General features: G+C 43.1%; 1 protein-coding gene across 3 annotated transcripts; it reads left to right on the forward strand.

Moving 5' to 3' along the window:
* The first annotated feature begins 1532 nt into the window (after positions 1 to 1532).
* Positions 1533 to 45255, forward strand: RPAP1 (RNA polymerase II associated protein 1). Of its 3 annotated transcripts, none has more exons than XM_065636677.1 (25): positions 1533 to 1594; positions 5596 to 5835; positions 6831 to 6979; positions 7525 to 7617; positions 8974 to 9145; positions 11173 to 11349; positions 16267 to 16473; positions 20016 to 20131; positions 20553 to 20651; positions 21109 to 21210; positions 22000 to 22167; positions 24481 to 24663; positions 26422 to 26556; positions 26726 to 26905; positions 28890 to 29047; positions 30371 to 30550; positions 31286 to 31487; positions 33414 to 33523; positions 35391 to 35586; positions 36522 to 36671; positions 37154 to 37296; positions 38549 to 39353; positions 41715 to 41891; positions 42473 to 42529; positions 43297 to 45255. In XM_065636677.1, the coding sequence occupies exons 2-25, from the start codon at positions 5646 to 5648 to the stop codon at positions 43450 to 43452; spliced, it is 4305 nt and encodes a 1434-aa protein (XP_065492749.1). In that variant the 5' UTR covers positions 1533 to 1594; positions 5596 to 5645; the 3' UTR covers positions 43453 to 45255. The 3 variants fall into 3 exon arrangements, with proteins under 3 accessions (XP_065492749.1, XP_065492751.1, XP_065492750.1); XM_065636678.1 differs by lacking the exon at positions 1533 to 1594 and adding an exon at positions 2136 to 2209; XM_065636679.1 differs by lacking the exon at positions 35391 to 35586 and having other exon boundaries at positions 36527 to 36671.
* The last annotated feature ends 25823 nt before the right edge of the window (positions 45256 to 71078 follow it).

Genomic DNA, 71078 nt, shown 5'->3' on the forward strand with positions numbered 1-71078 from the left:
GATAATTTCCATTCTGCATGAGTTCGTCATGGCCCTGGTTCCCTGACACTGTGGTTAAGACTGGCTGGCTGTTGACAGGATGGTTTATCTTCATATCTATAAATTTAAGTGCTTTCAATGCTCATAATGGATAAAACTTGTTTCTGGCTGCGATTTTGCTGTAGTATCGCAGTTTTTTGAAAGGATAAAAAAGTGAGATCCAGTAGACTGGAAAGTGCTGCATTTCTTCCAGCACTGGGGCAATGTGATGAGTCCTTCCCAAACAGTGGGCCCACCTAGTCCAGCCCAAGCCCAGTGCAGAGTCTGTGCCTATTCTCATGCTCACATGACTCATCTCCCAGGTAAAAAGGCTAAAAGGCAACCAAGTACTAAAACCAATATCACAGAATCACAGAATGCTAGGGATTGAAAGGGACCTCAAAAGATCATCTAGCCCAATCCCCCCTGCCAGAGCAGGAACACCTAGATGAGGTTACACAGGAAGGTGTCCAGGCGGGTTTTGAATGTCGCCAGAGAAGGAGACTCCACAACCTCCCTGGGCGGCCTGTTCCAGTGTTCCGTCACCCTCACTGTGAAGAAGTTTCTTCTCATATTCAAGTGGAACCTCCTGTGTTCCAGTTTGTACCCATTGTCCCTTGTCCTATCATTGGTTGTCATAGAGAAGAGCCTGGCTCCATCCTCATGACACTCACCCTTTATGTATTTATAAACATTAATGAGGTCACCCCTCAGTCTCCTCTTCTCCAGGCTAAAGAGCCCCAGCTCCCTCAGCCTTTCCTCATAAGGGAGATGCTCCACTCCCTTCAGCATCTTCGTGGCCCTGCGCTGGACTCTCTCCAGCAGTTCCATGTCCTTCTTGAACTGAGGGGCCCAGAACTGGACACAATATTCCAGATGAGGTCTCAAATATTAAAACCAATTCTTCTGCGAGTTATGACAGCTTTCCAGTAGTTTCTGATACAGCCTGGCATATATAAAAAATGAATAACCAGACATGAATAATAAATTACTCCCATGTTTATTTCGCTTCATGTATCCGCTCTGCTGAAACACCCCATCTCAGGCACATTAACGCCCTCTAATAACGAAAAAGCACAGCCCATACATTTACACAAACGCGTTTCTGTATGTGCAGCAGACGCTATCGGGCGCAGGTGCCCCGTATTTAGATGCGAAGAACTCGCCGGGGAGAACCCGCACTCGGACCGCTCAAGCCAAGCGCGCACCGGGGTGCCGGCTCAGCGGCGGGACTGCTTCAGGAGCATCGAGCCGCCAGCAGCGGCGCGCAGCCTCCCCGCACCCAGCCCCGGCCCCGGCCCCGGCCCCGGCCCCGGCCAGCGTGGGGGTCGGCGGCGAAACTGCGCCGGGACCGCGGCGGGATCGCGGCGGCTACGCGTCACCAGCAGCGCGCCCGCGGGGAAACCGCCGGGGAACGGCGGCCTTGGGGCCCTGAGGGGAGGGGCACGGCGCCGCCCCGCCCCGCCGGCCGAGAGGTAGTGCTCAGCGCGCCCGGAAGTGACGCCTTGGCGGGCGGAAGTGGCTGCTACGGGGCGGAGCGGAAGTGCTGGCAGTGAGCGGCGAGGCTGGAGGGCAGGTGGGTGGTGGCCGGAGCTGTGGGGGCTGCGGGGCCTTCCCCGCCGTGCAGGTGCGGGGGCCCCGGGGCGGCGGTGGTGGCGGCAGGCCGGGCAGCCAGAGGGGCCCTGTGGCTTCGTCTTTACTATATCGTGAAGAGGAGCGCGGCTACAGGCGCCATGCGGCCCCTGGGGCTCTTTGCGGCGGGGACTTGTTTGCCGGGTCCCTCCCTCGAGCGATTCCCCGCAAGGGGAGGCCTCGCCGGGCTGCTGGGCTTGGCCTGCCTGTCCCTCCTTAGAACTTCGATTCAAACTCCTTTAGGAAAAGCCCACGAGGGCTGTGGAAGTGGTGGAGCGGCGGGGTGCACCAGCTCTTTAGTTTGTTAATAGCAGCTTGTTGCTTTTAATTTCATTTCGTGCCACGCTGGTGCTTCTTTATTGCAGAGACTCTTCAGGCGAGCCAGGTACTGCAGCGTTTCTGGAGGCAAGGTGCTGTGTGCGTGCACATGGTGTGTGCCCGACAGGCAAAGCAACAGTCGCTGAGTCTATGTGACCAGTGTGAGATGTGGAGCCGCTTTGAGGAGATGTTCTTGCAGCTTCTGACTGGGGTTTGCCTTCTGGGAGGAGAGTCTTTACAGGTATCTGCCTTCTCTAGAGCAGATAAAAGTTGCTGTCTTGTCAAACCCAGATGTTTTAGACTGTTGGTCATTACAGTATTGTGTGCAGAAGGCGTTTTTTGTGACAGAGCAGAGAATGCATGTTGCCATTTCGTAAAGTAGCTTGAGTGAGGCTTTCATTGAATGCTAATCTGGAGTGGAGAAATTTTACCTCTCCATTGACTGCTGAGCTTTCTTGGAGAGCCTGAGATGTGACCCTTTGCTTCTCCTTTTAATTCCTTACCTCATCCAACAAGTTCTGAAGAAATACGTTAATTTGATGCACTAATTGTGACAGCAGGACCTTGTATTCTTCTTTGACCCAAATCGGAAAACTTTAGCAAAAGAATGTAAAGTAGTAGACTTGAAGATGGGGAAAATGGAACAGGATTCAGAAATCAGTAGGAGTCAGAGATTATTCTTTGCTTTTACATGTACTCGCTACCTTTTCTCTATTTAACTGTCTGGTTCATGGCTGTTGCTGTGATGTCAGTGGTGTAGTGTACTATTTTTCTTGCATGTTTTCTCTGAGCACTGGTGGATAAGAGTTACTCCTTGTGATGGCCAGGTGAGTGTTGCTAATGTCCTTAGATGGCTTCTAGGGGACATGTAAAAAGGTACCATTAGAAAGCAAACCATTTTCACTATATTCTGTCTGTCTGCAAGTGCCATATGCATATCGGGAATTTCTAGCTCACTGGATTGCAGAAGGACCAAGTCGAAGGCCCTGCTCATATTAAATTTCTAGAGCCGGTTCGAACATGGAAAGAACACATTTAAAGCTTTTATCTATTTTTGCACCAAACTAATGCCCACTTCTGCTTTACCATCTGGTAGTTATTTATGTTTGCGTGGCCTCTATATTGATATGGACTAAGGAGTGACTTTGGCAAAGTGATTCCTGTAACAACATCTATTAATAGCCTCTTTAGACAATGACTGCATAGTTGGCTTCTTCTGCCTGACAATTCCCCAGACAAATGAAGGCAGGTTCAAGGCCTGCTATGTTTTTGATTAATATTTTCAATATGCAGAGACTTGGACAAGTGTATGTACATCCCTGTGTGGAAGAGTCTCATTGCAGAAAGATTAGCAACACACTTTGCTTATAACTTGGTGTGTTGTGTCTATTAATCCGAGCGTCATCCTCATTTGGGCTTTGAAGCCCGTGATATTAGGGCATGAAACACTTGGCTTCTGATGCATGTGGTGCTACTTCTGTATGTCAAAGAGGAACATATCAACCGAACTATGACTGTTGGGAGTCCCTGTTGTGGCAGAAAGCTCCATAAATAAACAAGTAGGTGTGTGCTTATACTAGGAGTGCACAAAAAGGAGCCGTCTGCAGAAGCTGCAATTTTTGCTATGCAGTTGCAAGCGAACTGGGCTGAAGGGGAGTATTTCTGCATTCTCAGCATTGATCAGAACTGCAATGACATCCCAGGTGTTTTTGTGTTGAGTCCTTCTCTGACAGTAGGAGGACACCGTAGCAGGGTGCTCCCTTCCCTTCCTGCCCTGAAGGAGCCTTTGCTAGTGGCTGTGTTCCACAGATGCCTGTGACAGTGTTGGCAGAGAAGATGGGCATTTTCCCTGTGTGCTGGGAGAGGGGTTTGTTGTTCAGAGGGTCCAGGGAAGTTCTTGCCGCTGCTTGTGCCATATATAGGCCTGGTATAAATGGAAGTTGTTCTGGGACTCCGGAGCTGACAGCTTTCATTTAGGTCAGTGTCTTGAGATGTCTGAAATTGAGCAACTAACTTGTGATGCTGGCATTGGGTGAAGAGGTCTGGTTCCTCAGTCGTGAAGTGCTGAAGTGAATGGAGTCTCTGGAAACCTCGAAACTTCTGAAAATCTGAATGGTTTTAGTCTGGCTTTTGCGCAAAATGAGGGGCAGGAAAAAATTTCAACAGGTCTTACGTGGTTGGTGGTTTTACACTAAGGCCTTGATTCTAAAAAATCAACAACCAAATGTAAAACTCCCTGGGACCTCTTTGTGCTGTTGGAACCAGCATCATCTAACAAACCTCAGTCAAGAATGAGATCTCTGAAAATGGTATAAATATTCCAAATGTAGGTCATAAATGCTGCATGAGATAATTCTTGTGTCTGTTAGCATCCTTCCCAGCAGGTGTCTCCCCACATATTTTACAATCAAGTATGGTAATAGCATAAGACAAAACATTGGCTTCAGGGCAGTGGCTGTGCCTGCGCAATGATTAAACTTTGTTTTGGTCTGAGATTCACAGAGAGATTCACTTCCAAGCTTTGCATTTTCTCATGTGTACAGCCTATCCATATGACAGATAATTGTAGTTTTAAAAATCCATATCCACTTCCCCTTCCAACTTCACAATAAATCATCATTGAATCCTGATGGGCTTTTAAAAGTGGAAGAGATCAAATATGTACAAAACATTTCAACATACCAAGTGTGGGAGGGTGTCAAATCTATAGCATTAGTGCTGATCGTTGATTCAATTAGTGTGAAGTGTATTTGCAAACACTTTACTGGCTGCCTGCGAGAAATGAATTGACAGTCCCAGGCTCTGGGAATAAGAGGTGAGGAGCAATACTCATGAATATTTTCATGCCCAGTAGATGGGAGGTGGAATAGTTGCCTTCCTAGTGAGTTTTCATATGCACAGAGGTAAAAGTCTATATAAATACCACCATTGGCTTTCAACCCAAACTGGCCTGGACAGTGACTGAAAATGCTTGGGAGTTGCATGGCTTCTGCCACTAAGAAGGTGGTGAAAGGGAGAGAGGGAACTAAAGCAGGAGGACTAGATAACGACGAAAAACTGTCTTCGCTTGGGAGACTCAAGTGAGAAGGAGAGCAAAGAGAATCAGTGAGAGTGAGTGCATTGTCCAAATCTACATAGACAGGCTCTTCCATCCTGATAGGGCTGCTACTGCCAGGATCTTGAGAAGACTGTGTACTGGAGGAGGGAGGTTCGCATGATAATGTGCCTCTGATGTTCTTGGTTGGTGTTAGTACTGGAGTAAGTCAAATCTGTTGCGTTGGACCAGGTGTTTTTGTGGCTTTGCAAATCCAAGGCTGTGTTGTTGGCATTCTGGCAGTGATACACGTGTTGGCTGTTTTTTTGCTGGATGGATGCCATTCTGCTCCCAGCTGTCTGGTAGACCAGGTGTTGGCTTGTCTAGTAGCATGTTTGGCAACAAAGAACAAGGTAAACAGTTTGTCTGGGACTCTGGTACAACTAATTGTGTCCTGGGGTGATCCTGAAGTAGGATGTCTGCAGTATGTACAGGAACAGCAGAGTGGGACAAAAATAAATAGTTTTTTTTTGCTCTTCCCATCCTCTCCGCAGGAAATCCAGTTCTGTAACCAGTTTTCATGTCTTTAATAGATCCTATGTGAACAGCACGCAGGGCTGTGCTGCAAGACAAAAGAGGCAGGATGTTGTCAAGACCAAAGCCTGGGGAGTCTGAGGAAGACCTGCTGCACTTTCAAAACCAGTTCCTGGCAGCCAGAGCTTCACCTGCAGTGAAGATTGTGAAGAAAGCAGACAAGAGGAAGGGGGAGGAAGGGAGCACAGATGCTGAGAGACACCCACTGCAGGACTGCAAGGATGTAGTCATGTTGGATGGTAATTTCCCTGGTGGAGCTCTTTGAATTGCTGGGTTTCTCTGTCTCTTTCAGTACCTCAGTGCTTGCCCTTTCACCTCCCTCTCAACCCAAAGGTGCTTTTGCCCTGCATGTATGTCCTTCTCGCAGTATTGTTTGTTTGTAGCCTTGTTGGAAAATGCACTTGTCCACTGTTATTAGCATCCACTAGAACCACCTTTCCAACACATTGCCTTGGTCTACATTTGTCAGCCATCTATGGTATCTTGCCAGTCTCAATGCAAGATATGTTTTCTGTGATTTGTACCCATTGAACACTCAGTGCTTATTTTGCCATCTATCCAGACCCTGTTCTCGGTCTCTTTGAGATTTATCTCTGCTAACAGCTCCAGCTTTCAGCCAGCAGATCTGGCTTGATAAGCCTCCTTCCTGTGGTTTTGTTTTTCTCTATCTATATTAGCTGTAGCACTTCTGTCATGTGTTTAATAGTCTCAGAAAATCAAGGCGCTTTCTTAAAAGCAACAGTTTAAATCTTGCAGTGCTTGGTTCCAGGTAAGGAAATATGATCCCAGTTTATAGATAGTGAAAAGGTGGCTTTGACTTGCTCATGATCATACAAATCACTCGCTGTAAGAGCTGGCAGTGGAAATGTATTTTTCTGTGCCTGAACACAACCTGAAACAATACTGTTTGTTTCTGTGCAGCCTTACTTCTTCCCTTAATACTTACAGTCAGGTCTCAGTGCTCTTTCATGCTTTTGCAGCTGTTTAAAAAGAATTTAGTGCCAATATATAAATAGTAAAATTCTTGAGCATGCTTCTTTCCAGTACCCAGCACAAGTCAGAGGACTCTTGTCTTATCGCTTCCTCATCTTCGTTTCTCATGAAAGCAGTAATAGGTGCTATTAGACACCCTTTGGTATAGTACCTATTGCACAGTACTTAAGCTTGACTGTGGTGTGTGTTTGTTTGTTTTGTTTCGTTTTGGTTTTTTTAAATTATTATTTCCCCTCCACAGATTTTCCTGATGTTCTTCCAGCTCTAACTCCAGCTCCTCCAAAAAAGTCCAAGATCAAAAGTACCTGTGTCCACTTTGAGGATGAAGATCCAGAGGAAAGACTAGAGAGACATGATCAGCACATTACAGCAGTCTTCAACAAAATTATTGTATGTCTGGTTTTAGGTGATGGTCTAGTGTTTTTTGTGAGTGCTGTGGACTAAGCAGTGGACAAGCATGAAGGGTTACGTTGCTGCTTTTTATTTCTACAGTGTAACGACACACTGTAGATCAGTGTCCTAAACCGCCTTGAAAGAAAAAGCTCTTTAGGTGTATTTTTGCTGTCAGTTAAATACGGTTTTGAATCTGTCCTCCAGTCCAGACTGCCTACAGGTCACACTGCTGGCATGCAGGCACGTGCTTTAGTGTGAGTTTCTAGACTTTCTAAGGGAGATATTCTCATTGCTTTGCACTGGCCCAGGTTTTCCTTTATCTGATTTTTTTGAGTGGTGTGTGGAGTTTGGCAGCCCAGCCTTTTGCCAAATAGCCTCACTTTGGCTCTAAATAAGCACAAGATACTCTGAGCCTGGCAGTGATGTAGCAGAAAGCCTGTGACCTGCAGAGCTGGGAGATTTTGAGTCCACTCTTAGCTAAATGGTATAAGCATGCCTGGCTGTTGCAGTGGTTTCTACAGGGCTTTAATTTTTTCCTGCAGGAACGAGACACAAGTGCAGTAGCAGTGACTATGCCAGTGCCCACGGGAGATCCATTTCCAAGGACGTTTCACCGCTCTGAGATAAAAAGTGAGGTAAGATTGGGAGCAACTGTTTTGTGCTACCTTCATTAACTATTAAAACTTCCCCACAGCAAAGCCTAATGCTTGGTGGGTGGTAGGACTCAGAGTAAGTGGCTTGGCTTGCTGGAAATTAGGAGCTGGCTGAACATATCTCTGGCATTACCACCTTAACATAGGAGAGAGTTCTCCTACCAAGCTTGCCATCAAGTATGCAGTCCATACCCTGCAGTTAAATGACATTGGAATCCTTTGGCTTAGGAAAGACAGCGTTCCCCATCTTCAGTGAAGATGATCAAATCTGCGCTGTTGTAATAGAATTGATCCTGTTCTTTTTGATTTCCTCTGAGGAACAATCACTGTTCATTTGTCCACCAGGTTTGATTAAATCTGTACTTACTGATGTTGCATCTGTTTCTTCCTGGCATCATATCTGAGTGTGGTTGCACAGATTATCTTTTGCAGATTTTTGGATTTTGACTTCTTTTTTTTCCTGAGGCTGTAAAACTGGAAGCCATGGCTGCTATCATCAGTCGTTGCTGTAGTAGGAAGAGCCACTAGCTGAGTGGGAGTCAGGTGCTGGGAATTGATATGTGATTGACAGCTGTGGTTGCTTTGAAGAGGAACCTTATTTTGAAGGACATCTTTTTTGAAAGGAAAGAGCAATACTTTTTAAACTACCAGTTCTGTTTACCTGACACAGGAGCACACAAAGCAGCTACCAAATGTTCAGACTACATTTTAAGCTTCTTCTCTGGACTGAGGACTTGCAAGAGTTTTTTTGCTTAGTCTGCTTTGGATTTCCTGTGCATCCTGTGCAAAGCTGTTTAGAGCCCTGCCCTTCTATTGCCTAGGCAAGCAACACAGTAATTTAGTAAGGATTATTTTAGCACCACTTGCCCAGTTCTTACTGTGTAAATCTCTTCACCCTGCTGCTCTCTAATCACCTTATGAGAAGCCTGTTCCAAGCATGTGGTGAGCACAGTGCAGTACAGCCCCGTTTATCCTCAGAAATGCAAAGTATTCAGCTATGCAGGGTTTCCAAACAGCAGGAAAGCTGGAACTGTTGTGCTTGGTGATATTTTAGGTGTACTTGCCTGGCTTGAATTCACATATAATTAATCATCTTCCTTCCTTAGGCAGCAAAAATATTCATGTTTTTTATCTCTCCGTCCTAGCGTTAAACTCTGCGTTGAAAAAGGAATAGCACAGACGCAGAAAGGGGCAGGTGGCTGCCAGCAACTTCTCTGTGTCGTGTCCCAAAGTCTGACCTGAGAGTGTCTTTAGGATCAGATCTATACGTTTGTTAGTGGCAGGTGTGTGTGGGAGTCTGGAGGGGAAAGTGGTGCCACATGGTTTCCCTGTTTGCAGGTTAAGGTGGGATCTGGAAGAAGCATCTTTGCACAAAAGATGGCAGCGAGAAGAGCTGCTGAAAAGGCAGCAACAGCTCCCTCCACTGCTGAGTGCGTGCAAATAACATCAACTGCTCCAGATGCCCTGGATCCTAAGGCAGGAGAGGCACCTCTCCCCAGCATCGGGGATGGTAAGTGGAGAAGGTTCTGTTTATCCAGCCTACCGTATTTATATAGCCTTAGTAACCGTAACATCAGTGCTCCTTATTTTTAAATTAGGGTGTCACCGTTACCCTCAGTTTAGGAATCTCAAGCTCACTTGGAATGTCTATGATGTGGCAAGGATTTGAAATGGTCCGAGACCCAAATTAACATTCTGAAAATTAGGTTAGCATTCTCACTGATTTCCTTTTTGCTTCATACAGAGCCAAACAGATTTATTTTTCAGAGTTCTTGTCCTCTTCTTCCTCTTCGTTATATGTGAAGTTTTTCGTGTTTCATTGTTGATTTCTACAATTTTAGGAAGAGAGTTCTTGTGTCTGATGAAGGTGTTTGAGACCACTGTGATTCAGGTTCTCACTCCTACCTAGAAGCTGAAAGCTCAGTCTTCCGCTACCAGCTCGGCTGCCACGCGACTGTGGCTTTGCTCCATAAGGAATGCTGTGAGGCAGTGCTAATGACTCAGTGCCACCTCCAGCAGTTACTTATCTGACAGCAACATGACAAGGAAGGATGAAACCAATTCAAATTCAACTGGTACCAGCATCTCTGGGCTGCCTTTTTTTTTCTTTTTTTTAACTAGGGCAGTCATATTTGCTTAGGACCACTGTGTGTCTGGTTTTTTTCCTGACACCCCTGTCTTCACGTTGAAATAGAGGCCAGATGTCATTTGAGGGTTATTGCCATTTGGCTAAGGTTTCTGTCTGCCCTGACCTCTGTCAGAGAATTGGTAAGGGAACCCGCAGATGTGCTGTGCGTGCACAAATCCACCATCCAGGTCAATATACTGTGCCTGCTGTATCTCCTGTTAAATGCATTTGGGCTTCTTTCTGAGAAATCCCAAAGGGAAACACAGCAGCACTGTAACTGTGATCCTCTTGAAGTAGAACTTTTCTAAAATGTAGCACTGCCACAGAGGGATCAGAAAATGGCTTGGCCTCCTCAGCAAGATTCTTGTGGCAGGATCACTGGAAGCAAGAGGAGAAGAGGGGGAGCTCCATTTCTCGTAGTAACAAAGTGCTTGTGGCTGGTAACTCTTAACTCAGCTGCTGATGGTGGGAAGCTTACTGAATCTTTTACCGGGCCACTCTCTCTTCTCATCTCTTTCTGTTCAATACATAAGACAATTGCTGTGGAAATAACATCAAATTTTACTGTGTTGTGATGAGTGTCATTACTGCTGTTTGAACAGCTGTTTGATGCTTTCAGGGTTGGCTGGTTTAGGGTCTTAGGGATGTTCCAAGTCACTATGTGGAACATATGAACAAAACATAAGGAATAAAGCCACAAGTCAAGTCCTTGTATGGCGAGGCTACAGGACAGCTGGAGGGTCTCACTCTGACCAAAGGAGCATGTTACCCTGCTGCTAGAGTTAAAGGAAATGAGCCTTCTAAAGGAATTTAGATCAGGTGATAAAGGAAATTTGATTTAGTTCAGGGTAGGAAAAATACCCCCTCTTCTGGAACTCCTAGTGTGTTTAATCCTTAAAGGTGAATACAGGATGTTGTGAGAAGCAAACATGCTTCTCTTGATAATGAATCCTGTATCACTCCAGAAACTGTTTACCTAATAATTGTAATTAACTGTCTCACTCAACAGGTATTTACTAGGTCATGGTTCAGCTGATATACAAATGTGAGTTCAGGTGTTCTTGGGCAGAGAAGGCCTGACTCACCAGTTGCGAATTATGCTCCATTTTACATTTTCTTGCTGCTGTTTTGCATTAAAGAAACAAAATTCCTTTTCCCCCATACTTCCCCAAACTCCTGAAGAATCTAGGTGGAAATGACGTTTTGTTGTGACATGGGATGAAAGTCCAAATATTTTAGTTTTGTTTGAAGCTAAACTAGACTTCTTTACTCCTATTTTAATTTGGTTGCCAAGGTAAAAAAAAAACAAAACAAAACAAAACACAAGCCTGGTAATGACAAAACTGAGATGCATTCCTAATGTTGTAGACACTTAAATCACTAACTGCTTCCTCTGCTGAATCTTACAGTTAAAGCTGGTGACTTTTTGACCTCTCAGCGGCCTTGTCTCATAACTGGAGAGGGTCTTGGAAGTCAAATGAGTGAGCAGGAAGCTCAAGCTATTCACAAAGAGAACTTGGAGAAGCTGCAGTCCATGTCTGAGGAAGAGATCCTGCAGGAACAGAAAAGGCTTCTGGCTCAGCTGGGTATGTGTTTCTCAGTGTGAACTCTAGAGATGTGGAAGTTTACTGAATATGTAGGTGTCCTGAAGTCTTACCAAATTCACAGATAGGAGCTCGAGATTCCTTCTCATTGCATATGTGGGTAATCTAGCTTCCATGTCATGTCAGTAGCTTATGAATAAGAACAGGTATGAAGGAATTAAAGAGCATTTCTTCCTCAGTGAGAGAAGGCTTAGCATAAGTCTGTCTTGTCTCCCCTTTGCTGTGGGATAAGATGGTCCATGCACTCTCTTACTTTGCACACCACATACCTGGTTACACATACATGTATTGAGGTCCTAAAATGTAATTGTCTGAAGCAGATAAGAATGAAAAGCTGTTCTTAGGATGGCTGTAGCAATGCTGAGGTGAGAGAGAGCTCTTGGTCTTCCCTACCAAAATACCTAAGATTGGGCTAGAACTGTCAGTACCTGGACAGGGGAAATATGTGGGCATGTGAGAGATTTCAATTCAAATCTGTACTTGGTAGAGCAGAAAAGCTTACAACTAGTCTTGAACTTCTTGAAAAAAGTGTTTTAATTATCTGGCTGTTGAGTACAGGTGTTCTGGCAGGGGTATGGTCTGTGGTTTGGAGCCCTGTCCACAGTGGTGCTCTGGGGATTCCTGTCACTGACAGCTGGTGACAAGATGGGGGACAACACTGAGTGTGGTATGTTTGATAAGACTTCGTATGATCTACAGCACTGTAAAACTTGTTTGTGTTGGTTTCTGTGATTTTTGTGTGCTCAAGAAGATGGGATGTACAGGTGTAGGTGGTAGACAAGAGTTTTTGAAATTCTCATAATTTCAGATTCTCTAGCGTCAAATATAGGTGTGAGTGGCATTTTAGATGCATAAGTCTCTTGTGGGTTTCACTTAAAGATCATATTAATGATCTTGACATTGCAAGCGGCATGGGCATAACCAGAAAGGTGGCAAAAGAGCTGTGCAGATTAATTGCAGACAGAATGTTTAGGTACATCCTTCATTGAGAGAGCTGAGCGCTCCAAACTACCTGAAAAATATCTTGTTTATGTACTTTCTTCTTGTGACTGATTTTTGATCTTTGCTCCTTGTCCCCACCATTCTGTCCTTTGGGATATTAGGGAAGTGAATACTTAGGGAGTTTAAAAAGGACAGGATGTATTTAAAGTATTTTTGAACAAAAGATTATTTTCTAAGCCAGTGCATTTGTTTATATGCTCTATGGGTTAAAATTGTAGCTCTTTCAGTCTTTGAGGCCTTAAGGAAAGCGGGAGTAATTCCGGCATTCCCAAAATATCTGTGGTTAGGCTTACAGATGAAATTGGGAACTGGACAGGCACAGAGATGTGGATTTAAGAGACTTTTTCTGCATATTCAGGAGCATGAATAATTTGTGGGTGTTTAATGCTTCCCATTCTCTGAATTAACCTCTTAGTTATGACGCGGTTGAGACTGCATGGTGTGGAGTATGAAGATGGGTAGGCAATTCCATGCTGGGCAGTGTCTTCAGGGTCTTGTTGTTGATGCTGTTCTGGTTTTGCCCATGGAGACTCTGGGCAGAAGTAGGCTTACTTTCTGACATAATCAGTGACTTGTTTGTCACTATTGGAGTGAAATGGTGAAATAACGAATACAATCTTTTCCTTGCTGTGTACAGTGAAGTGTGAGAAAGTGCGAGCTCTGCTTGCATTCTGGAAAAAAATATGCATGCCTTAATGAGACTGGGCTGAATACCTCTCCTTCGCCAAGGGAGGTTTAAACTGCATCACGAGGAGAGTGTGTAGCAATCACAGAGGTGGGATAGATCCCTGCATCCTCTTTGAACTGTTTCAGAGATATGGGAGTCGTTTCCTCTTTGGGATAACTTCTCTCAGGTACAGAGCACTTCTGAATTGCTTGCCTTTGTCCTTCAATGAATTTATTCAATGAATAAATAACCAGTGCAGGTGTTACATTCTGTTACTTTATACATCTCTGACACTGCTTATTGGAGTATCATTGTACATTTTAGAAGCTTAATGCACAGGCTCTTACTGCTCACCTCTGGCATAAGCATCTCAACACCGTTTTCTAGATTAAGACTATTTGAAGAGAAAGTGTGCTCCATCAAAATTGACATGGGAGATCTGTAGGAGATCTGAAAGCAAAATTATGATCATATGACATTTTCCTATTTTAGAGTCACAGAAATATTATCAGAGCATCCCAACACACAGGAAGTCAAGGAAAGGAGCCAGGAGACCTGCGTGGTTAAACAGGGAACTACTGTGCAAGCTCAAGTGGAAGAGGAAAGTTTACAGATCATGGAAGGAGGGGTAGCCACTTGGGAAGAATATAAGGCTGTTGTCAGAGGATGTAGGGAGGCAACTAGGAAAGCTAAGGCCTCCTTAGAATTAAACCTGGCAAGAGGGGTCAAGGACAACAGAAAGAGCTTCTTCAAATACATGGCAGATAAAACTAACACCAGAGGCAATGTAGGCCCACTGATGAATGGGGTGGGTGCCCTGGTGACAGAGGATACAGAGAAGGCAGAGTTACTGAATGCCTTCTTTGTCTCTGTCTACACTGCCGGAGGCTGTCCTGAGGAGCCTCGTGCCCCTGAGGCCCCAGAAGAAGTCAGGACAATGGAGGAGTTTGCCTTGGTTGATGAGGATTGGGTTAGAGAGCAATTAAGCAATCTGGACATCCGTAAATCCATGGGTCCAGATGAGATGCACCCGCGGGTGCAGAGGGAGCTGGCTGAAGTCATTGCTGGGCCACTCTCCATCATCTTTGCCAAGTCGTGGGAAACGGGAGAGGTGCCTGAGGACTGGAGGAAAGCAAATGTCACTCCAGTCTTCAAAAAGGGCAAGAAGGAGGACCTAGGCAACTATAGACCAGTCAGCCTCACCTCCATCCCTGGAAAAGTGATGGAACAACTTATTCTTGGTGCCATCTCAAGGCATATCAAGGATAAGAGAGTCATTAGGGGCAGTCAGCATGGCTTCACCAAGGGGAAGTCGTGCTTAACCAACCTCATAGCCTTTTATGAGGACATAACCAGGTGGATAAATGATGGCAAAGCAGTGGATGTGGTCTACCTTGACTTCGGTAAAGCGTTTGACACCGTCTACCACAGCATCCTTGCTGCTAAACTGAGGAAGTGTGGTCTGGACGATCAGGTAGTGAGGTGGACTGTGAACTGGCTGAAGGAAAGAAGCCAGAGAGTCGTGGTCAATGGGGTGGAGTCAGGTTGGAGGCCTGTATCTAGTGGAGTGCCTCAGGGGTCAGTACTGGGACCAGTACTGTTCGATATATTTATCAGCGACTTGGATGAGGGAATAGAGTGCACTGTCAGCAAGTTTGCTGATGACACCAAACTGGGAGGGGTGGCTGACACGCCAGAAGGCCGTGCTGCCATCCAGCGAGGTCTGGACACGCTGGAGAGTTGGGCAGGGGAAAATTTAATGAAATATAACAAAGGCAAGTGTAGAGTCTTGCATCTGGGCAGGAACAACCCCAGGTTCCAGTATAGGTTGGGGAACACCCTGTTAGTGAGCAGTGTAGGGGAGAGGGCCCTGGGGGTCCTGGTGGACAGCAGGATGACCATGAGCCAGCACTGTGCCCTTGCGGCCAGGAAGGCCAATGGCATCCTGGGGTGTATTAGAAGGGGGGTGGTTAGTAGGTTGAGAGAGTTTCTCCTCCCCCTCTACTCTGCCCTGGTGAGACCTCATCTGGAATATTGTGTCCAGTTCTGGGCCCCTCAGTTCAAGAAGGACAGGGAACTGCTGGAGAGAGTCCAGCGCAGGGCAACAAAGATGATGGAGTGGAGCATCTCCCTTATGAGGAAAGGCTGAGGGAGCTGGGTCTCTTTGGCTTGGAGAAGAGGAGACTGAGGGGTGACCTCATTAATGTTTATAAATATATAAAGGGTGAGTGTCATGAGGATGGAGCCAGGCTCTTCTTGGTGACAACCAATGATAGGACAAGGGGCAATGGGTACAAACTGGAACACAGGAGGTTCCATTTAAATATGAGAAGAAACTTCTTCTCAGTGAGGGTGACAGAGCACTGGAAGAGGCTGCCCAGGGGGGTTGTGGAGTCTCCTTCTCTGGAGACATTCAAAAGTCGCCTGGACGCCTTCCTGTGTAACCTCATTAGTTGTTCCTGCTCTGGCAGAGGGATTGGACTAGATGATCTTTCGAGGTCCCTTCCAATCCCTAACATTCTGTGGATCTGTGATCTGTCATTCAAAACATCCCTACCTCCCAAATGTTCCTCTTCTCCTCCAAAGCATGAAGATAATGGCCACGTCTGTTTTCTGGATGTTGTCAGACCATAATTGACTCTCAGGATGAGTAGTCAGTTCAGAACAGACAAGGTCTCCTTCTTGTAACATAATTTCTAGACCATGCACTGTAGCTCTAGTGCAATTCAATGAAGAGCAGCTAATTCTTTTTGTGGTGTCTGTTCCGTGTATTCTCGTTGTGTTCAGATTGGTGCCACTGAGCAGTCTGCAGGAAGGGTAAGTAAACTGTCAGACTTAGGTTCTTCCCATAAATCACAGACCAGAATTCTCTCCACCATGCATAGTCTTATTTGGATGTGCCTTTTCAGTGGCAGCAAGGGGGAAAGAAACAATTATCTTTTTATTTGTAAGTTGGGAGAATAACTAGATTTTTTTGTGCTTCGTTTACCTTGAAAGCCATTTTTAATCTTTTCCTCTGGTGTTGCTTCACTGGTCAGTTTTTCCCAGCTTATATGCTCAAGAGGTCATAAAACAGTTAAGTGCCTCAGTTTGAAGTGATGGTATAGAAGAAGCAAGCATGTGGAATGGGAATGAAAAGACTAAAACATAAATAGCAGGAGCTATAAGCATATAAACTATTTTGAGACTTTTTGTCACTTCTCTGTCTGTCTCTTTGTCAACACTTGCAGATTCCAGTTTAGTTGCTTTCTTAAAGTCACGACGTGGTGGCAATGAAGGCCAAAAAAAGGAATTTAAAATGGAACAGAACAGACCGGAGGAGTTTGTGGAATCTTTGCCTGTGTCTCTGCATGATGTTGGATCATCTCTTCCCATGCAGGAGTCAGGTCTGGAAGAATCTGTAAGGAAGGAAGAAAATATGAAGGTAGAAATCACAGGTAAGAAAAAAAGTGTGTGGTGTTAATGTTCTGAACATAAATGTGAGGTTTATATGGTGTTTGCATCAATCCAGAATGGATTGATGTGGCACTTCGTTAGTTATCCAACTCAGAATTTTATCATGATATTTAAAAAAGTATATATATTTTGGGTTGAAGAAAGAACATCTCTGTTATTTCTAGTTGGGCTCCACAGATTAGAAGGGTGATACCCAATGTACCAAAGGTGAGCTATTTAGTGGGAGGTCTTGCTTTGGTTTTGAAGTTTGTGCTGAGGTCTCTGAAGCGAAAATGTATTTTAAATGGTAGGTATCAATGCTCTTCTGTTCAGTCATGGGAACAGGGAAACAGAAGAGTGTGGTAGTGAGATTCAGCTGCTGCTTGGATAATTTCTTGTGAGACTAGTTGGGGACAAGAGGATGTTGGGTAGGTAAGAATTAGTGATTTGCTCACAGGCTGGCATGGAGATGACAGTTAATCTTACTTCAGGGAAGTTGCTCATATAACACATTTATGTCTTATCGTGATGTTGCTCTTGATGGCCCCACTCTGTGGCTTGTGTCTCAGAGCCCACACAGTGATTTTCACAGGATATGGTTCGTCTGTGCTGTGGATGGAGGGAAGTATTAAGGTTAGGGTGTTGTTCTGCTTTTTTGGAAGAATTGTACAGAGCTGTTGCCTTTTACAGTCGTACATTGAGTATTAAAGAGTTCTGTTGTATGAGGAGAAAGCTATTTTATCCCTAGCAGCTAGAGCAACCCATATATTCTCATGGCAGAGAAAATAAGCGTTTTCCCTTAAGCTTCTGCTCTTATTGTTGCTTTCTTCTCTGCAGTTTTTTCTTCTTTAGCCATTTCTTTTTCTTTGTGATTTTAGGCTCCCATTCTCCTCTTCCCCACACTTTTCTTCGTAGCATGTCTCTCGTTAGCATGCTTCTCCTCCAGTTTCATGTCAATTTTTGGCTGTCTCCATCTCTTGATCCTGTCTTTTGATTCATTCTTTGTGTCCCAGTGCAATGTGCAGGCTGATTAAAGAGGTCTCTGAATCACTCCTGGATTTCAGCTTGGTGTTTACCAGAGATAACAACTGTTTACCATTTTCTTGATGAGAGAGATGAGTTTGTGAGCATATATGTGGGTACACGTGCAGGAGAAGGAAAGCTGATTAGCCTCTTATGAGGAAAACACTTGAAAAATCCTTGTGCTGTATCTCTCAGAGTTTTATTTTTCCAGGAATCCATCTCAATCAAAAGGACTATTTTTAGTTCCAGAACAGTCGAGTGCACAAGTTGCACCAGCTTAGATGACATTCTTTTATTTGCCCGGGAGCAATAGAAGTGGGTTGTTCAGCCTGTAAAGACTGAACAAGATTGTAGTAGTGCTCTTGGGAACAGCTCAGTGTTCAGAGCATCATGTGCTGATAACATCTTTTGCTTCTATGGAAGACTGCACAGGAAAGGAGAAGAGGAGATTTCCCAGGACATTTGGAATAACAAAGAAAGGATGAACTGGATCGCAGTTACAAAACCCAGAGAAGGCTTTTTAGCACCTGAGTTTATGCCTGCAGCCCATCTGGGCCAACAGGAGATGTAAAATATTAATTTGACATGAGCACTTAGTGTTTGGTTTTGCATCTGTTTGTGCTCAGAAGTGAAGACATCATGAATAACCCAGCAGAAATGGTCATACTCAGTTTTCCCAGGGAGAGGATGATGACACAAAGCAGTGGGATTGCTCAAAAATCAAACCTGCCTCTCTAATGAGATAAAAGGCTACTGTTTCTAATAAACAAGATGGTGAAACCTTTATCCAGCAACCTGTACTCTTATCAAATGGAAAAGTAAATTCTGGCACCCAGACAAAAGGGGAAGCAAAGCAGGAAGGGAAGAGGTTGGATGGTAGCCTTTAATGTAACCCAAGTCTGAAAAAGTTCAAGACAAATGTTGCGTTCACACTGTCAGCTTGTGTTTCTGTAGAGGGATTTCTCAGTAACTGAACAATCTGCTGATGCCTTGGAATATGTATCCATCTTTTCTTGTTGACAAGATCATAATACTAAAGGCCAAATTAATACAATGATTAACAACCCTATCAATTTGGAGAAGGCAGAAACAATTTGTTGAATTACAAATGTCAATAGATTTCATTTTTCTGCTGATTTTTATTTCCTCTAGTTTTGCACCTACCACCCACAAACATTCCACTTTCTTACATTTCAGATGCTTTTTCCTTCTTTTCAATTAAAATGTGTGCTGAGCCTTTGGCTGAAATTCTGTGGAACAGCTTTCTGTCTGGGGAAAACAACGCTGTGCTTGGTTCCTTGCCCGACTCAATACCACATTGATCTTAAGGATGAAGCTTCATCCTAGAAAGGATGAGTGCCCTTCCTGAAAGTTTATCTGCTAATTGGAAGAAAGTAAAAGGTTAGGTTTCAGGCCAGTTATCAGCAGGAAAAGATCTGCTGAAAGAAGAGCATCTCAGTGGGACTCATTGTTCCTTGCAAGAGCAGACTAGAGCACTAGGATTAATAGCTGCAATGCAAATAAGTTCTAGGCTGCTCCAGCAGGAGTGATGCTGCTGCTTTTCATGCCCTCAGACTTGCCTGTTCCTGTCCTTAGAAGTGTTCTCTCTTGAGATAGCAAAGACTGCTGAGCTCATCTCTTTTCATGTTGCTATGGGATGGTAGCATTACCTTTCCTAGTGTTTGGATTGTTTTCAGTTACATGTCTCCCGTCCCTTCACTTGTGAGATTCTTGCACGTGCTGATCTTTGTCTTTCCTAGGGCAACTCTTGTGATGTCAGGCATAAATATCTTGTTTCTCAAATTCTTCTAGTCAAAAGTCTTTATATAGTTAAATCACTGATTTCTTACTTTAGTACTTGCATCTTTGAATTTCTTATTCAGCTGTCCAGCTTCCCCACTGAGCTGTTTCTCAGGCAAGCTGTGTAAATTTTCAGCTGTTTTGATCTTCTCTTCCCAAGCTGATTTCCTCAGGCCTTTAGAAGGGGACACAGAATGAAGAGCAGCATAGCAAATATGACAGAATCACGAACAGTAGTGTTTGTGCTCTCTCCATTGTACCTAGGCTGAAATCATACTTGCTTCCAATAATTTGCTTGAACCACTCTGCATTAATACCTTTGAGTCATTTCACACCTCCCCTAACACCTCCCTCCTTGGATGATATTAATTTGCTTTCTCAAAAGTAGGGCTGATATTACTTTTCTGCCCTGGTTCTGATCACTTGCCATATTTGTGTCCTGACTTCTGTTCAACTTCTCACAAATTAGCCTTGTCTGTGAATTTCATTACAGTGCTGTTTACTTCCTCTTCTAGCTCTCATGAAAGATGAAAACAGCTTTAAACCTTTGATGTTTATGCCTCAGCCAACAGTCAGTTTGAAAATTGTTTTCTTCTTATTTTACATGAATCCTATATTTGATGCTGTCTTTAAGCCAAGTAGGTTGGTAAAGAGGGAATAGTATTTTCTTCATCCCTGCCTTGGAAGGTAAGAATGCCATTTTTTTAATTGCCCCACAAAGATGATGATCTGCCTGTGAAGCCCAAGAAGGAGTGGATTCACATGGACAATGTGGAGTTTGAGAAGCTGGAATGGATGAAAGATTTGCCCTCACCCCGGCAGAAGAAAACCAAAAAGGTTTGAATACCGAAACTGGTGTTTTTCTTGTTTGCATCTGGATCATGCTTCTAGCAGTAGCAGTTTTGAAGACTTCAAAACCTAGTTGTCTAGTTACTCGGTCTGTAAGATTTCATCAGGCTGAGAGGTTCCCCAGTTTCTTCCACAGAGTGGGATGATATGTGGCCAGTTCAGTCTGTAGTGCTCAGGAGAGCTCGGAAGTGAGTCTAGCAACTGTAATCTGGGATGAAACAGGTCTGAAAGCTAAGAAATAAGGAAGGAGTGGAGAAGATTTTTTTTTTTTTAAGAATTTTTGGCCTGACCTGGGGAATTTTTGAACTCTTACCTTGCTGCAGTTGATGCAAGAAGTAGTATTTTAAGTGATGAATGGAGTGGAAGGCAACAGAAATAATCTATTTCTCCCTCCACACTTTCATTGTAGGGAATGCAAGCTCGATTCAGTTTAAAAGGAGAATTGATCCCTGCAGATGCCGATTTACCAACACATCTAGGCCTGCATCACCACGGAGAAGAGGCAGAGGTAGGTGTCATACAGTAGAGAGGGCACGCCCATTTCCATGTTCTGTGTTTGATTTGGCAGATTCCTTTTGTGTTGAGGTTTTTTGGTGACAAAAACCTTAGGAAAGTGCAGATGGATCATTTTCTTTTGAAACAAACTCCTGAAGAGCAGTTGGGTCTGCATGCATTAGCTGCTTTACTTTCAGAAAACTCCATTAATCCTTTTTCTCTGTAATGCCATTAAGGATCTGTGGTGTTGGAAAAAGGTGCACACACATCCTTTTCTGAAGTTCAGTTTTCTCCTGTCTCATCAATGATTAGAACCTCTTTTGCAATTGCTACAAAGCATCAAACAACATTGCATTGCAGTTTATCTCCTGTTATGCAGTATTTTACAGTTAATCTTACTTTAAAGGGCCTATTTTTACCTATTGCTGAGGTTATGTGTGGGGTTTTTTTTTCTTCTTCTTCCCATTCAGAGGGCTGGTTATTCTCTCCAAGAGCTCTTTCATTTGTCTCGCAGCCAAGTTATTCAGCAGAGGACACTGGCTCTACAGGTCTTGGGTCGTATTGTTCAAAAGGTAAGTCACTTTCCATGGAATTTCTCCCTATAATCAAGTTTCTGGTAGATCAGGGCCCAGATTCTCTGGTACAAGTTGTTTCCTTTCTACTGTTCAATGAAGGTGAGTAAAATCACCAGCAAGGCATTCTTTTTCACTGAGGATCTGTCTACTGTTAGGAAAGTTAAGTGTTGGGACATAACAAACTGAGTTTCAGGTTTCTCTGGAGGGAGATGCTCCAAGTGTTGTTCAGCAGCAGTGCTGCAACTTCAGTTCTGTTGTTGCTTTGGACACAAGTTTTTTTTGGTGTTACTTCTGTGACAAACCTATCCTTGGCAATGACCCTCTCACTCCTGTTGTCTGAGCCAGCTTCGTGATGCGCTTATTCTGTAGGAGGTGGGAATGAACCAGCCCACTCCTAGAGCAATGTGCCAATACATAAAACAAATGAATATCTACTTCTGTTCACATTTCTGCCAAACTCTTAGGGGAAATACTAACCTTTCCTCCAACAGCAGTGGAGGCAGAGAAGAAGAAACAGTGTGGTTTTGAGAAGAACAATGGGGCAGAACAGGGTGAAGTCAGAAGATGGGTCCAGACTTTAGAAAGAAACGTTTCCTGCATTAAGGAACTGGAGTTGTGTGCCTCTGTAGCATGAAAGAAGGAGCAAATAAAGAAAAAAAGAAATGACCTGCACACAGTTTGCCTGCTTTACAGCAGAAATGCAAGAGGCAAACACACAGAATGTTGAGATGTACCCAGCTGAGATGAGACAACTTTAACACTGGCTCTGTGTGGCATACATTTCAGGCCAAGGCTGGAGAGTTTGCTTCCTCCTTGAAGGGCAGCATTCTGCGTCTCCTACTTGATGCTGGGTTTCTCTTCTTGCTCCGCTTCTCGCTGGATGATGCCGTGGATAACGTCATGGCAGCATCTGTTGGTGCTCTCCGGGCTCTGCTGGTGTCACTCGATGATGAGGTGAGACAATCATTACGTGCCTGGGTTTGATTTCATGCTGACCTGTTTACAGGAATCAGAATGAGAAGATGTGGTAAGTAGCTTGAACAAAGGCTTGCTGGATGGGTTAGCTTAATGATCAATAGAACACCATTGCTGTGCTTTGAGACAGACAAGAGAGTGTGTTGTCCCAGTTTGAGAGTTTCAGATGTCTTTTCTCCTGTTTGAACTACATCTGTCCCATGATTAAATTCACTGCAGGCTTCTGAGATTCTCTTCCTTTTGACATCTTTGCAGTCTACATCAGGCTACAACTAATGTATGTGTGCAATTTAGTTTTTCAGTGTGGCCTCTTATGTGGTTGGCTTCTTGTGTTGTAGTTCTCCTGCTTCTGAACAGATTAAATATTCTCCCTGCGTTCTGTTATACCTCATAATGATGCTGTGGGTTTTTTTTCCTCATTGTCCATTTTCTGCTGTTCTAATGTGCTTCTCTTACACTGACTAATACCTGCTTTCACCTTCTCATGTGTCTTTTTTTTCTCCTTGATGCTTTTTCTTCTGTTAGAAGGTTGAAACTTCTTTTGGATATCCAAAGATACTAGAGAGCCCTGAGCAGCAAGATTAAGATGTCTTCCTGGTTGGACAGAAGCAGCCCATTATAGGCAAAGCATACTGTGGATGGCGTTTCATGTCCCTTCCATGAGAGCTGCTCCTATGTCAGGCTGCAAAGGGGCTGGTGATAGAGTGGGTAGATGTCAACTTCTTCCAGGCCTTTAGAGCTATCCCTAGTGGGGAAGCAAGAGAAATGAAAGACTGGGTAGCATTCTCCACATCTTGGTCCCTTTCTAAGATATGAGCCTAATGGTGTCCTGATAGATGAGTCCTGCCCACCCATGGTTGGTAATTATTCTTATGAATCAACTTCTTAATGTGCTTTTCCTTCTTCTGGTATTACTCTGGTTTATAACTGTGTGCAGTGCTCTGATGCTCAGATCAAAGCTTGTGGTATGACATCTCATATAAGTGGAGATTTCTGACTCTCGATGCCAAAAGCAGCATTGTGAGTGTTGTGTCAGTGCATTTTCTCATTTGGAGAGTCCTTCCTAGGGGCTCGTGCTGCTGAGTTTCAAAAGGTCTCTTGAGGGACATGGCTAGAAGTCCAGCCTTTTGCTCCAGGATTCATAAGACAAATAGGCTTTATCCCCACTATAAACACAGAAGATCAACACACGTAAAAATCGTGCTGTCTGAAGGTTTTGTTCATTCATCAGTGGCCGTGGGAAGGAAGTACCTTTCTCACTTGTTTCCCTTGGAGAGCCAGACACTCTGTCTTGTGCTTTTCCTTCTCTTGGTGGAAGGAAGGCTATAGTTCCAGGCTTGATATTCCTGATGGACTCATAGCTTCACCCCCTAAAGTCAAGCTTTTTCTGACCGTGTCTTTCACTCACCAACTTTGTTTAATATTGCACTTTTTTTGTTGTTGTTAATGTCTGATAATAACTTGTCCTTCCTTGGCACTTCATTTGAAATTTTTCAAGACAGCTCGGGGTTTAGTTGAAGTTTACTATTTCTTTTCTGACTAAATGTGATAGTTATTTCTGATTGCCGGTTCAGGAGATGGAAATTTAAAGTAGTCATTCAGTAGTGCAAATGTTTGATTTGGCTGTCTTTTATATTCTAAAACTTTTTGGGAGAAGTAGGTCTGCTATGGGAGCAATCCCCTCTCTGAATAGTGGAAAGCTCACCTATTGCAGCATTGTCCTAGGACCTGAGACTATCTGACACTGTCATTAGCAGTGAAGAAAAGACCTTCTTTTTTATTTGCTGAAGCTGCGGGGTGTTCAAGCAAAGGCCAAACAACCACGAACAGATACACCAGGCAGTCTTTATTTTAACATGCCAGTTTTTACATTATCATTCTGTATTATATGTGACCTGAATTCCACACAGGTCCAGAAATGGGACTAGACCAAAGAAATGCCAATTTTCAGGTTAACTTCTAGAGCCTTCGTGGTTTGTTTATTTTTATATGAAACATTTTTCAGTTAAGCTGCATTTCTGTTACCTGTCTAGTGAATTTAATTCACCTCACAGTAATTGCTTTTCATGGTTTCCCAAGGGTGTGTGGGTCATAGGTTGAAGTCAGTTCCCTGAAAAAGCATTGCATTCTGCTTGTACATGTTTAGAATACCCTTTCTTGTGCTCCTGTTTTCCTGGGGTGGGGTGGGAATCAAAAAAAGCATTCCGTAATCAAAAGCATCCTTGAAAATGTTTTGTCTCCCATGATTTCTTTGTGAGAGTCTTAGTTTATGTGCTTTTACTCTCCTTATAGAAATATCTTGATTGGACTTTTTCATGGTACCAAGGGATGGCTGCATTCCCCTTTGTCCCCAACAATGAGGAGGAAGAAGAGGATGAAGAGGAAGAATTAAACGGAACAGAGAAGTCTCAAGATAAAAAATTAAAAGATGAAAACAAGCCAGATCCAGATGTGGCCCGATATGATGTTGTAAAGGTAAGCACAGAGCTAGACCTGAAATCTTTTTAGGAAAATAGGTTCTGCACAGTGGCTGTGTGTGCTCTTGAAGCATCTATCCTCCTGTGTATGCCTTTAAGAACATTCTGAACAAGAATTAGAACTCTTCCCTGGCTGCTGGTGTTATGTTTCTGTCGTATATTACCAGGAGTGTAATTTTATTGATCTCTAAAAATATTGAGACTTGACCTGTGTGATTTCAGTATCATTAAGTATTTAAAACTTCATCCAGGGAAACTGGCAACAAGCACACTGCTGACCTTGTAAGGCGTGCTCGAAGGCTGCATATAGGCATGGTTTTCAAGCTCGCTTACTTGAGCTAAAAGCGAAAAGGTTCTAGCCACTATTAAAGTGTCTGTGTACACTTTTGTAAAGTTAAACATGAGCATTACAGCTAGATAGTTCAGAACTAGTTAGATTTGTACAATGACATTATTTTTGTAATTGACAAAAACTGGCTACTTAGCACTTCCCTAATTTCATTCTTTATAATTGCGTTTCTGGGATAAAGAGTTAGAGCATTTGGAAGTAATTCCTCACATATTTAAGCCTAATCCCACATTAGCGATAGGAGACCTAGAACCAGAAATCTTTATCGCAAACCCTGGTGGAGCTAATGTGACTCTCTTGCCTGCTGCAATCATTCAAACCTGTGATCACATCACTTGATCTGTGTGCTTGAGCCCATTTGAATGGCCCTGGTTAAAAGCTTCACTGGGAATATGAGTTACTGTACTTGGGCATCTGGTCTCTTTTAGAGGATTCATGATTTCAGATGTATTCTACTAGGTGACACTGTTTAAAAAGCTTAACAAAAGAGTTGTAGACAGAAGAAGTCAGAGCAGTTTGTGCTTCTGGAAACAGTTGCCTGGTTCAGCATAATGGATTTTAACTTGTTCCAAGTGGCGCAAACTCATCAGATATTTGTGATAAAATTTTCTACTGTTACAGTTGTTGTGAAATTCAATTTCACACCTGCTTATTGGCTGTTAAAACCCAATTACTCCACACAGTTGGAAAATGAGTATTTAAACTAGCAGCTGAACTTAGGCCTAGAAATACAATCTTGCTTGGCTGCAAGTTTTTAGAAGTATCAGTACTACAAACTCAGGTGTTGCGGAATTGCCTTTTCCCAAAACTAGGAATGCACAACGCTGTCGCTTAAACTGAAGATTTGTTTCCTAGGACCACCACTGGTCATGGTCTTCTGCTCTGTGAACCATAAAATAAAAATCACATAATCTCTCTGCATCTCTCTTCCTGCAAAATAAGATTATTGTCTGTTCTCTGCCTCTGTCAACTTTCTCTGCTGTAACAGGTACTGCCAGACAGTGCTGCATTAGGTGGAGGTGGTGTCTAGCCAACATGATTCAAGGAGCATGAGAACCCTTTTCAGCCACATTAGGTTTTAGTAGTCTTTAGAAGGAAGTTTGTTTTCCTATTCTCTGTTACTTACAGTTTCATACTCTGGAAAACTCAAGTATCCAAACTGCACCAATGGTCTGATTCAGAACAGAAGTTCAGTTGTTCTTGCTCTCTTGAGATAACTCTTGCTCATTTGCTAGCGTACTGTCAAATCCACAGAAACTTCTCTCTTTGTTTCCCCACTCGTAATTTTAAAACCTCCTCTCTGCAGAAGATTCAATTGAATCTGCTTTTGTCTTCCAGCAACTGCAGTGTTCAGAGAGCAATCGTTAAGAGCATAATGGACTTTTCAAAAATTTTTTTTCCTTTCAGGGACTTTTGAGGACACGGATCCAGCACCGGCTGAGGTACATCCTGGAGGTGGTACGACCTGTTCCAACAGTAGTCCTGGATATACTGCACATCCTCACCCACATAGCAAGGCACTCCTCTGAAGCATGCAGCCAGGTAAATCTCCCATTGTATGGGAGCTCCATAATGGTAGAGAAAGGTTTGAAAAAAGGGAAGAAAAAAGCAGGTAAAGTTATGGCACGGAGATTAGACAAGTGTGTGTGTTTTGTATGTCTATGTAATTGCATACCGTTAGTTATTTGTGGTGCCTGCTATTTCTCTGCAGCTGCTTGACTGTCCTCGGTTGATTGAGACCATTGTCAGGGAATTTCTCCCTACTCACTGGGATCCCCAAGTGGCTGAACCCGGGTGTTTACTCACCAGCCTCCATGGAGTTGCTTGTGCCACTGCAATGAAGTTCATCAGAGTGTTGGCATCTGGAGGACGAAATGCAACAGCCAGGCTGGTGAGTGATTCTCAGAAGAGCTTTTCTGATTACAAAGGCCTTTATTCTCTATGCCTTACTTTCCAAGTAAAAAAAGAGGATTAATTGGAGGTGAATCTGAGCTGAAGCTGAAATAATAATTGTGAAGAAGGTGCATGTGTGTGTTTTGAAGGAATTGTTGACAGCATCACAATAATAATGCCTTCTGCTGTGTACCAGTAGAAGAGCTGTCTCAAGCTTTTCTCTGCTTTTTTTTAATGTGGTGCAGTTATGCAAAATCATGTAGCACAGCTCAATGATACAGCAGCTGTTTAGAGCACACATTGGTGTGTGATACTCTGTATTCTCCTGTGTTCTGGTGATAGGCAGCTTAGGACTATAAACCAGAGATTTAATTGCTATCCTTGTGCTTTACAACCCTGGTTGAACTTTCCTGACATTCATTTGTCTTAATAACTCTGAGGTCACTTATCAGTATTTTTAACCCCTCTTATCTACTTCTGGACAGGTTTTCCACTTCAGAGGTAATTGCATTCATTCATATGGGTCATCACACTGGTGTTATAAATGTGTAACATCTATGAAGAGCAGCAGCCATTACAATGCAATGAGCACCTTGTAGGGTTTTTGGTTCAGTATTGTTAATAGCATCTAATAAATTACCATCCAGGAAATTGCTAATATCAGCAGATGAACACCAGTCTGTACTATAAAATACATAGAATAATGTGCTGATGATGGATAGTGGTATATTTAAAGGCTGTTAAGTGGTACTAGGTACATAATAGAAAATCTCTGAATATTACTCTATTTCAGGCTTTGTATACTCCAGGTATTTCAAGGCATGCAAAAATTGCTTATGAGGTTCCCACCAGTCAGGCTTTGGTTCTGTTGAACTCTCAAATGGCTCATTACAGGCACTTAAACATGGGAATGGAAGAGAATAAAAAAACTAAATCAAAATCATCAATGTAGGAATTTATTTTAGCTAACAACAAAATTCTTCCATCTTCCTCCTCTGGAAGTAAATTTGACTTTGCCCCCTCTTCTGTAGGAGGGGTGTCAGAATTCATAGTTTGATTCATCAGCTCCTTTGCTTTCTTGCTAGTGTGCATTGATTTTCCTACAACGTGTCTCTAAGCATTTGAATTTTAAATTTTCTATAATATGTCCTCGTGTTGTGAAAAAAACATTGTTAGCTCATTTGTTTAGACAGAGTGCATACAACCTTTTGTATGTGTGGGAGAAGGAGAGAGAAGCTCCTTTTCATGGTTAAGCAAAAATACCCAGTTGTTGGGGAGGATAAAAATTATTTCTAGAGAACTGCAAATGAGTCATGTCATGCTTAATTCAATGCTAAAATAACCTCAGAACATTTCCAAGGCATCAAAATTCTATAATCTTATAAAAGTAATAGGCAGGAGGTACCCTTTTTATAAAATAAACACAGAATTGTAGAAAGATTTTGATTGTAGGGCCTCTGAAAGCCACTTATTGTGACCTCTCAAAAAGAATATTGGCATCAATTCAGGACTTTTCTATACAGTGTTTTTCATAAGATATATCTTTACATGTAGTCTTGACTAATAGAGTTCTATTTATGACTACTTAAAGAAGGATAATTATATTTCTTAAAAATCAGTTAAATGCTGCAGAGAGCATCCAAAACAAGAGCGTGTGTGGGTTAGATAAACCCCTGTCTGGAATGATTTAGGTGTAGTTGATTTGTGTTAGGAATGGATTAGGTAACACCTAGTCATCCCTTCCAGGAATATTTCTCTCCTAATAGCCATTGACCATCTATTGGTCCTTTGGAGTACACTCCTTAAGATTACACAAGATAAAGACAGATTTGAACAGTGCAAGAAGAGTTGGAACGAGCTGAATTGAAATCTGCAGCTCTTTTGGTGTGTCAGAGTAATGAGCTAATGCTGCATGCAACTGCTGTCACTCATCCCTTTGTCTTTTTTTGGTGTGCATTCTTGTTTGTTTGATTGTTTTACAGCTTAATAAATTTGAAATGAAAAGCCGGTTAAGTCGATTTATAGCTGAAGACCCACTGGATCTGCCCCTGCCAAGGGAAGAAGCTGTCAGGCTGAGCACTGAAGCCTTCCGGCTGTGGACTGTGGCGGCTGGTTACGGTCAGGCCTGCGATCTCTACAGGTACTGTCCAAAGCTGGAGAGCTGGAAGTGGGGGCACCATGGGGGAAATGGACGTCCTGTTCCAGAGGGGCAAATACAGGCATCTCCAGCTCAGTCTCTACTCCCTTCAGGGAGTCTTGTCTCCACTTTTCTGGCCTCTTGCAGTAAAACTCACAGTTCCTTAAAGGTATTTGTGTTGAGGATTACCTTTTTTCTGGTTGTTCTTTATCTCCTGTGTTTAAGCACTGGTATTCTGTTGTTTCCTCTCTGAACTATGGGAAATCCCCCTAATGTTTTAGGGCTACATATTTTACCTCTTGAAGGCATGAATAATATGTGCTTGTGTGACATCAAGACACATAGTTTGCAGCACATGTAGGATTGAATCTGACGACCTAAAGGCAGACTGTGGGCAGCCGTCACCAGCATGCATGCCAAGTGAGGCAGACTGGTGCAAACTCTGCGTGCTGCCTCCTCTTTCACTTCAGTACAAGTTCTTGTGCTTGACTGTCAAGGTCCGCACTAGGATAAGTCTGACCTACCTCAAGTGTTGAATCTTCTTCCTGTAATTGCACTGACTTGGAAGCACAGGGTTGGCTATAGAGTTGCTCTGAAGAGGAGTAAAAGGGAGGCCAGTGTTAAGTTTCAGAAGGGACATTCTCTCTCTGCAATGGCATTTTGTGTTCTCCAGCCCAATCAGGTGTATTGATTAATAAAGAGTAAAAACTATATATAATTTTTAGCACTGTAAATAACGTTGAGGAAAGAGAAGCAGCAGAAGATTCCTTAAATTTGCATGATTATAACTGTGGATACTTTGGCTGAGAATTTGAGAACTAGGAAAGCAAGAATAAAAGTAGTTTTTCCAAGAGCTTATCGGAATGCTTGGAAGCAGAGTATTAGGTAGGTGCCATTCAGATGAATTTGGAATGACAGTATTCTTCCCTTGTCATCTTTTTTCCATGTCGGTTTACTTTTGTTATTTTGGTTGTGGTGGTGGTTCTCAATCTTATTTTAGCAGTCTTTATAAATATGTGATGGGAGGGTGTAAAGAAGATAGAGCCAGGTTCTTCCAGTGGTATGAAGTGGAAGTACAAGAAGCAATGGACACAAATGGAAATACAGGAAATTTCAGTTAAGCGTAAGAAAAAGTTTTACTGTGAAGGTGATCAAAGACTTGAGCAGGTTGCACAGGAAGATTGTGGACTCTCCATTCTTGAAGATAGTCAAAATCCAACTGGACACGTTCCTGGGCAAACTTGCTCTATCTGGCCAGGGAGTTGAACTATAAATGATCTCCAGAGACCCCTTCCAACGTCATTTCTTCTGTGATTCATACTACAGGGATCTCTACCCTGTGCTGGTGAGGATACTGCAGTCCCTGCCTGAATTGCTCAGCACTTGCCATGGGAAGAGCCCTATGGTCGAGTTGTCTGTCCAGCGAGCTGCAGCAGTGGTTACTCTGCTGACACATGTGACACAGACAGCAGGCTGCACGGCAGAGCTGCAGGCCAAGCTGAGCAGGTAGGCCCTCTCTGTCACCAGTTCTGCATATCTGAGTAGTTTGCATCTTGTCTTCCCTCTCTTTGGTTTGGAGACCTGGCTGTCACCTTCTTTTTTTTTTTCCTTCATTTTAACTGATTTGCTGTCCCACATGTGAATCCCTGCATGGTGGAGTGTATTCCCTCTGACACAGGGTCAGAAGGCATGTCTAGTCTGACAGCTGTCTACCTACTAGCCTGGTAAGAGGCCGAAGTAAAAATCTGTGGGGCAGAAGAGCAGTGTTAGCCAAATGCTCTGCTGAAAGGAGCTGGGAAGTTCCTTTAACCTTCCTTATGGGGAAAAGAAGGTAATCTCCCCGAGGAATGGAGGAAAGAACCTCTCTGCAGACAGAATTAAGAGGTTGGTTGTTTTGGTAGACACCAAAGCAGTAGGATTTGCTGTAGACACAGGTCCTTCTGGTGAAAAGCAAGAAACTTTAACTAAAGCTGGATACTGAGGTAGCATGTCTGGTAAAACAGAGTATTGCAGGTTAAGAAACTTTCATGAGTAGATTCTGCATTCGTCCTTTCTGCCTGGATTGATTTGGTCTGGTCTGCGGGAATGTGCAAAGACTGTTCTCCCCTGGTGGCTGTTGACAGATACCGCCTTCTAGACTAAATGCAGCTGGAAATCTTACTATTAAAAATAGTGATTTAGAGAGAGAATTGTTTCTGAGGCATGTTGGCTATACTGTGTCATTGGTCCATTGTGTTTCAGTAATAGCTCTGAAGATGGTGAACAGATTCCACCTCCTCCAGTGGTGTGGAATCAAGTGTCAGGCCTACAGCCCTTCATTGAGACCGGTCTGAAAAAAATTCTCCAGGAGATATCCCAGACAGAAACTTGGCAAACTCTCCAGCCTCTGACCACAGCTTATGTGATCTATTTGGGAGTTTATTACAGCGCTTGCAGCCAACAGGTAGGACCTGAAAATGCAGAATGTCTTTTCATCTCACCAGCAGCAGTTTGTGTGTTACCTCTGAAAACATGAACTTACAGGCAATACTGAAAGAGACAGACATTGAAGCATCAAGCTGAGGACTAGATTTTATTGACCACAGCTCATATCTAGGCTGCATGGCATTTAGAGTCAGATAGGTCTGCTGATCCTTCATGTTAGCAGTGCCAAATATAATTGTCTGCCTTTCTTCCTTTGGGCTCAGAGCCTCGATCAAGGTACGTGGTAGTGCTGTGACTGTTCTGATTTACTGCAGAGATCCAAAGCACAAAGCAAATATGACCTAATTTGGTTTGTCAGTCCTTTTTCCTTGTGGGCTAAATCAAGTTGCACATTTTTGCTTTTGCTGTGGTCTGAGAGCTTACATGCGAACAGTGACGCTGCAATGATCTGGCTGGAAGATTGAGCATTGAGGGTAATGCCATATGAACTTCAGACGGGAAACAATAAAGATAAATTTATTTGCTGCCCCACTGACATCCAAGGTCAAATTCTGTAACCCAGTTACAGCTGTAGGATGTGACCATCTTCTAAACTGAGTTTTCTAAAGGTGGCAGGCACATCAGTGTGGTGCTGTTGAGGAAAAATATCTTGTACTTCTGCTGTGTTAAAGAGTCATGTTCTAAATATAAATGCAAGTTTCCTCTTTGCTGCCCAGCTGACATGCCCGAGTTTTGACCTGGGAGAGCTGGTTTTGGGGTGTGGGTGTGATTTAATGGCTGTAGTTATTCACACTTCTGCAACTCCTCTGAAACTTGCCCAAAGCAACAGAGTTTGTTAGTTGTGGCTGTGGTAGAAACCACCAGTATCTTTCTAAGATGTCTTCGGTGCCCCAGAGGTTGGCCTTCACATGCTGTCTTTAAGGCCTGAGCATTAGAGGATGAGGGTAACCAAGAGGTTAATACTCCTTTTCAACCTTTATAGATATCCCAAAAGAGTGGCTGACAAAATAATTTCTTAAGTCCTTGAACTATGACATAAGATTTTTTTATTTCCACTTTAAAAAAAAGTTCAATCATCTACCTGTGGTTAGCTAATCTGATTAAAAGTTTAAAAATAAAATTGCATGTAGCACGTTTGAATGGACTAGTGCATAAAAAAATCAACTGGTACAGTAACTAGATGAGTGTATACTGGGACCTTCTTGGAATATTTTTGTGAGATGACTGAGAACTGAGGTTAACATATTCATGTAGATTTTACTGATTTCTGGAAGGGGATTTCACCGTGGGTAAAATTAGATTTTATTTTATAGAATTGAATATTTCTGTATCCTAAAGCATTCTAACGAAGGGAAAGAACACTAATATTTGCCAGCATGTTCCTTCAACCTGGAATATTGCTTACTAGGGTTGGAAGAATTTGGATGGTTCTCTAAAAGCCACAGATCCTCCTCTGTGCAGTGTTCATCCACAGTCATGCTTTGATGGGTAGGTCAATCACACTTTATACAGTTGATTTTATTTATTTATTTATTCATTTTCTTTTTAATAATTTTGTTTTGGAAACACTCATGGTGCCACTCAGTTTTCTCAAGGTAGTTCTGATCACCTTTGTGTCATCTTCAATTTAAAAGCAAAGATCAGCACATAGCTGGTATGGGGAAGGGGGTTTAGCCACTTTGGGCAAGTTTTCATATAGAGAATCTTGATCCCAAGGATCCCAAACCCTATTTCCAGACAATTAAGAAATCTCTGTGATAATTTTAATACTTGAGTATGAGACCACCTTGAGCTCTGGCCGTGGGGCAGCTCTACCCTAGAGCTGATGTGGTCTGAGAAAAAGATCATAAACACAGAGAAAGCGATGAAATCAACCTTTCTTTTTGCCCTCACTGGAATGCCTTAATTCACCATCTTTTCTTGTCTTTCTCCATGTCTCCTGCAGCCATCAGTCAATCCAGTTGACTACTTAGAGGAGCTGGAACGTTTGACATCTGAGGTGCTGCAGCCCCTTCTCAGCCAGCCAGCCATACACAGCATGTGGGACTTGCTCAGGTAAAATCATTTCACCGCTAAGATGCTGTTGCCAGACACTAAGGGAGCCTCATTTCTGTACTGTGTGGCAGTTTTCCCTCTCCATTTCTTTCACCCTGTATATATGTGCCCCGTATGTGTGAATTACAGTGTAGTAGGGCTCTGTCTGCACCCTGCTTTGTCTTCTCTCCCGTCAGAGCAAACAGCATGATGGCTGCAGAGGTTGTCCAGTTCTTCCTTTCTTACTGGTGCTACTGCATGGTCTATATCTCTTCCCTTCCCTGTACCTGTGTTTTTTCATATCAATTTCAGATTGATTTTAGTCACTCTTGGCTTTGATTCTTCTTTGGTTTCATGGGTTTAAAAAAAAGTAACATCAATTTGAGTTCCTCTTACATTGAGGAGGTGAATGTGTGTGTACACGTACCATTCATGTGCTCTGTGTGATGCTGCCTATATAAAATAATTTAGACTCTCATCTTTAAGCTCCTGCAGAGCTTCACTAAGGCCTTGAAAGCCCCTGCAGGAAAGTGAAAGGCCAGATACCAAACTGTTCTTTCAGACATTTGGATAACATAATCTTTGTCTCGGGCTCTGGGAACTGTTCAGCACTGCAGATAGTCATCTTTGCTGTAGAGGGAGCTTTGCTACTAGCCTGTGATCAGTCCTCTGGAGAAAGCAAAACCCGAAAGGCCTAACTTGTAGTCAGGGAGACAGCCTGCTGCTTCTGAGAACATCTGATATAAGGCCTCTTGAAATCTTTGGGTTTAAGTGATATTTGAATGGTCACCAAACAGTTTGGCCCATGTTCTTTCATGATGGAGAACTGAGGTCCGAAGCTCTTAGCACTAAAGGTGCCAACACAAGGACACTCATTAGACCATTTCCTGCCTGTCCCTGCGGTCTGAAAACAATGGGTTTGGTCAGGCTGTAAAAGCCCATCAGCAAGAAATCTCCTAAGCTGATCTTAATATTGGCTGGTAAAAATGAGGAGTCAGTTAATCTCTGCCCTAATATTTTGGCAATCTCGTCTAACCATTCTAGGCAGGTTAGGGCCAGGAGTTCAGGGTGCTCTATGAGCCCCGGATGTGTTCACGCATCTCCTACATAGTAATGCCAGTGGAACGAGGTGCAATGCATTTAAAGAATTAGTTCTCTGTCAGAGGGTAACGATACAGATCTTTGGCAGGGCTTGCCCTGTTGCCCTTTTGCTGTTGAGCAACACACTTGTGGTCATTCTTCCTTTTAGTGGTCTTGCCTGTAGAGACATAGTATGTCTCGTGTGGGCCCTGTAAGCACTGCTGGTATGGAAAGTTCTAGTTTTACCCGCAGAGAGTGAGCACACACACCAAGAGCGGTGTGCATGGTCATTGGCATGTACATTAAAGCTAGGTTCTTTCTGAATAGACTCTAAAATCATGCATTTCATGAGTACATAAGGAACAGCGTTTTTGCAATGTCTATTTTAGGTATAAGCTGGCCTTTCGGCTTTGCCTACCAGTTATTATTGAAATGTCTTGAGTAAGTGGACAGCTTTATTAGCCTGGTTTATGTATGTACATGGGGAAATGTGTATTTTTTTTTTTAATCAAAGGCCCAATGCTTTCAAATGTTCGACATCAGAGGTGCGCCACTGCCTCAGTATTTCTGCATGTCATGAACAATTTAGCTGAAGATGAGAGTTCATTACAGTTCACTGGCAGTAGCTTGTGTGGTGACTGTACTTACTTGACCAAATGTGATACTAGTTTTTTTCTTTCACAGTCTTCAGGGCTTCCATTTTACTGCAATGTGTGGCACAGTTCATATAGTAACATTCCTACAAGACTATTCTTCGGCAGTATGAGTGCTTTTGACCTGACACCTCTCTCTTTATCTGTTCACACAGGCCATGTTCTGCTTTGTGCAACCCTCTGTCCTGTTCCCCAGCACCAGAATCTGTCTTCAGCATTGCGTCTCTGAGTTGCGCTGGAGGCAAACCTCCTCTGAGCCTGGTTGGCTCCAAGTCACCCTTCCCCTTCCTCACTGCCCTTCTGTTTCTCATCAATAGCATCACTCACATTCACAAAGGCCTGACCAACCAGGTGAGAACGGACTTTTTCACTGTAAGTTCAAGGTGAATTATGATATACTTGTGAGGGAGGTTCGTATTTGTATCTTTCCAGGCTTAAGGGTGATGTTAGTAGGACTACTAAAAAGAAATTTCATGTGTTTTTATTTTAAAAATATCAAAATACTATAGAGAGAAATACCCCAATTTTCAGAACAGGTGGGATGAGGATTTGAAAAATATCTTCTGTCTTTGAATTCCAATATCTAGTTAACACTGGGAAGCTGTAATTATAGAACAGGTGATGAATGATGATGACACTTAAAGGATGGATTTACAAAGAGCATTGAGAAGAGTGAAATAACTGTTTGGCTAAGTGAAATAAACTAGCTGAGTGTCAGAGGAGAAAAGGAATGGTTGAAGGGTATATAACAAAAAAAATGGAATAAAATTAAACAAGAGAATGAGTGCTGCAGTAGCTGAAGAGGTTTTTTTCCACTTCTGGTTGTCCTGAGTTTTTGGAATCAGAGAGTCATGGAAGATTGCAAACCGTGAAGAGGAAATGGCAGAGCCCTTGAGAGATGGCGTACCTAGCATAAGCTTTCTCAAAGCCTTCTATGGTCCCCTTATGTTGAATTAGCTAACCAATAACTAATAGGAGTATCTGGCTAGATGAGAGAGAAATGTCTTAAGCCACTGGCCAGACTTCTGCCTTACAAAGCACTATGGAAAACGTAGGCAGTGACTGTTGGTTACCTGAGGTGGGGGGTGGTCATGATGGATGCAGGTGAGCCCTGAGGCAGAAAAGCAGATATTTATCAGGCTATTTTAAATATCCCTTTTGGAGTAGCCAACAGGAATTCTCATGTGAGAGGGTAGGGGGTAGTCCTTGGAGAGGGCTATATTTTACTTCCCTCCAAGCATGAACTGTCTTAGTAGTATTTGTCTCCACTTCTGATTTCTTTATAGTACAGCTCTGTGCTGGGGATCAGAGGCTTGAAGGATTATCTGCATCAGAGCTGCCAGACCGGACTTCCCTCTGTAACACCCTCATCTGCCTGGATCCTGCGCCATGAGTATCACCTGCAGTACTTTGTGTTAACATTGGCTCGGAGAATGGTATCTTTATTAGTCCTTTACTGGTCTTTACATTTCTTTCACCTGAGGAATTGATTCACCCTGGCCTCTCTAGCTTGGTGTGTCAGACTGGCAGCTTGTCTTTGCATCCATCATCTTTCTTATCTCTGACTTGGGTCTGGTGACTTTTCAGCTGTCTTTTATGCCCTGTTAGCAAATAATATCTTTACAGTTACTGATGTGGGGATTTAGATCCAAAATACTTTGGCAAAATTATGTCTCTGCCTGTCTTTGGGATAGAGTGAGAACAAAGTTTTCAAGTGTGCTGCTAAAAAAGATATCTGACTATCCAAGACAATCAGGGGGAAGCAGAAAGATCTCAGTATGGACACTGACTGTTCTTGCAGTCTGCCTCAGTCTCTCACTTTCCAGTGAGATCTGTATATCTGTTGAACCTCCTGTCCTTGTTGATTGCCTTGACAAATGATACAGTGCTTTTACCTGTTGTTTTGTTTCCTGTACAGGCAGGCACTTGTCCAGATTATGCCCAGCATGCCTCACTCCATCACTGTGTTGCCATGGTGTTGCTAAGCCGGCTGTTGCCAGGGAGTGAGCATCTGGCTCACGAGGTCCTACTGGATCTGGCCTTTAATCCAGAGTTTCTTCTGTAAGCTTTGAATTTTTTCCTTTCTGTAGTCTGGAACATGGATATACTTGGGAAAATTGAAAAAGGTCACGTTGGCACTGCAATTTTTTCATAACTTTTGGCCTTTAATAGGGCCTGTATTTGAACTTCAGTGACTCATTGGCATATTCTCCAGTCATGGAGCCGTCTAATCAGACAAGCGGTGCAGTTGCAAATATCTCTCCAGTGTACCAATGTTGAGAAATGTGACTAGTTTCTTCTGATCACCTCTGTGGTAAGATTTGTGCAATTCCTGATAGCACTGATTCTCACTAAGAATCTGCCATCCTGAGAGCAGTGAGTCTAGAAAATACTTGGGAATTTGACATAGCCTGAAAAGCTTATTATGTCTTCCTTAAACCCTTATTATACAAGTTCTTCTGCAAATTTTTGCTCATTTGACAACTGTGATGTCTTCCACCTTGCATCGGAAGAAATCACGAGCGTCTCAAATGTGAAGCCTCCCATGTTTGTTCAAGAAAATGGTAGCAGTTTATCTTGTTCATCACAATCTCTCTGGAATTTGCCATGGTGCATCCCTGTAGGAAGTTGGACCAAGGTGCTGCAAGGAGATGCTATAGTTTTCCAGAAATAAGGATTTTTTTTGTTGTTGTTTTTTTTGTTTTGTTTTGGTTTGGTTGTTTTGTTCACCAAATCTGCTATAGAGCTGCCATTTCATGAGAATTTGGCAAGTAATCTGATACCATGACCAGTCTCTGGTCTGAGATCGTGGCACATGGATTTGACAAAGATACCCCCAATTTCTAACTACTGGTCTGTATGGTTCCCCTGACCTTGCCATTACCACCTGCAAAGCTACTGTTTCAAGAATTGTCTCATTGATTCACATAGGGATATGTGGTATTTCATCTCAGCACCCTGACAGCTGTGTTGGTATAATAAGCAGACTGCCTCTCTGGACAGGGTTGTAGCCTCCACACCAGACTGCTGGCATGTGGAGTTTTTTCATGGCAAAGCCTTAGTGTTGCTAACTCCAAATGTAGTTCTGTGAATTCCCTGTAAATGCCAAGATAGCTGATGCTTTACGGGCACTCAGAATTATCACAGCTGAATGCTGTGCAAAGTTTTGTGAGTGCTGCGCATATACCATGCTCCCTGATCCAGGAAGACTGTAGAGATTAATTTCTGTGGTGTTATGTTTGTTTGGTGTATTGTAGTAGTGTTTTGTTTTGGTTTTTTGTCTCTTAAACTGATGTTTGTCTTTATCTTACAGTGAAGGGAAAGCTGGAGGGCCAGAAGCAGCTGACTTCTCTGATATCCTGCATCTGGGTACCGGTGCCAAACTGGCACAGCCTGGCTCTGCGGCAGCGTTTTTTTCAAAGGCTACTCGTGGTGCCCTGCTGAGAGAATCATACCAGAATCTGCCTTTCATCCGCTCCTGCTACCTTTCTCATTTTGTCCACTTGCAGCCTACCCTTACACGTTCCCAAGCATCCTACCAAGGACGGAATTACCTCATCCAGTCCATGCTGCTTCCTGAGGTCAAAGGGCCCATCCTGCCTTCAGACTGGGTTTTCTTTCCGCTTATCAGCCTCTACAACAAAGTGACTAATGCAGAGACACGTGGGGCTGTATTGAACTCTCTCCCACTTGATCTTGTCAACACTGTGACCTGGAACCTGCAGTGGGTCTTGTTACTGGAAACCTGGCGTGCTAAAACCCTTCAGAGCATCCCCACTGCTGCCAAACTTGCACGGCTTATGTGTGTCTTCCTCACAGGTGGTGACCTCTTTCTAGAGGCACCGATCCACCACTACACAGCTGCCCTTCTCTCTGTGTATTGCCAACCCAAGGCATTGGACTCCCTGAACTTGGATGCTCCTCTCCCTGGTTTGGCATCCTTCCACGATCTCTATATAAGTCTCCTGGAGCAGTTCGAAGGTGTCTCCTTTGGAGATCCACTCTTTGGAGTCTTCGTTCTTCTACCTCTACAGAAGCGTTTCAGTGTTCACCTGCGTCTCGCTGTTTTTGGGGAGCACACGAGTATCCTGCGGGCACTGGGAGTGCCGCTCCAGCAGGTAATCCTGGTTTATGGCGTTTGCCTGTCACTGCATATTTCTGGGTTACAGGGCTCTTGCTTGGGTTTCTCCAACCTTGATTTGGGCATCCTCTCAGCACTTCCCTTTCTCCTGAGGGACAGAGTCTCTGAAGAACAGAGTCCAGCCCCTGTAGGTACAGGCCCTTGTCACATAATCATTTTCAGAAACCTGTTGAATGTTGTTTTGAGAGCAGATAGTGTGTATTTGTGGAGGGCAGGAGCTGTGAAATTGTTCAGTCTTAGTGGAAACTGTCCCACACCCTGCTTGGTCTAATAATTGAAAACCACTTTCTAATTTATGGCCTATATGTATGAAGGGCCAGTGTGCACCCCATGTTCTGCCAGCAATTACTTTTCCCTTAAATAAGTCTTTTCTCACCTTGATGAGAACCTTTTCCTTGCTCCATGCATGTTGTAAACCAGTCATTTTCCCTCTCAACCATATTTCTACATTTAGTTATAATGGAATCATGCTTTGCTGAGTAACTTGGCAAGAAAATTTGATCTGTCAAGTGCAGGACTGCATTTCTTTTGAATGAGCAGTGCGCAAGAGATGGAATTTAGATGGCTTTAAGTTCTGTGTCAGTTGACAGACAATACCTGATCTATCCTGAAGTTTGCTAATGCAAAGATAACCTTTCATTTTTTTTTTCTTTCCAAACAACCGTGAACCAGCAGTTTACCGTTGTGTGGTTGCAGTGCTTTTGCTCTGGTTGTAGTAGCTCTGAGGCTAGTTTTTCTATATCATTACGGCCAGATGAGCCTTTGTTTCTTAAGCCAGGTAAGCCAAGATATTCTGACCTGTTCATTATGGTAAGCTCTCTGTTCTCTTGATGTTCCCAGTAGCCCTTCCCTGTCTCTATTTCAGTTCCACAAATATATGTAGGAACAGAGCTGAAAACCATATTCCAGTTGATAGCCTTAATTCTACATCACGTGCTTTATCTTGTCTTGATCCCTCAACACCAGATCCCTCAGTACCATTGGAATTGTGGCACATGTTACAGTGGAGAGCATTTCAAAGCAGATTGTTTTTCTTGTGCTTAGGAATTTTATAAATGGCAAGTACTTTGAACAATGTTCTCAGTGCAGTGTTGTTTGAAAACAAACCATGCGTTGGAAAATTTGAGCAAAACCACTTGAGGAGGTGGTGTTTGTCTGCATTTTTATCCCTTTTTGTCTTGAGTTAAAAATGCCCTAGTGGGCAGTAGGAATACCCTAGCGGGCAGACTGCTTTCTGAATTGACTAAAATCAATTATTGTCTTTAATTGTGCAAAGAAGATGCTTCAAAGTGAAATACGTAATTTTAGCCTAGAGAACTTACCTCAAAATTGAGAAGAATAAAAATTGGACTTCCGGAGAGGGGAGAAGCAAACAAGACCAAGTTGTTACTAAAAGCTTTTCTAACCTGTTTTTCGAAGCCAGACAATGAGGTCAGAAAATGATGGAAACTTCACTTAACAGCAACATTAATTCTGGCACATATATCTGCTTTCCTTTGCTGGCTAAATGCATAGATCAGTGTAAGCCCCTCTGGTACATCAGCAGGATGTGGTGCTGTTGAAAGTACTGTCTCCTCACTTTGAAACCACTCTTCCTACCTGTGCCAAAAAGCAGCTGCAGTGATTTCACCAGTAAAAGATCTCTCCATAAAGCTGAAGAGGTCTTGAGGATGCTTTTTCAAAGGCATGTTACATTAGTCAGTGTGGGCTGTAGCAGCTCTGCTCCATATAGGAGTCATGCCACCGAGGTACATCAAGCTACTGGAGAGTGTCCAGAGAAGGGCTACCAAGTTGGTGAAGGGTTTGGAGAGGAAGCCGCATGAGGAGTGGCTGAAGTCACTTGGTTTGTTCAGCCTGGAGGAGACTAAGAGGAGACCTCATCATGGTCTACAGCTTCCTCACAAGGGGAGGAGGAGGGGCACGTGCTGATCTCTTCTCTTTAGCGACCAATGACAGAGGCCAAGGGAATGGCAGGAAGATGTGCCGGGGAGGTTTAGGTTGGACATTAGGAAAAGGTTCTTCACTCAGAGGGTGGTGGAGCACTGGAACAGGCTCCCCAGGGAGGTGTCACGGCCCCAAGCCAGACAGTGTTCAAGAAGAGACTGGACAATGTCCTCAGACACGTGGTGTGAACTGTGGGGTTGTCACATGCAGGGACATGAGTTGGATTCGATGATCCTTGTGGGTCCCTTCCAATTCAAGACATTCTATGATTCTATGTTATATGGGAGTGCACACACAAACAGCTGGGGAAGGGCACCCTAAAGTCATGAACTTCCCCTCACTACTTAAACCCTGACAAAAATTGTAATGTTGCATCTGGGTGGGTTTGTTGCAGTTTCCTGTGCCTCTCGAGCGATACACTTCCCCTCCCGAGGATAACTTGAACCTCCTGCGACTCTACTTCCGAACGCTGGTCACTGGTGCACTGCGCCACACCTGGTGCCCTGTTCTTTATGTGGTGGCTGTGGCTCATGTGAACAACTTTATTTTCTCCCAAGACAGCACGATGCAGGTAAGTAATGGATAGCAGAGCCTCAGGGCTAGAAGCTTTGGGTTTTGCATCTGCTCTTCCCAAGGGTCCACTGTGGCTTGTGGTGAGTCACTGACCCTGGACAGCAGCTCTTGTTCATTATACCCTAAAGCACTTGCATTAGTGGTAGCCAATCCTACCTAAGCCTTTGAAGCCAGAAACTATGTGGGCTATGGTGGGGGAAGACTGGAGCAGAGAGGATGAGGGAGGTGATCAAGCAGAGAGAGCTTGTAATAGGTTTAACCTCTGCCTGGAGCAATCTTAATGTGCAGAGTGATCTTTCACCAAGCAGAAGCCCTCCCATGGCCTTGGGTCCTCTAGCAGTGTTTACTTGTGCTAACCTACAATTGTACCTGAAAGTTGGGAAGTCAGCTGAGTTTCAGGTCAGGAGAAGGACGAGAGAGGCAGGATCCAAGCGACAGCCATCTCAAGCCCTTTCTGATGGAACAACCTGCTCTTTGGAGCACCATCATAGTGAGCAAAGCATCCTCCTGGAGTGCTGTATGCATGTCAGCAAAGGTAGCATTGTGCCATATTAAGCAAAGTGTGTGTTTTGTTCCCAGGAGACTGATGCTGCTCGGAAAAGCATGCTGCGGAAGACGTGGCTATTGGTGGATGAGGTAGGACCTGTAAAGTTCAGTCTGTGCCACCGGGACTTAAATTTTTCAGACATGGTACTCCTACAGATTTACCTTTTGGCTTTTGAAATTTGTGTTTAACTACCTTGCTTATTTGAGAATAGGAGGAGATTAGCAGCACGATTTTGACCTGAGATGGCTATAAATACTGTTATCCAGTTCTTGGAGTAGTTGAACTCAAAGCACTGAGCCCATTGGAACCTAGATGAATCTTCTGTATATATTTCTGTACATTTTGCCCAAGCAGCATTATATCTGGATAGTGGGAGATCCTAGAGGGTTGATTCTAACACAACTATGAATAAGTGATCAGCAATGATCTCCCTTGGATACTTCCCTCAAAAAGAACAAAACAAATGTAAAGTTTCTCTTTTTCTCGGCGAGCTTGCCAAAGTCTATCATTTTTTTTGACAGAGCTGGGTCATTTCGCCTTTTATGTTTAGCATCCAGGCCTAATTCTTAGATCCCACTCAAAACCCTGTTTGGATGTCTGGCAAGAAGTCATTGTGAGGGGTTGTGGAAGAGACAGTGGAGTTGTGCTCAGAAGAGGAAAGCTCATGCAAATCAAAAGTGAATTTTCTTGGCAGAAACTCACCTTTTGTAGCTCTTCTATTGAAGATGATGCAATTAAATATGCTGGGTGTGATGGAATTGTACTATCTGGCAGGTCACTGTGTTGTGTTGGAAACAGGGTGGAAAAGATTAGATTCTTTTCAGACATGCTTAATGGATGCTGTTTGTTTCTTCAGACCTTGAAAAACCACCTACTCTACTACAGGCTGCTGAATGCAGAGAGCCCTTTGGGATTTGACCTCTATGAGCAGCTCCCTCCCATGCGACTGAAGTACCTGCAGACGGTGACACAGAAAGAAAATACGGAGAATGCACCAGCACTAGTCTCATAGTGAAACACTTGTGCAAGAAAACAGCCAAGAAGAGTGGAAGAGCTTAGTTTATGCTTCACTGATGAAACTCTGTGCTCTTCAGACAGTTTCAGTGTCTTGTCTGGACACTCTTGGCATCTTTGCAAAGTGAAGAACTAGTGGAATGCTCCCAGCACTGCAGAATGATACACATCTTCTCAAGATATGGCAATATGTGTGTGGCGTCTGTGATGAATGCTGGAGCATTTTCCTTCATTCTCTTTTGAGTTGTTCTGCTTCTCCACAGAGAAGGTGACAAATGTGTCTGAGAGGCACTGAAGTGTTGAATAAACTGAAGGAAGTGGAAAAGCTATTTTGTTCAGTTAGGCTGGAGACTGTGGTTCTGTCTTCCCCAGATCTTTCCCTTTTTTTGTACCTTGAGTTTTGAATGGTCCTTTCCTCACAATACCCCTTGCAAATAAAATGACAATACAGCAGGGAAGAAGCTGATCCTGAGAGCTTTTTTTAAAAAAAACATTTATACAAGCAGTTTCTCCAGAACAGTGTTCTCTGCACATGATTAGTCACACTGATGTACTACGTCAGACCTCTAAGAAATAATAGTTCCTAGTGCAGTGGTGCAAACACTGGGTGGCTGTCTTCTGGATAGTCTCTAAACGTCTTTCTTTTCTCCCTTAATTTGGTTGCATGTATAACAAGAACAAAAATAATTTCTTTGCAGAGCAGGATGCTTGGCAGTAACCACTCCCCATTAGAGGAAAAAAAAAGTATCTGCTTGTTTAACTAGAATATGTATTGGTTGCCCTCTGAGAAGAGGGCAATGTAATTTAAGTTTAAAAGTGGAGTTCATAAGCTTAAACCTAATTTTAAATATGCACAATTTTATCCCACTTCTACAGCCAAATTCTGTATTGCCGCCTCAGACACAAGAGCTACAAATAGAGTGCCCTAAAAGGCTCATCAGAAGTGCCAGGTCCAGTCCAGAATTTCCCCTAGGTGTGATCTCACTGGGTGTTTTGTTTATATCCAATAATTTTTGTAGAACTATGGTCACTCTAGCTGGCTTTTGTTTGGAGAACTTACTTTCATGAACAAAACTTGTTAACAAGTTATTTATTTTGTTTTGTTCTTATGAATAAATTCTTCTGGAAGGTGCAGGGTGATGCCTGGCCTGAAGACCTAAACTTCTCACTTTACTTATCGAACAGGCCAAGCTAGATTCCCTCCAAAGAAACCATGCCTATAGTAACCTTGCTCCAGTGAATGTCCTGGTAAGAGTGTGAAACACTGTTAATAGGGCAGCTTGTAATTGTTGAAATTGTTCAGACAAGAAACAAATTCCAGCTGGGAACCTCATGGCTGTGGCGCTGTCTGTACATTGGCAGTTTTCTAAGTGTATCAGTCCCACTTCAGTTGCCAGAAAATATACCATTTCATCTTTTACCCTGTTATTTCAGATAGGACATGGGCAAAACTGATGTTTCATTTTAATATCTTTTTTCATATTGCCCCTTTTGATCAGTGGTGCATAAAGTAACACACAGTGGTCAACATGCATTTTTTGTTGTTAATTATTTTAAAAGTACTTGATGTGATTAAAAGTTTAATCAAAGGCATTCAAGTTTCTATTCTGTCTAGATAGTGAGAGCCCAGCAGTTTCTTTCAAGAGCAATGGATGGTAAACCTCAAGGGCTCCTAGCTGCCCATTTAAGAGCAACCATCATCAAGGACTTTGCCTTTTCCTTTTCAGACCTCCAGTTAGAAAAACTCTCCCAGTCCTTTGTGTGATGCAAATTTGAGTTTTGTAATGTGTAAATAAATATTTTGATAGCTCTACAGGTTTTGTTTTGGTTTTGTGTTGTTGTTTTGGTGTGTGTGTGTTTTTTTGGTTTTTTGGGTTTTTTTTAAGAATGCTCTCCTTTATTTAAATCTTTCTTGAGTTTGGGTAGTTCTGTTTGCGATTTGTCAGTCTCTTGGGAATGCTACAGCTGTGAGGAAATGCACTAAGCTTTGGAACTCTGTAAGAGCTCTTCAAGCCGAAAGCTTCATCCTGCCTTGGTTGGTCTGTAACACAGGCTACCAAATGCTGGGTACACTTGTGGAAGGTGCAGGGTGGGTGTTATGTGACTGCTACAGGTGGGAATACAGTAAAAAACTGTCCCTGGATGGTGTTTGTAGGTGATGAGAGAAGAGAGTGATTTCATTTATTTCCTGAACTCTGGGGAGGAAAGGATCAGGCTTTTGCCTGATTCACAAAAGCCCCTCGTGTTTCCAGATGTTCCTCAAGCCATCAGAGCATGCCCAGAGAATACCTACATCTTTTGACATGAAATTCTGATGCAAGCATCAGCAATGGAGGGAAGGAGAGGATCCCAAATAGTTCTCCAGGGTGCCCTTTTGTGCAAAACAGTCTAAGGATGGTGCATGTGAGCCATAAGCTTTCAAAACTTTGGCTGTCACTTCAGATGGTACAGCAAGTCTAAGCTTGAATTTTTAAAGGCTTTGGGCAGCCTCGTATCAGATTTCCCCGCAGAACACTAGAGGGCATTGCTTTATCTCGTTTAAATACATTCTTGGCTTCAGTGCAATTGGGACTTAAACCAAAAAACAACCAATCCTTAAACCTGGCTTGAATTTTCTGCATTTTTGGGGAGTTTTTGCATATACTTTTGGAGAAAGTGTGGAGAATTAAATAATTTTAATGTGATTGGTTGCTAAGAATCACTTAGTGATTTGCCAGCAGGAGCGTTTTGGAAAAATCCTGGTAGAGTGAATGGAAGCTTAAAACTTAAACTGAATGAGGTTTATGTGAAACAGGACCAAAATGTGCCTGTTCTCTTAATCCAATTTAATCCTGATCAGAGTAAGGGAGGAGATGAAGAAAATGAAAACTGTCCCAAAAATCGATGTGACTTCTTAACTCCTTATCAAAAGCTTAAGATTTCTTTGAGAAGAAAATAATTCTGCTGAAATAAGACCCACAAATACGTTTCTAGGGTACAAGTGGTTCTAACTCGGAACAGCCTATGTTGTCTGATAACTCTGATCAGGAGACAATCCAACAACCACCAAATAAAAAAATCCCCACAGATACCATCTTTCAGTTCTTAAAAGTAAAAGAAGATATATTCTGGTCCATAATAGCTAGAAAAAGCTTGGTTTCATTCAAGTTACTGGTGCCATCCCAGGTAGGAACAGTGGTAATCTGCATTGGGACAAATTCAGCTGGCACTGTGCTGCAAGAGAGCAATAACGTGATTTTAAGAACAAGTGGCTGATTGGACTGGAGATGAGTTGAAGATAATCCTTCTAGTATTGCTGTTGAGTTGGCAGGTAGGATGGTGGGGCTGTCACAGTTTTGCATCCTATAACTTTAACAGCAGAAGCTGCATTTCAAAAGGGGAGAGAGTCTTCCTATCAGCTTGGAAGCATGTCCTTCTCCGCGTAGAAAAAATGGAGTTCATTTGTGGTCTTTTGACTGCATGAGTCGTTTGAATTCCCTGGATTGAGGATTCCTATGTGGCGACTTGGCCCACTTTCCTGAGCAGAAGCAGTTCCCAAAGAAGATGTGAGCAACTCAGTAGCCGGCTGTACTACACACCAGGGTAGGAAAAAGCCTGACAGAAGAAACTAGAGTTGGGCAAGGAAGAAACCAAAATAGGACTGAAACCCCACTGTATGGGAACTTCTTAACAACAAAGTACACATGGAATATTATATGACTAAAGCACTTGCATTCCACTGTATTTACTGACTACTTCAGTTTGACAGTGGAATTTAACAATCTATTTCTAGACTAATGCACTCTGGCCACTTAATATCAGGCAAACCCTAAACACTTTTTTTTGATGAAGTCATGGACAGATAGAACAAGCCGTAAGATGTGGGCATATAAATATATTACAAGTCAGACAAATGCATTTCTTTTGGTGTCAGACAGAAAGTAGAGCAGAAAAGCATGTTAATCATCACTTTTGCTACTTCCTAGTTCTGCAAAATTCTCCTTGGAAAGCTCTTCTCAGTGAAGCTGCCTCCAGCTGATAATCAAATCGGGGGGCAAAATGTTTTCTTTCAGCTTACAGAAGCTCATAAGCTCTCCATTTACAAAGCTGGCCCTCTGATACCCTTGTAAAAATAACTTTAATTTACTGGCCTTTGCCCTAGCTTCTAAAAACTTTTTTGTTCTTCCCTGCCCCCCCCGGTTTGAATGGAGAACATGCTGTTAAGACATACTCTCAGAAATGCTGTTGTTTTGCACGATGAGAGGTGTTTGTATGCAGAGGGATAATGACCACCGTGTGCTCCCCTCCCTCCCCTTTTCTGTGGTAATCTTGAGCCTCAAAACAGCTGCTGCAAAAATGCTGCATGTGGATTTCTGGCCAGCACCAGGCCAAAGAGGAAGAACCTGGAGAGACCAAACTTAACCTGACTGAAGTTGCACGGTGTGAAAGGACCAGATGCTGCACCAGTGGTGTGAGCCTCCAGCGAACCCTGAGCAATACCCGAGTGCAGGTTACTAACTGTAATAACAAAGGACATTTTAGACAGAGCAACACCTGATCTGTTTTTGGGTCCAGTTTTTTTATGTTCTGCTGGAGCATAACAAGCAGGTACTGGCAGACACCTGTGTCTCCAGAAATCAGAGCAATATCCTTTATCCTGCCCCGGCAACTTTTTTGCAGTACTGTTGTCAGTTGAGCAACCAGTCCTGTCAGGGCAATGGATGGTTCCAGAAAACACTGTATATGGAGGCCATAACAAAGTCTAAGGTTTACGAGGAAGGCCAGGGACATCTACCTTCTGTGACCCCGTCCCAGTCTGACATGGATGACAAACCAGACCTCAGACATTGATGCTTTTGAAGCAGCAGCTTGTCCCAGCCACAAGAAAAAGGGGGCTTGCGTGACCTTGAAGTGCTGCTGTGTCAAAGCATGGCCACGCGTGTGACAGGAGTGTATGCTAAAATCTGAGGCCGGTGCGTTAGTTGCTTGTTAGGCCAGAAGAAGGTTTCTGGAAGAGCCTGTGTGCTGTGAGCCTGCCCTGAGGGGTGGCAGCTGTGGGGCTGGGCAGGTAATGGGGGTCACCTGGGCCCAGCCTCAGGGAGGGAGGGGCAGAATCAGCCTTCATAGAGCTTGTGTAGTGGCAAGTAGCAGCATCAACGGGAAGAAAATACTGTGTTTTAACCATTTAATCTGCTTTTCTAGAGTGCTGGGTGGCTGGCAGGAGTTTTTGAGTCTGCAGACCAGGTTGGTGTTATTAAAACACATTTTGTGTGCTGGGGCTGGTGTGGTCCTGTTGGGCCTGGCTGAGGTCATTGCTCTGTTCTTGGGGCTGTGCTGGCGGTTGCCTCGTGCTTCCCTCAAGGAAGGAGAGAGGGTTGCCCAGGTCCTCAGCGAGGCCTCGCTTTGGGGTGGTTTGTGAGGACCTGGGGGCTCTCTGGCAGGCCCCAGGTTCCTCTGGCTGCTGGTGTGGAGGCAGAAGCCCAGTTCTGGCAGTAGCTGAGGAGATGGAGGAGCGGGAAAGCTGGCGTGGGAGGTCTCACCACAGCGCAACCTCGCTCCCCAGCTGTGGTGGCTGGTCTGAGACTTTGGGAAGGGATTAAGGGGAGGATTGAGTGAGCTGATGAGCGTGGAGGGTGGCTCAACTTTCAGGTGCTGTTGTTTCTGGGTCTCTCGAGGTGAGGTTTGTGGTTCCCCCTCTCTGTACAGTGTTCCCCTCCCCCACTGCTCCCCTTATGCGCCGTTCTGTGTCCCCGTTGTCCCTCACAAGGCTCTCCTTCCCTCCCTGTCCCTGTTTGCCTTTCTGTTTTGAATTTTCCTCCATCATAGTAACTTCTATTTCTTCTCTGTTGGCTTTTCCCACTCTTTTGGCTGTTTGCAGAAGCAGTCAGTAATTTAATAGTTAAACTGGAGAACTGAGATGCTGCCACTGACTTTGAGGTGGAAGCTCACATCTCTTAGGATGTTCATCTGAATGTCTGGGCAGATGTCCATAAATAATGTGCATGACACGGCCATTTGGAAACCTTAGAACAAAGAAGGCTGTAACTTTACTTCTAAGACTCAAATTGCCTGCTGTGTAGGTGGTGTAAGCACACCACACCATTTGGGTCTGATCTGTCAGATATTTGATGACGCTTCAGCAATTAATCTGTTGGATCTGTCTGCTGAAAGGAAGACTGATGCTTGTGTATCAAGTGACTTTTCTTCACTGTTATTGCTTCCACCGTGATAGGTTTTTACCTCAAAAACTGAATGAGCATTTTTCCAAAACAATATTCCAGGCTTCCTCAGTGCATGTGGACTTCTGTTAGCAGCTTCCATCACAATGCATGTTCATGGTGTCTCTGACCTCTTCAGAGCTGCAGGGAGTGCAAAGAGCTCTGAATTAACTTCAGGTACCATGTTGCCAGTCGTGAATTGTAGTTTTGGAGGGGGATTGGTTTTTGTCACACCATGATGATACAATGACAGCCACACAAATGTGCTATGCAACTGTGAAGATATGTTGTTAGGATCCTTCACAAAAAAGCAGCTCGCTGCTCCTGGCATCAATATTTCTTTCAATATAGATTATAAAAAATAAATTTAGAATGATACAAAAGTTTCTGCTAAAGTATCATGTGTCTCTTGTCTCTGACATGAGTGTCAGCTCACTCACAAAATGTTAGTTGTGCTGCCGCCCAGAAGATGCCACAGATGGTGGCTCGTTTTTGTTCCTCTTGGTACTGTCTGCTGTAAGATTGATCAGCTTTGGATTGATGAAATTATTTAGGCAGTAGCTGCCATTGCTCCCCTCCTTTCTGTCCACTGTGAAAAGGAGTGGGAGGAAAGGGGATGTAAAGTATGCATTTTGGGGTGTTTCTCTCTCTCTCTTCAATACTGTTTTGTGAACACTTAAAATATTTATGGAGGAGAGTGTAGGCTTGCTGACCATGTTTCTTTGCAATGAGCTCTTATCAGCAAGTTTAATATTTTATGGCCATCTCTGAAGCTCAGATTTTGGTGGCGGTGACGGAGCTTTTTTTTTTTTTTTTTGTAACAGTATGATTTGCAAGTTAAAAATAGGATGTAGAACTTAGGTATTTGTATTCAACAGTGACTTTGAATAACTACTCCTGTGCATCACAAGTCAAGCAGTTTCTCTGGGTGCACTGGTGCCATGAAGGCCCAGTATTGCACTGTTGGAAAAGTTAGCAGGTGTGCCTGTGTGCATTTGCAGACCTCATCTGGAACTAGCATGTAATTGTGAATATTGTCTTGGGGACAATAATTGTTTATCAATCTCCTTGTATGAGTTTCTTCTGCTGCCAAGATACTCTTAAGGTTAAGAAACTATTCTGTTTTGCAACCTAACTTTCTCTTTGAACAAGGAATCCTTGTGTACTGCTTTCTGTAGCTATTTATTTTGATCATTCCTACAGCTAGCTGCAAATTGAAGAAGGAAGCAATAAGCATATAGCCACCATGGAATTCTTGTCCTTTATTTAATCAGAAAATGCAATTTTATAGTCAAACTAAACCCTTGCCAGGAACATTTTCAGAATGTAGTTTCTGGTCTAAACCAGAGAGAAAGTGTGATGCAGCCCAGAAAGACCAATAACCTGAGGTTAGCATAATCTCTTGTGATGTGAGAGACACTAATTACTGGGCTAACAGCTGTTCTGATGTGAAAGATGTTCCCAGTTTTCTGATGTTTCCACTTTGTTCTCACGCTACAGTGAACTTAAATGTGAAGATGTCAAAATTGTACACAAAGGTGAACTCTTACTTTCTGCTTCATCCTCAATGGACTACTTATAAAGAACTAATTAATTATAGGAACAAGGTTCTTAAAGTGTGATAAATGTAGTTTGTGGTTTAATCCAGGCTTCTGGTAACCGCATGTTGTTCCAACAAATTGTAATAAATCAGTAACTGGAAAATGCTCCCGCAGTCTCCTCACTGCATACTGTAAGCTAAACTTCACTGGTGCCTTTCTGGCTTGACAACTTTGTTCCCAGTGTGAGAGGAACTGGAAAAAAAAAAAAAGTAAGAGTCCTGCTGGGGTTGTGCTCTCTTGACTTCAGTGCATGAGGTTTTACCAGAATGGTACATGCATTAAAAAAAATCTGTCATGTGCTCTTATTCTGTAGGCTCACCAAAGAAACAGGCTTTACCATGAGAACCAACTTTTCTTGGATCATTTTTCATAAGTTGTGTTTGGCTTTTTAGTTAGGTAGTGAGACTGTTGAGGTAAATGGATAGTGAAGACCAGGAAAATGGTAACCTACAAAGCTTTCCTGGTGAAGAAAACTTGGATGTTCTACTTTGGGAAGATGCGGGTGAGAACACCTCTGAAATCATCTGCAAATTAGCCTTAATCTTTTAGCTAGGGAATCTATTTTTAGGTTTTAATGGGAATAGAATCATGGCCTACTTTTAGTAATGCCAAAGGATCACGAGAAGTATAGTAAGTGCTGTAAGTAACCAGAACTGAGTGTTTGATAATGAGCTCTTCTTTTCATCTACCTGCAAAATAATAACACACTTCCCTTGGCAGATGGTTGTGAATGGAGAGCTCAATTCAAAATCAGCCTTTGCTGTTAGAGGGGCACACCCTGACCCAGGTGTTCTTGTGTGTGTGCAGGCATGCTCGTGTTAAGACACCATGTCTCTCAAAGCTTGATATTTCTGGTAACAGGTGCGATTGTCCTCTTACATGTTTATCAGAGTAAAAAATCCCCACTATTTTACTACATCTGTATTTCACGTCTTCCGTAGCTCAAACTGTATGTGCATTCAGGATTTTATTGCTGCTTTATTCCTCTAAGAGATAATTATTGACTATGTTGGGAGACCAACTCTGTACCAAATAGCACAGTTGGTGCTTCCGTTGTTGGGTTTTGTCTGCTCTCTCATCCACTGATGTGGATTTCCATATTGAATGAATGCCAAGGGGTTTTGGGACTCCTGGTGTTGCTCTTTGTAAAGAAGTTTTGAAAATGAAACATGCTGATGAGTCATCCAGGGTGGAAGCTGGAAGTTGTGCTTAGGTTTTTTCCTTTAATGCCTGTCGAAGAGCTCTATCCTTACATTTTGGAAGTTTAGTGGTTTGGATTACCTACAGCTTCACCTGCTGACCACTGATGTGTTCAGTGTCCATAATTCAGGCAATATTGAGTTGTCCTGGTTTTGTTCCTGCCTCTCTTTGTATATTGCCTGGTAGGCTTACTCAGTGGCAAAGGCAGAAGCATTCTACTCTCCTGCATTTGTAGTTTATCTGTTAGCACTCAAAATTTGAGAAGCTGAATTTCTAACTCCTCTAGTGTGGAAAGGTTTTCATGAAACTTGAACCATGTTGAACACTGTCAAAAATTTTCTTATTCATTGTACCTATGCATCTCCGAGTTCCTTTAGCAAATGCTGAGGTTCATAACTCCCTTGTAGGAATGGCAGTGAGTGCAAATACAACAGTTGCTTAACCTGCTGCTGAGATAGGGAAGACTCTTTCAGTCGTGTACTACAGCACACAGAAATGCCACACGCTATTTTAGCCTGGAGAGCAGAGAAGAGTACTGTATTTAGATGAATCTGTAAGATTGATGTAGGTAGTTACCTAAATTGGATTGTTTCCAGACCAGTGGGATTAACAACCCTCTTTTTGCAAAAAGCGTTATGAGATCTTTAATGATCACACAAGGTCAGGACCTGGTTTTATGTCTCATCTGAAAGATCATGAACTTATAACTACTGATCTATCATTGTCTGATCTGACGATCTATTCTAGAGACTGCTTTATTTTAGAAGAGATTTGTGTAGCCAGGAGTGTAAATGCCATTGAAGCTTTTAGTCCTTGCCATATTCCTTGCCTGAGGAGGTTTCTAACAAGTTTTTGTCATGATGTATCGTTTTGATTTGTTTTTCCCTTTCCGTGGCAGGCTAAAGTGAGATTTTTCCAGTTTGTGTCTGTCTTTTGCTGTTATGCACATAACTGGTTACTGATGTAGGCCTGAAAATCAATTAATATCTGCATTGTTCAGGAGGGTATCCAGTTCTCAGTGCTTTTTCTGGGTGAGCTTGTCTTTCTGTCTACATGGCCACCTCTCTGAAAGGCACCTTATTCCCACTTACTGTAAAACTACAGCCACAGCAAACTGCATAAAGGCAGCGGGTGTGTGTGCCATGCCAGTCCTGCTTTAAGTAGTTCACAGTTAACTGTGTTTTGTCTGTGCATGTGCGCACATGCTAAAAATGCCTCTAGGAATCTTATAAGCAAAACTTTTCTGGTACCCTAGCTCCACTCTGAAGAGGCACGTGCCAGGAAATTAGAGGACCTCTCCCTCCCAACTATTCTTAGTGTATTATATAAAACTTGGCAAGTGTTTATAGCAGAGGTATAGAGTATGGGCATGGCTCACAACTTCATTGTTTCTATGGTGTGGTCATGTAACTTCTGACCTTTCACATGCATGTTCATATGTGGCCATACGATTTCCACACTGCCCTCAAAAGCACACTTGCTGTAGTGCTGTTTGATAGCACAAAAGTGTGTATTCATGTGGTTCCTGTCAGGGGCCTGCAGCAAGGAAATGTGTCTCTGCAGTAAGATTCCCCTGATCTGGGTGCTCCTTCTATGGCAGGGGGATTGGACTGGATGATCTTTTGAGGTCCCTTCCAATCCCTAACATTCTGTGATTCTGTGTGAGCCAGATGTTATCTGAGATGAAAATGGACAAAGGAAAATGTTATTCTATTTTGGGGTGCCCAAGCAATGAGCTGTGCCAAGTCCTTCCATCTGTTTACTAGGAAGTTTTGTTTAGCCCAAAGAGGACATTGCTGCACGTCATCTCTGCTTTTAGCGGCTTCATTTCAGCAGCAGCAGAAGAGGTGAAATTGAAATCAGAAGGTCTTAATTTCTAAGAGAAATAAATTTGTTCAGAGACAAAAGGTTTTTCTCTCTCGAGTCACTGATATCTTATTACCCTTGATTTGATTTGGAAGCTATTTAGAATGCTGTAGTCATATGGCTGGCTGGCAGTCTGGGTAACCTCATCACTGACGTGCCCGTGAATGGCAGACTGCGAGTTGGTCACAGCACACTGTTTGACTCATGGACTCTGAAGGTCAAATGCAACAGCCTTGTTTGAGGGACTTGGTTGGCACCAGCAGTGAAAAGGGATGCATGAGCTTGTAGTGAAATGTGGGAGCAAATCAGTCCTTTCTGAAGAAGTGGGTGGAGGAGGAAGCCAAGTAAAAAAAATGAAAATATCACTGGTGGTATTGTATATCATTTAGAGTTTCTGAATCACCTGGGGAAGATAAGTCAGCAAGGCCTGCTTGCCTAGAGGAAACTTCTTGTCTCAGAGCTCTGAGCTGGCATAACAAACTTGAAAGGCTTGCTTCATGCCTTTGTTGCCTCGCACTCTGCTGTTCAGAATACAATAGACTGTTTCGGTTGGAAGGGACCTGTAATGACCATCTAGTCCAACCGCCTGACCAGTTCAGGGCTGACCAAAAGCTAAAGCATGTTATTGAGGACATTGTCTAAATGCTGCTTAAACACTGACAGGCTTGGGGCATCGACCACCTCTCTAAGAAGCCTGTTCCAGTGCTTGACCACCCTCTCAGTAAATAAATGCTTCCTGAGGTCCAGTCTAAACCTTTTCTGGTGCAGTTTTGAACCATTCCTGCATGTCCTGTCACTGGATACCAGAGGTCAGAGCTCAGCACCCTGCTTCCCCTCCTCAGGAAGCTGGAGAGAGCCATGAGGTGGCCCCTCAGCCTCCTGTTCTCCAAACTAGACAAGCCCAAAGTCCTCAGCTTCTCATCACAGGACATTCCTCCCAGCCCATTCATCAGCTTTGTTGCCCTCCTCTGCATGTATTTGAGGACCTTCACATCCTCCTTGAATTGTGGGGCCCAGAACTGCACACAGTACTTGAGGTGAGGCTGCACCAAGGCTGAATACAACGCGATAATCACTTCTTCTGACCGGCTGGTTCTGCTGTGTTTGATGCAGCCCAGGATGCGGCTTGCCCTCTTGGCTGCCAGGGCTCACTGCTGACTCCTATAGAGTGCTGCAGACCAGCCTGCCCAGGTCCCTTTCTGTAAGGCTGCTCTCCAGCCACTCCTCTCCCCGTTTATACTTGTGTCTGCTGTTACTCCATCCTAAGTGCAGAATACAGCATTTGGACTTGTTGAATTTTATCCCATGAATCACAGCCCAATGCTCCAATCTATCTGGATGCCTCTGTGAGCCATTTTGTCCCTCATGAGAGTCAACAGCACCTCTCAGTTTGGTATAATCATCAAACTTGCTAATGGTGCGTTCAACTCCTGCATCCAGGTTGTTGATAAATACTTTGAACAGAACTGGCCCTAGAACTGAACCCTGACGAACACCTTTAAAGCTGAAGCCTCAAAATTTGATCATCAACCCTCCTCCCCTGCCCCATTTTTTTTTTTCCCCATCAGTACATCTTAGAGCAGTCTATAAACACTAATGCACTAAGCAGCCTGATGCCTGCTTGAAATAGCCTATTTCTCTTTTGTATTTGGCAGATGGGAAAATACAGCACAGACTACTAAGGTAGTTGCACAAGGTCTCACTGGAAGTCTGTGACAAAGGGAGAATAATCCCTGTGAAGTCTTTCCTTCACCTGCCTTGTGACCATGACCAAGTCCCCTTCACTGCTTTTGTGGAGAGTCAGCCTTCACAGCCTTTGGACTTGCCACTGAGTGTTTGGCTGGGAAGCCCAACCTCAACAGACATTCACCTTTTAAAATTTATTGTTTATCCCATGCAATTTCAAACTTTAGTCCCTGACCTTGCACAGAGCTTGACTGCAGGGACCATTCTTGCTGAGGCTTAAGGATGCTGATGAGGTGAAAATGTCACCATGATTCACTCCCAAATGACTGTTGGTGCAAGTATGCACGTGTGCAGACCAACACAAACGTTTTTAGGCTTCAGGAATGGGGTCTGGGGAATCCTGCTACCCATCAGACCTTCTCCAGTAGCATTTGAACCCATAGGTCAATTTGAAACCAGTGTAACGGAACAGAAAGCAAATATACCAAGCCCCTGTGTGTTTCATGGGAACTGGTGGCTGACTATAAGAGAACTAGACATCTGTTAGTGCCTCTGCTGGGAGAAGAGCTCAGCTATTTCTGCCCATGTCTGCTCAATCTGGTAGGAGCCAGCTGGCCAGTTAACACGTCTACTGGCAGGCCACTCAGCAGCTCTGCGGGTCCAGGCTGGCCACGGAGCAACCTCTCCTTCTGGTGTGCTGTAAAATGGAGAAAGGCACGGGAGCCTGAAACTGCCAAGTCAGGTTTAGGAGGTGCAGATGAGAATGTAGCAGGAGACAATACATAGGAAACTGAGCTTCCTCTATCTCACTGTTTATGGAACAAGATTTTTTTAGTTATTGTTTTTTTCCACTGCAGTAACTGCTATATCTGTGGCATAAATATATCTTGGGGAAAACATGGTGCTAATTGATTGGCTGGCAGAAATGCAGAAAGAATCACAAACACAGTGGAAGTGGTGAAAAATGTATTTGCATTGGTATGCATGAAGGCACTATCATGTGGTCTGTGAGTGAGCAGGAGGCCTGCATATGTATGGAAATGGCAAATGGTAGCAATGAAGCTGAGGAGCAGCATCCTGGGCAGAGATAAGTGTTGCTGAAGGGCTTGTTCTGTTCAAGGTCTTGAGTAATGGTCTGGGAAATAACAAATAGTCCATTAGTTCACTGATGCTGCTAATGTGGAAAGCATTGTGAGTACCAGATAAATACAAAGACAACTACTAGTCTTGAAATCTGGACAGAAGTCAATACAGCAAAATTCAAACAGGGGAAATCATATGAAACATGGCTTGACTGGAGAAATAAACCTGTACAAAGAGGTTGAGAGAGATCAGCTCATGCTCCTTAGGAACAAAGTGCCAGTCGGAGCGATTGGGTTTGGGTGGGCACAGACAGCGGCCTCTTCCCAAGGATCAAGGTGGTGATAAGCTGTGTCACTTAATGTCATTTGGAGCTGACGTCCAAATGATGTCCTATGGCAAAACTCCCCTGAACAACAGTCCACTCTGAATGAGTCAAAAGAGATTCAAAGGCAGAGTGCAGTGTAATATTTGATATGTGATGGTGTGATCTTTTGCTTAGAGCTCAGAAAAGAGTCAGAGAGACTGAAGAAGTGGGAGGACCTGTTTAGGAAAGCTGAAAAAAACGAAGTAGGCTACTGCTAGACCCTACAAAAATAATTAAAATAAGATCAGCTTTATGTTAGTCTGTAAGCATAAGAGAGGCAAAAATAGTAAAGAGAGAAACTGTTTTGGGAGAAGTGTTCCCGGAAGAATTATGGGGATTAATGGGAGGAAAATGTGCACAGAAATAATCCCTAGTATTTGTTGTTTTCTTTTAGATAATGGACTTGTACAGAGAAGGCCTAAGGCATCTACACTGCAGTGGTCAAAGATCTAGAAATTCTCTGCTTAGCTTGGGACTCAGAGGAAACCCAAAGACCCAATTTTTGCTTGGAGGCATTCTCCTCTTCTGCTTGAGGAAATAAGTGAGTGATGACTCCTCCTGATCTTCCACATCTGCACTTTGATTATGTTGGTTTTCAGGTTTCTGGCAGGAAAAATTCCTCACCTTCAGCCTTCAGTGTATATTTTGATGGGGCGTTCAGGTGCACATTTATTTTACCAGAAAACCTCAGGCATGTCAAGCTGCAGCAGAGGGACATGCTGTGGTACCAGTCTGTGTGGCACTGTGAATCCTTTCTGGACTAAAGTGCACATTTAATACTAATTTCCCTGACTGGGTCCTGGAGGCAATCCATAGACGTCAGAGGGTGTGCTGGTAAGTAACACCACTTCACCTCTTCAAAGACTCATAGACAAATTTGGTTTTATAACAAGTTATTTTCTCTCGCTAGGAAGGGCAATGCTTTCTTTCCTTTCAAATGTCCCAGAGCTGTTGGTTGATTTTTGGCAATCTGTTTTCCAGAGGTGATCTTGCAGCACTTAGCATCTCTCAGGTTTCTCTGCCCCCTGTAGTCTCCTCTGTGGAGTGCCAGGATGGAGGATAGCATCTTTGTGCCCCCAGAAACCTTCTTTTCTCTCAGTCTGTACTCCCTGCAGTTGTTTTTGTTACATGGAATAATTGTGAACTCACTGTCCCCAGGAGAGGGGGAGGGGCAGGAAGAAATCAATCTTCTATGTCATTAAAAGTACAGGAAAAAAACCCCAACCCAAACCAGATTCCCTGGCGGGTATCCGTGGGTTTAACGTCGTTTTCATGTAGCTTGATTTTTTTTTTTTCTAATGAACAAGCTGTTTATTTAGAGCTCTTAAATGAACCTTTATCTTCAAGGGTAGCCGCTGAAAGAAGGGATGCGAGAAAGGAAAGGGGAGAAAGAAGAATGTGTAATGCTATGAGGACACTCACATGAATTGTGATTTTTTTTTTTTTTTTTTTTTTTTTTTTTTTTTTTTTTGTGAGCTAGAGGAACTGCTCTACCTCACAATCTTCAGGCAGCTCCTCTGCTGTTTGCAAGGTCAGGATTTTCTGGCTCACTTGGAGAGGATGCTCTCTGACCAATGAGGCATGAAATAGTGGTTGGAGAAGGGCTTGATAAATATTGATTCAGAAATTGCCATGGCTGCTGACTCTGTGATTGGTCTGTTTACCCGGCAAATGGAAGAGGAATAGAAAGAAGCTGTGCATTTCTCAGCCATGGTGGCACATGCATTTTTCAACGCTGTCCTAGATATCTTAAAGGAAAGGGGCTGAAAGCTCAGCCCGATGTGTTTTTCAGGACAGCATTAATCCATTACAGCAGATTAGACTTTGCAGTCTTTTCTCCTGTCAGGAGCCTTCCCTTCTTAGTGTCATTAAACTCAATAAGGATGGTTACACTGTCCCGCCAGGAGGAGGAAAGTCTTCCAATGTGAGCAGGCTGGGCATTTTGCTACTTGAGGGAATATCTGTACAGCGTTCAGCCTAAGATGAGTACATGCTCCCCATCCTCTAAGCTGAATGAATTATGTCTCTGTATTGTGAGCCTGAATCTGTGGTTCCCCACTGAGCAGTATATGCCTCATACCCTGCTGGGTCCCAGCAGTATAAAATATGAACCAGAAGAGTGATATCATACCACTGCAGGATTTTGCATTATGCAGTTGTGCCACTACTAACTTGCTATGAGGAATCAAAAGTTCAGGTTTCCTGTATTGCTGACTGAAACCTGAATTAAAATCCAGAATTTGGGTAATTAATTCAAGGTCAGTGCTGTGCTACTGAAGCTACCAGATTTTTGGGTAGTCTCAGAGTATGGGTGAAAATGAGCTCAACATCTGCCAGCTGTACTTGGTGGAGGCATCGCCTGGGTGAGCTGTTTCCCAGTGTCACCTGAGCTTAGGGCAGTGTCACAGGCTTGTCCATTTCCTATAGACTTGAAAGGAACCCTATGCTTATGCAGTGCTTCATATCCATACTTTTCCTGTTAAAGTTGAAGTTTACATATAAATCGTAAGAGGCGACCATTGAGTCTGTTCTGCCATGGGAATATTAAAACCTTCTGATCTATACTTTCAGTGTGTTCAAACCTCTGCAACATGAATGGGAGTTGTTTTGTTCCCTTTTAATTTATCTGGCTTAACAAAGTTACTTCAATTAGAGAGGTGCCTGGGGACTCTTGTCAGAATCAGGCGCCCTCCAGGTTAAGTGTGGTGAATGCATGTGGTACTGTGGAGAAGGCTGGGAAGTGGCAGCTTTTGTTCTAAAGAGCTTGTGGTCTAGGCAAAACAAAAGAGAAAAGGAGCAGGAGAGAGGAGGTATTTGATAAACTGAGACCCAAGTTCAACTGTGTGGAATCTCTTTGTAAATAATGAATCAATTGACAAAAAACCTATGGAGTTTTTATAATATATTCATTAGCCAGCTGGTCTGAATTTGCTATGCGTTTTACTAGATTTGTTATTTGAAAACCCTAAATTCACAAATAACTGACAGTGGTGAGATCAAGGGCTTGCTCCTCAGAGCTCTCCTGTCCGACAGCGCAGTTGTCCCGTGGCAGCCGTAAGTCCTGTTCCCTGTCTGTTTCTGCGTGTGCTCTCAACATTGGTGTGCAGGGCCCAGAGAAGAGTTCATCACTACGATTTGTGCATAGGCTGCCCTGTGACAACGCCTCTGGCCCAGAATAACCAGCTCCCAGCAGTACCAGCTCCTCTGGGCCTGACCCTCTTGCACTGAGACCCCAGCCCTGCAGGGATAGACCTGAGGTTACTTCCTTTCACCGCGAAGCATTGGGATGGTTTGTGGTCTGGTCACAGAGCTCGCTCTGCTCAGCCCGTCTGACCCAGCACACAGGTGTTGCCTCCTGCTCCTGTCACCTGGATGTTGTCAGCAAGGGGCGGCCTGTCTCTCTGCCCATGCACCTCGTCTTTTGCTGCCCATGGGGAATTGGCCCTTCCACTCCCTGGTGCCGTGTGCTGGGAAGCATCCCTCACAGTTGGGCAGGTTGCTTCATCACGACCCTTGGGGCAAGAAAGGGAATTGAGGAACAAAATGATTCAGAAGCAGGTGTTGGCTGCATAGTGACCGGATGCTGCTCTGCCACAGGCACCTCTTCGCATGCTCCCTCCACATGATCTCCCATCTTGGAGTAATAACCTTCACAGGTCACTGTGCAGTAATGCTGCCTTCCTGATAACCTCTTTCAACTTGCTTGGGTAATGAGTTGCTTCTAGAGAGGGACATCATTTTATTAACATCTGACTGTAAAGAAATATTACTGTGGGTTTGGGCAGGGCTGAGAGGGGGCAGGGGCAATGGTGTGTGGTGGAAACAGATTCAGTAGGCTTATGGATGTGTTTTTCAAAAAAGCCCAGGGCATACAAAAATGCCACTGAAATAAATGACACTGACACATTTTGGGAAACCCAGGCTGTTAAAACATAGATACTGTGACACTGCCCGGCTCCTGCCTTCTAAAGGAATGGTTTTAAAAAAAAATTCTATTTTACATTGCCTGGAGGTTGGAATATGATGATTTCCAAAACAAAGCAATCAGTTTTATTTGAGCTTTCTAATTCACTTCACATTTAAGCAGGCATGATTCTAGTTGATATAATTTGTACTCAGCTGTGTGAAAAAGTCACACAGCGTTGTCCTCTAGCATCACAAGTCTGTGCATGCTGAGTTCTGATGTGGTTTATGCTGCGTTTTGTTTGTTTTAAAGCTCATAGTAAAAACAAAACAAATCTTTACCTTCTATAAAGCCCAAAGAATGTAGCGGTATATTGCTTTTGAAATGGCCTAGTTACTTTTTTTTTTTAATAGCTGCACTAATGCATGTGTCCTACAAATTGGTGTTTTTTCTACACCAGCCTGTTATACAGGAGAGGTGTCTCATTACTAGATATTTATGCAGACCAGCTAGGTGGTGTTTTATGGCTTTCTAATCTTGCTTACCAGATACTGTAACATCAAGAAACCACTTCTGATGCAGTTATTCCTTCTCTGAAATTGAAAAGGGAGTTTTGGGAGCCCGGCTGATATAATGTTATGATCTAGGAAGAATGGTAGGAAGTGATCAGTCTATTTAAGACTTCCTGTCTGGAGGGCAGGAGACTACAGACTAAGCAGCAAAAGCTGCAGACTCTGCCTCTGAGAAAGTTGGTTCAGGTGAGATGATAATCCCCGGAGTGTAAAGTGAATGCCAATACAAGAAATGGAGGACCTTTCTAATCTTTTAAGATGGTGATTCTTGTCTTCGTAGCTGGCACATTATCAGATTTGCTCTCAGAATCTTTATTTTTCCAAGAAGTTCTTGTCCTTTACGCTGAAGATTCAGCAGAGTTAAAATCCCCTGGCCATTGCTTTCCCCTTCTCTCTTTGGAGTTATGAGTTCATTATGAACAGGGTAACAATGTGGAGCTGTTCTCTTGACAAACTAAGACAGGAAGGTGGCTAGAACCTGGCTGGTCTCAGTGGACCATAAGGGCTGGGACCTTACTCAAGCTTTTGGGTTTAGCAAAGAGTTAGTGTGGTCAGTCTGAAATGGCCATTTCTGAGAAACACACATTACAGGAGAGTGAGTGGGTCTCTCTTCTCTCAGTTCTGGCTCAAAGCCTCATCAAGACACTTGGTTGTTTCATGTTTTGGACTCATTTTAAAACCTGGTATTGATTGCCTGGGCTTAGCCCAGTTTGAAATCCCAGGTTTCCTGCCAGTTGCACAGGTGCGCTGCTCTGGCTTGTTCTCCCTGCCAATTCTGCATCCGTAGTAACTGTTGTCTGAGGGTCTCAGCAACTGCACTGACTCTGAATGCATAATGCATTGAGCGGATGGTTATGCTGCAACTAGTGTGTTCCTTGTTCGCTACTATGCATGCCAGAGCATTATACCCTAAGTATGTCTACGTGAGCAATACTATATGTCTGTTAGGAGAGCGTACTTGGATATACTTCCCAGGAGCACAGTTATTGGACTCTTATTATAAAATACTGGTTTTGAATGTATTTCAAAGCATTTTACAAAGGTGTTCAGTTTCATCATCCCTCTTTTACAGAGGTTTATTTCCAAAGATAAGAGCAGGGAAGAGACCTGCCTACACTTACAGAGGAAACTGAGATCAGAGGCAGGCCTAGATTTCCAATTTTCAACATGCAAGTCTACCACTTGATCCAGCAGGCCTTGCTGCAAGGGATGGTGTTTCTATGGATCAGTCTTTTGGGGAATCTTGATAATTTGATTACTGTGATCTAGCTGTTATATTAAAAGGAAACTCTTATTAGTATATCTCCAAGTTCCAGACGTTGTTCACATCAAGGATTTCATAGCACTGACCTTTCTGAAGAAGCTCTGACAGATGCCTGCATGTGCGATAGCACTATCTCTATGAAACCAAGGTAGGGAACAACAAAGTAACTTCCAGAAGTCAGGTTTGGAGGAAGTAGCATGTCAGTGGCATTTGCTGGGAATAGTTTCCAGGTGTAGGACAATGATGTGCTTCTTCAAGCCTCACGTGCACACTCACTTCTGCCCATGAGAGAACTCAAAATGGCAGATGGTGATGGAGCACGTATGCTCACAGGCTGTGATGGTGTTTCTAAGTAATTTTTAATGCTCAACAAAGAGGAAATGGTGGAAGGACAATGGAAACGAAGGCAAAAGACCCTGACCCACATGTGTATCAGAAGCACCTGCTGCACATGTCCAGCTGGTTGCTGACTGCATGTCCTTGTACTTTGGGACGAGGTGGGGGAAGTCGAGTGTTAGTGCTTATCGATACCATACAGCAGCTGGTTCAATTTGGGCCTTTGATTGCCTGTAGCTCTGGAGCTGTTGAAGCGTGTGTATGTTTGCACGCAGCCTAATTAGTGCCATTATCATTGTCATTAATGGCTTTTAATGAAGAACAGATGGTTCTGTCGAGGTTTCAAGCTGTGAAGTTCACTGACCCATTTGTGCTAAAAGGAGGGGGAAGAAAACAAAAAACCTCAAACTCGTTCCAAATTGATGGTGGTAGAGAGTAGAAGGGAGTGAAGATGAAGATTGCCCAAATGTAAACCTTATGTTTTCCTGTGCAGCCTGATTTGCAGGCATGTGCAGATGCTTACAAAGCCCTATTTTCACTGGGGAAAACAGGGTTTCCTACTTATCCTCATGAGGCCCTGACACATCAGTTATCTTTGTCATGTTTGAACTGAGACCACTGTGAAGAAAAATGGTGGAAGGGAAGGGATTAATATGATATACCCATGCCTTGGAAAGGGTCGTCACTAGCAGGACAGGTCAGTACTGACAAATAAAGGCAGAGGAGAAAGGGAACATATATTTGGAAGGATTCTCAATAGTGTCTAAGTAACCCAAGTCAAGAATTTTGAAGAATTTTAACTTTACCCTCTTATTCTGTTTTGCTTTTGCCCCAGGCTTGACTGTCACTCAGACATAGTTATGATAGACAGTTCTCTTCAGGGCTATAGCTCCAAATTTTTATTCCAGAGATGGAATGCTGCTATTCCTTTTTAAGAATTTGGATGGTCAGCAGTAAACATGGGATCATGGTAGAGACCAATTTGAATAGGTGAATCCCAAGCACAGATTATTTGATAGGATGTAACTGTGTAAAAAGGTGTGTATAAACTATAAGCTTACACTGATCAATGCAAAGTCTGGCTTAATTAAAAGAAATCCCTTTTCTCATTTGATTGTGAGGGAAGCTTTTAGTCTGCCTGTGATTCAATAATAGCTATGTACTTTTGGCATGGTGTCATCCATCTGGATGAAGAATGTGATACGTACATGTAATACAGGATATGTTTTCAGTATTCACTTCTGTCTTTTTGTTGAATGTACCCCATTTATATGGATCATTCAGGAGTATCTGCACAGTACCTGAATGTCCCCATCAAAACTCTTATCAGCCTCCTGATCATGTTCAAAAGGTTTCCTCTCACAAGTCCAGTTAAAATTGCCAGTATAATGTGTGCAAGTCATGTTAGTACCTTTGCAGATGAGGTTCATGTAGGACCATGTGTCTGTCACTTCAGACCCATGGAGGTCCTGCTCTCCTGTGTGGATAGGTTGGATTTGGGTCTTGAAACAGATATTGGCTCAATTGCCATGTCTTCAAGTTGAACTTGCAACCTTCCCTTTTGCTTAAGAATTTAGAAGAGTTCAAAGAGATTGCTGGAAAATATCATAAGAATAATAAATAATGTTATCCTGGTGGAGAAATAGACCACAGGAATAAACAGTAGCTCCATAGCTGGAAATACATCTTCCCCCCCTGTAGCATCCCCCCCATTTGCCTTTTTTTTTTTTTTTTTTAAAGTTCATATCTTCATTTAGAAGAAGGAAGAAATTAAATTAATTAGCACTGATCTAGTGCCATATCTAATTAGCTGCAGTATGGGGCACTTCTATAGTCTTGTGTCATGAGCACAGTGATTTAAGAGTGTTTTGGTTGGTTGTTTTTTTTTTTTTTTTTTGTCTCTTTCCTCTGCACCAGCATCTATTGAGGATTAAGTAGTGATATGCCTGATTAATTTACATTGCCTTTTTCAGGCTCCAGAAACAATTATCTCTCACTGGGAGAGTTTTCAAACAAACACAGTCACTTCCATGAAGTAATCTCCCAAGGAGTCTCTCTGGAGCTGCAAAAGGAGACTTAGAGCAATAACAAGCAAAAATTCTAATGCTCTTCCCAGGCTCATTCCCAGCAGTTTCACAAAGGTTCACCCATCTTCCTGCCTGGTCCCTGCCTAGCAGGCAGAGGCAAGGCTTGTAGAAAGGAAGACTCCTTATTTCACCAAATATGTAGCTGACTTGCCACAAGCCCGTAAGTGTGTTGTGTTTTAGATGTGTCCGTGGGAGAAGTCCTCTGGCAGTAACATGCCTCTTATTATACTCTGTGGAAATTTAGAGAGGAGGGTTTGGGATGCCAAATGGAAGCAGCAAAAAAAGGGGGAGAGAATGCACAGTACTCCTCCCCATATATCCCAATACAAATACAAGCTAGTATGTGGGTACCTTGGAGACACACATGTACAATCCCAGCATATATAGATACACTACTCTCAGGTGCCTCTGAGCCACTCAAAGATGATGTGCTCTGGCAAAGCATCTCTATGTAATTGCTTTAGGTGCTTAAGCTTTCCTATGCAAACGCGCATAGGAAATGTGCCTGGTTATCTCATCAGTTCCCATACAAGGCAGCAGCTGAAGACAGAGGGTGAAGAGGAAGCATGGCAAGCTTCATTAGGCTGAGTGGAAACATTTTCACAGGATTTTATGGAGGGTGGAAGTGTCACACTGGGTCTGCAATCAGCAGAAGATTTAAAAGCTGCAAATGTCTGCCCCCATCCCTTCTCAAGCCAGGCTGGGAGATTCTTTCCCTCCTTCCCTCCTTTCCCTTATTTAATAGATGCTTTGTTATTTACATATACAGCAAAGCTTTTTAAGGCTTGTTTTTAGTATCTCTTCTCTGTTAATTTTGGTTTTCTTGCCTTTTGAGGTGGTCAGGGGTGTGTGTGTGTGTTTTCAAGAAGTGAAATCCATATGAGAGAGTGAAACCTTTTCCAGGCAGGAGCCTGCAGGAGAGCCAGGGATGAGGAGAGCTTGACTGGCTGCTGTGGCCAGAGGAACGCAACATGGACTGCCAGTGGCAGGTAGGAGTTGCCAGGAGGAAAGGATTAGGTCCAAAGTGAGGGTAGCAGTCTTGTCACTTGGAGAGTGAAAAGGGGGACAGGCTGGTTGTGGGGTGGGGTAGAGAAATGTTGAGATGTGAGACACTTTTGAGAAGCATCTGCTCGCATGGGTTGGAAAGTTCAAATAGGTGAAAGAAAGGAGAGATTTCTGGGTGGGACAGCTAAAGAGGTATGGGGGGCTTTCTAGGAAGGGGGCTTGGAAAGGGGAGAGAGATTGAGAGAGAGTGGTAGGTGAAAGAGGGCTTAAAGAAAGAAGTTTGGGAAGAGTCAGGGTGGGGGGAGCTCTTGTGTGGGGCAATGCATGTAGAATAAGGTGGTTCCTAAACAGGTTCGGATGGATCAGGACACGAGTGTGACCACACACTTTTTGAGAAATAGGGTAGATCTATTCACTGGCATCAATATGTGCTTCTTTATTTCAGTCTCTGATGCTTTTGCTAAGGCATTTTAATGCCTTTATACTTTACTTTTGAGAGGCTTTCTCACCCCTGACTAACGCCTGTATTTAAAAAGCATATTTTTAGTACACTGTACTAGTGGTTTTGGATTAGTGTTTGATTTTGGTGCCAGTGTGAGTATTAGGAATATGATTTTGAAATTTAACATTAGTTAGTGCATCAACACCAGTTATGGTCTTCATTTGTTCCTGTCTGTTCTTTAGTATTTAAGCATTTAGACACAAGTGCGAATACGTGATCTCCACAACTTGCACTTCAAAGGATTAGTCACTTTACAGTGTTGACAAATCGGTTTTCTAAAGTATATCCTAGGGCAATGATTGCTGGTAAAGATCCAGCTAGCTTAAGCCATTTATTATTTTAGATCTTTGATTTCTTTCAAAACTATGCCATCACTATTGTTTACCACATTTAAGGTTAAAAAGATATTCGGATACATAATGACCGGAATGTAAATCTGTCGTCTTGTATATTTCTGCATTTTCTCTCCTGTTTTGAAATGCGCCAGACCATTAGTTTCAGAGGAAACAATTAAGTTTTGATGTAGAATTCATGGCTTTACAACAGTTTCCATAGAAACCAAGTATGAGATACTGGTGAGCTACATGCCCAATCTTTGTCAGCTCCACCCAGAGAACTGGTGCAAGTAACAATGGACAGGTGATGCCATGTGACTGTCCTCGCATCACAATTTAAGTTATAACCAGAAACATGCAATATTTACAGAGAAATCTGAACCCAGAGCCAGTTTGGCTGGCTTTGTATTTTGTTACAGATCATATTACCCACCGGTTTAAACTTGCCAGTTTCATGTACACAAATGTCAGGTTACAGCTGTGTTTGCAGAATTGCAATGGGAAATAGTGCAAATAAAGCAGATACTGAGGGTGCATAATTGCAAATATTATCTGATATGCTTAAGACATTTGACCTTTTTTTCAGGCCATCTGTAAACTGCATTTGAAAGCTCACTTAAATTTAAGTCATCTCTGGAGAGCCCTAGACTCAGTTTTCAATGCAGTCCTATTTTAGGATGTCGTACCATAATTTACATGCAAATGCTATCCACATACAATTTTGAAGCAAAACCCAGCAGAATATGACAGAGGTCAGAAAGGTTGAGTGTATGCCTTGTATTTAGAAATCACTGAAGTTTCATTTAGCTGCCTTTGGTGCCTCATATGACTGTGAAGTGGGCAAATAGAAATGTATATGTAAAAGTGAGATTTAAGGTTATGCTTTTAAGGTTATTCCATACTGAAGTGCGGGGTCTACAGTGGAAGGAATATTCCTTTTTTTTTTTTTTTTTTTTTTTTTTTTTTTTTTTTTTAGGCTGTGCATTTGTGGAAACTCCTGGTTTTTAGCCTCCTAAGTATCTTTGGTTTTAGCTGCTCCTCTATGTGGAGTGCTGTGAATCTGCTGAAATGACACCCGCATGGCAGATATCCACTGACCCTAGATCATCCATATCAACTTGCACCAGCTCGGGAATCTGCCTGTATCTGTTCACTTCTGCTATCTGTTTACTTCTCTTTGGTGTTGTGTTCTTTTTGTTGTGTGCATGTTGATTACCTGACTCAATTTGAACACTGGGTTTCTTTGCCTTCTCTTTCACCCTTTTTTCTTTCTTTGTTGGACTGTACATCCAAGACAGTAGTGCAGAGCTTGTGAAATTTGGGATTCTCACACTGAAACTGCGCCGTCCTAGACAATAGAATGGCTCCACCTATGGCAGGGGAGAGGCCTCAAGGTGGCCTGGCAGGGTCTGTGGTTACCTGGGGAAGAAGCTGTTCTACCTTTCCCTCAGCTTTTGCTGTGGAAGTGGCTGAGGGCTCCCTAGCAGGAGCCTGATAAGTAAAGGCTTTTCTGCTTATCTGTACACAAATACTCTCCAGGAAGGTGAACTGTTGTGAAATGACTTATTAATTTTCACTCTTTGCATTATCTTTGCCCCTTAAGCAAATAGCAACTGAATTAGAACACTTTCTTTTTAACCCTGTATCTGTTTGCCTTTGCTGTTGTATATCCTGAAGAATTCAACTTTACACTTGTAGTTAATGTGTGGGAGTCACTGTGTCAACTTCAAAGGGAGATGGGACATATTTGAGAGCTTAAGAATTTGAATCACAGCATCTTTCAGTCCGTATCTCAGGATGCAGCAGGTATTCTGCACTGAAGGTCATCCTTAAAGCCCCAAAGCTATAGACAGTGCCTGTTGTGATATCTCATGTGTTTCTGATGGTCACTGGGGAGAGAGTGAACAGGAAGGCAGTGGGAGTGAGCTGGTGTGCTGGGGACAGGAGTTTTGGTGGGGTTTGAAGCAGGAAGGTGATGTGCAGAACAGAGCAAGGGATGGAACTAGCACAAGCAGGGGATAATTGACTAAAAAGTGGAGAGATAGCTCATTGCTGGAAGAGCAACAAGAGGTAGAAGGAAGAGGAGAGAGCAGTCATAGCGGTAAGGACCAAAACCATATTTTTGGATATATGTAAATAGTAACAGACTTGCACAACAGGTCAGAGAGGGGAAATCAGGAAAGATGAGAAATACAATAGAATTCCTTTAAAAAAACCAAACCCTCACAGATAACAAAATCCCTTCAGAATTTTGCCAACTAATCAAGCTTCATGGGCACCTAACTTCAAATTCTCATGTTTTTAAGTGGGAAGAGATGAGTCTGGGCTTTGCCCACTGCCAGCAAACTGGAGCATTTGAGATGCAATGCAGAGGTTCCCCAAAAACTGTTGAGTGTCCAGCTTAGAGGAAGGCAAATGAGTCTGATGCAGGACTCCTCCATACTAGGCATAGGCTGAAATTCTGGCAGAAATGTTTTAGTACATCACTGTGAGCAGCTGAACCCAGGTGTACCTGTGTGAATAACCATTTCTGATCAACTTCTAAACGTGATATTCAAATTGATATCTGTTATATATTAATTAGTATTGAAGCTTGAACCGGCCATATTCATGTTGTCAGCCTAATGGATGAGTAGACATGGCAGCTGTGATGTGTCTTGATTTTAAGTAAGGCTTGGCACAGTGCTGCATGACACTCTGGTACTTAATCTTGGGAAGCAAAATCCACACAAGATTGGCACAGCCGGTGGAAAAACTAGGTTGAGTTATCTATCAATAGTTCTTTGTCGAGCTGAGAGAACATTCAAGTGTGGTCATCAGAAATCTGTCCTGGGTCCAGTACTATTCAATATTTTCATCTGTTTTTTTGACAACAGGAGTGCAAGCATGCTTATAAGATTTGCAGATAATACCAAGCCAGAAAGTATTGTCAGCCTTTTGAGGACAAAATTAGAATTCATAATGAACTTGGTAAATTGAAGAAATAATATAAAATCCAATAAGATGAAACTCAATAAAGACAAGTGGCTAGAAAAGAGAAAAATCAAATACACAAATACAAAAGTATCCTGTTTTGCTACCATGTTTTGAAAGTGATAGACAAATGGGAGAGATACGAGTTCTAGAAAATATAACCTATGTAGAAAGATGAAAAAGAAAATAATATGATTTAAAATATATTAATATATGCCACATGGTTGCAGTCAAGATACTGATCAGATACTCTCAGTATCTAACAAGGTGAGGATGTGATGGGTTGTATTTGCAAGGAGAGATTTGGATTAGATTTTAAGGGAAAGCTGTTTGTACAGTTAGGAAGATAGCACTAGAAGAGCTGCCTTGGGAGGTTACAAAATCTGAGGTTTTTAAGTATCCGTGAGGTGAACATCTGTCTGTGGTGACTTTTGCATACTAATCCTGCCTCCCTGTGAGGGGATGGATTAGGCGGATGATGTTCAATGAATCTATTCTGGATAGGGGTGTAAAGGGGAATAGGTGTCTAGGGATGAATGGGTGAAAAAATGAAGAATCTGTTTGTCCCCTAGTGTAGTTTCACCTTTTCTTTCATGCTGTTCCTCACGGGAGGGTGTTTTGTGTCTGTGGACTCCAAATAATTCAGGAA

Source organism: Caloenas nicobarica, chromosome 5 (assembly GCF_036013445.1).
Source record: "Caloenas nicobarica isolate bCalNic1 chromosome 5, bCalNic1.hap1, whole genome shotgun sequence".
Classification (NCBI taxonomy): domain Eukaryota; kingdom Metazoa; phylum Chordata; class Aves; order Columbiformes; family Columbidae; genus Caloenas; species Caloenas nicobarica.

Coding starts and splice junctions, on each gene's coding strand:
- RPAP1 (XM_065636677.1), top strand. CDS start 5,646: ATGTTGTCAAGACCAAAGCCTGGGGAGTCTGAGGAAGACCTGCTGCAC. Junction 11,350..16,266: donor AAGGCTTCTGGCTCAGCTGG/GTATGTGTTTCT, acceptor CAACACTTGCAG/ATTCCAGTTTAGTTGCTTTC. Junction 20,652..21,108: donor ACCACGGAGAAGAGGCAGAG/GTAGGTGTCATA, acceptor CTTCCCATTCAG/AGGGCTGGTTATTCTCTCCA.